Below are 72,089 nucleotides of genomic sequence, written 5' to 3' on the forward strand. Positions count from 1 at the left end.
TAGTACTGTGATTTGTATAATAAAGAGCTGAATGGCCAACAGCTAGGCAGGAGGTGTAGGTGGGACTTCCAGGCAGAGAGAGAACTCTGGGAAGACATGGAGAGAAAACAGGAGGTGCAAGATGGAAGAGAGTTAACACCATGTAGCAGAACATAGACTAAAATGAATGGGTTAATTTAAGCTACAAGAGCTAGTTGAGACAAGCCTGAGCTAATGGTCAAGCTTTCATAATTAATAATCTCCGTGTCATTATTGGGGAGCTGGTGGTACCAACAAGAAATCTTACTACAGTATCACTCCCATCTCCCCACATTTTACCATTTCTTGACTTGTCTCTATTGTTAAAAGCTGGATACTTTAGATAACTTATTCTAGCCCCTGTGGAATGCATTTCTGTTCTGGTTGCCTAGCTATTGTTTGCTGGTAACTTAACTGGACTAAATATGTGAAATCTACAGTGTGGGTGCATTCTTCTACTCCAAAAGACCAGAGTTGAATTCTAGCACCAATGTGAAGAGGGTCACAACCACCTGCAACTCCAGTTTCATGAGATATGATGCCCTCTTGTGGCCTCTACAGGTATTGCACACACACACACACACACACACACACACACACACACACACACACACAGCTTATTCCTTGTTCTCAAATCTACTTCATCTGATGCTACTTTAGCCATCCTAGGTTTTCCGCTACTTTACGAGTCTATCTTTTTCTATTCCAGGAATTTTAATCTATCTGCATACTCTATGCTTAACATGTCTCGATTATAGTATAATTGGATTTGGATCTAGTTTTTTTGTTGTTGGTTTTTTTTTTTTTTTTTTTTTTTTTTTTTTTTTTGACAGCGGTTCTCTGTGTCAGCTCTGGCTGATCTGAAACTCACTTTGTAGCCCAGACTGACCTTAAATTCACAGAGATCCTCCTGTCTTTGTCTCCCATATACTGGAATTAAGGGTGTGTGTCACTACTGCCCAAATTATTTTTTTCTCCTAAACAGTTCTGAGGATTCTTCCATTTAAATGAAATGTTCAGTCCATTTATATTTTATGCTAACATAGTTATGTTTTAATTTTGCCAACTTCCTTTAATTTTTTTGCTTACATATATATGTGTGTGCATATGTATATATGCATGTACATACGTGTGTGAATGTTTAAGTCCCCTGGAACTGGACTTACAGGTGGTTATGAGGTGCCTGATGTGAGTGATGGGAACCAAATTTAGGTCTTTTGCAAGAGCAATACCCACTTTTTTTTTTAGGCAGGACATCATACAATTTGTTGCCATATAACAACATGGTAAGCTTGCTTACCTTTGTAAGGTAAGGTCTTAAAGCATTGTACAGGCATGGTCTTAGAGCAATTGTGTTTATGTGTATGTGCAGGTGTACATACATGTACATGCAAGTTGAGGCCAAAGAGTCAGCCTTGGATGCTATTTCTTAGACAATTGTTTGCTTGCTTTTAATACAAGATCTCTCATTGGTTTGGAGCTTGCCAAGTAGGCTAGTCTGGCCAACAAAGGGACCTGCCTGTTTCTACATCCCAGGTTTGGGATTACAAATGTATGCCAACAAGCCTAGTTTTGTTTTGTTTTTTGTTTGTTTGTTTGTTTTTGTTTTTGTTTTTTATGTGGGTTCTGGGAATTGAGCTCAGGCCTTTATGTCTGCATGGCAAAAACTTTACTAACTGAGCTGTCACCCAAGTCCCTACCACATCAAGCTTTATAACAGCACATTGGACTTAGATTTGTGCTAGCCACATATTAGCCTGCCAACTTTCAGCCCGCATCTGCCTTCTGTAGTCCACACATTATCTTTTGCTACTGAACACAGCACCCAAGGCAACTATATACCTCTCAAATTTACCAAATAACATTTCACAAATGTAGCCTTTCTATAGCTTCTGTCACCAATCCATGTAACTTAGAACTGAATTAGGGGTTCTACTTGGGCAGCCATCATAATGATTCTTGCAGAAGCATTGTAATGTCTGACTGATTTCAACTACCTTTGAAGAAGTGAATCAAACAGGAAACCATCTTTAATGTTTACCACATATGGGGCATTTCCAGGATCTTCATGCAAGCATATGAAACTAGATCTTCACCCCGTCTCTCCAGAATGCAGAACCTCCTTCAGTGTTTGCTACAGCACATCTCAGGGATGACAAGTTCTCTCAGATTGTATTTGCAATGTCTTGTCTTAAATACTTTTTTAAGTTTTTAATTGTGTGCACATACACAGATGCAGGTGCCCATGGAGGCCAGAAGAGGGCATCACAGCCCATGGAGCTGGAGTTATAGGTGGTAGTGAGCCTCCTGACCTGGGTGCTGAGAGCTGAACTTGGGTCCGCTACAAGAACACCTGCTATGCCATTTCTCTAGCCATGACTCTAACAAATAAAGCTTGCCTGGAGATCAGAGGACAGAAGTAGATACTAGTTAACCATAGAGGTCTGTGGGTCTGTACAGACAGGAGACTGGAGGTGATATGGCGGGAGGAGAGAAGAATGTAAGGCAGGAGGAGACAGGAGCCCGCCTTTTTCAGCATGAAGTTGGCAAAATACGGAGTGGCTGTGGCTTGCTCCTTTGTCTCTGATCTTTCAGCATTTATCCCAATATCCGGGCTTTTATTATTAAGACCAATTAGAACTCATGCTACACTCACGCCTTAATTTTTGAAGCCCATTTTATCTGGATATAGAGTTATGAATTTTCTTTCTTTTATCACCATGTTGTATTCTATTGTATTGTCCTCTAGTTTATAATGCCATTGCTTGCCTGCACATAGTGATTTTCATTCCGTGGCTGTTTTCTATCATTTATTTGTTTGCAAAAATTGTTACTATATGGTACTGGGTATTAAATCCAGGGCCTTGTGCATGCCAGACAAGTGCTCTATCACTGAGTTATAGCTCAACTCTGCTGGCAGAAAATAAACTTTGCTACCACAGTAGAGGTTTCTTTATTTCATCCTGCTAAGGGAACTTCTTGGATCTATAGACTTAGAATTTCAATAAAATTTGTAATTTTTCCAGTCTTATTTTTTATAAATATATTTTTCCCTCCTTGTGTTTTAAGAACATCTGTTGCTTGTTTGTTTATCTGTGGGTTTGGTCTTATTTCACTGTTGGAGTTCAAACCTTCTATATGCTAGGCAAGAGTGTGACCACTGAGCTGCATCCCTACCAACTCTGTGATTTGGTTTCAACCATTTCCACTTCTTTGCCTTCAAATTCACTAATTTTTCTTCAACAGTGTGATCTGCTGTTAATTTTATCCTGTAAACTTTTTAAAAATATTTTATTTTTATTCTGTATGTGCGTGCATGTACATGAATGCAGGTGATGACAGAGGCCAGGGAATGTTATTGGATCCTCTGGAACTGGAGGAAAAGGTATTTGTGAGCCTCCCCATATGGGTATAAGAAACTGGACTCAGGTCCTCTGCAAGAGCAGCAAATGTTTTTAACCACTGAGCCATCTCTTCAGCTCCCAGTACAAGGTTTTTAAAAGACCTTTTATAAAGTAAAGCTCCATATTCTCACCAGGCTTGGTATTTGTCCGCTGGATTTGGGCCATTCTAAAGTTGTGTGGTGGGCACTTCATTGTTCTGGCACTCCTAACAAAGGGTGCTGAGCATGACCTCACTTGCCACCTGTATGCCTTCTTCACGGAAGGTCTGCTCATGTTTTATCCATTGGGGTGGATAATGGCCTCCAAAGGGAGTGGCACATAAAGAGGTGTGGCTTTGTTGGAGTGGGTGTGTCAAGTGGGGGTGGGATTTCAGGTCTCCTATGCTCAAGATACACCAGTGACATAGTTCACTTCCTGCTGCCTGCAGATCAAGATGTAGAACTCAGCTCCTTCTCCAGCACCATGTCTGCCTGCACGCTGCCATGTCCCACCAAGATGATAATGGACTAAACCTCTGAAACTGTAAGCCAGCCTCAATTAAATGTTTTCTCTATAAGAGTTGCTGTAGTCATAGTGTCTCTTCTCAGCAATAGAACCCTAACACACCCATTAAAACAACAACAATAACAACAAAACAAACAAAAAACCCCAGAGAGGCTGGGGAGACAGATCAGCCTATGAAGTGTTTGCCCTGTAGGCACCAGGATCTGAGTTTGGTCCCCAGAGCCCACAGTGCAACACATGCAACCCCAGTGCTGGGGAGCGGAGACAGGGCACCTGCGGTTCCCTGGCCAGCCATATTAGTCTACTGACAAGTTCCAGGCCACTGAGAAACCCTGTTTCCAAATAGGTAAAAATAAATGAATTAAAAGGTGGATGGTGCTTGAGGTGGTCCTCTGGCCACCACTGATGTGTACATTTGCAAACACATAAACATGTATGCACCCGTGTAAACAATCAGTTTGTTCTCAGTTGGGTGGTGGTGATGCCTGCCTTTAATCCCAGCTCTTGGGAGGCAGAGGCAGAGGCAGGCAGATCTCTGTGAGTTTGAGACCAGCCCTGGTCTACAGAGTGAGTTCCAGGACAGGCTCCAAAGCTATAGAGAAAAACAGTCTCGAAACCTCCACCCACTCACCCCAAAAAAATCAGTTTCATTTCTTAATGAATTTTTAAAAAAATTCTCTACACTCTGAATAATGAATGGTCTTTTCTTGGATGTGTTTGCAAAGGTTTTCTCTCATTCTGTGGTTTGTCTTCTCATTCCATTCCATTAAAAAACATCTCCTCCAGAACACACATTTTCTCATTTTAGTGAGCTCCAGTTTATTGATTCCTAAGCAAATCTCGCCTTTGGTGTTACACAGCTACAAGGTCATCACCAAATCCAAGGTCACATGTTTTCTCTTCTAGTTTCTTAGAGCCTTATATTTGTGTCTGAATTGATTTCTGCGGTGGCCATACGATCTGTAACTTAGTTTTCTCCTTTTGTACATGGATGTGCAGTTGTTGCAGTGTCATTAACTAAAACCACTGACTACCTATGCCTACCTGTTGGTCATTGGCCGATTGATGTGGATCTGTTTTCTGGATTCTCCTCTTCCATTAATCTATTGGTCCATTCTTTTACCAAATTACATTAGATTTTGTTTTGTTTGTGAGACAGGGACTCATGTAGTTAAGGCTGGCCTTGAATTCTAATATTCCTGCCTCTACCTCCCTTGTGCTAAGGTTACAGGCATGTGCTACCACCATGCCTGGCTTACATAATCTTGGTTGTTGTGTCTTGTCTTACTTAGGATTTTTATTGCTGTGAAGAGACACAATGACCACAGCAACTCTTGTAAAGGAAATTGGGTGGCCCCATTTTCAGAGGTTCAGTCCATTATCATCATGGGGGACATGGTATGTGCAGGCAGACATGGTGCTGGAGAGGCAGCTGAGAGTTCTACATCTTCCAGGCAACAGGGAGTGAGCTGAGATACTGGCAGCATATATGAGACCTTAAAACATTTGATGAGTAGAAGGTCTAAGAATGACCTAAGGGCTGGAGATGGTTCAGTGGTTAAAAGTACTGGTTGTTCTTCCATAAGACCTTGGTTCAATTCCCAGCACCCACACAGTAGCTCACAACTGTCTGTAACTCCAGTTCCAGGGGATCTGATGCCCTCTTCTGGATTCTGCAAGCACTGTAAGCATATGTTGCATAGATATACCTGCAGGAAAAACACCCATACACATAAAATAAGCAAATAAATAAGAAAGAATGATTACTCAGCTTTTCAAAAAAGAATGACCTAAAACATTTCCATGACTTGGTTGTGGTGCCTCCCAAGCAGGCCCCTGTACTGCTTAGACTTTCAGTCTGCCCAGTAGATATCATTAGGTCTGATATTTAGTCATCTGAAAGATGGAAGGGAATCAGATTGAGTCCTCATCCTTCTGCAGCAAGCACTGTGTTAACTGAGCCACCTCCCCAATGGCTACTCAATATTTCATTATGTGGGCAAGTCCTGTTTCTGACTTGGTTGTTAACTGTTTTTAAGGCTTGTAAGAATGCTCAGAGACAAGGGGTAATTTCTTGAATATTTTTCTTTTGAGATAGAGTCTCATGAATTTCAGACTGATATTGAACTTGCTATGTAGCTGAGGATGACTTTGAACTTCTGATCTTCCTGCAAGTCCCAAGTTAACAGGATTATGCCAAAATGCTGTTTTATGTGGTGCTGAGGACTAAACCTGGGGCTTTGTGGATACTAGGCAAACACTCTACCAACTGAGACACATCACCAGTCTCTTTTCAATAAACTCTTAAACCTTAGTGTACCCAAGAAAGAAGCCTTTGTGTTAGAGCTGACAAAACTAAACCCAAAGAAAACAAACGGCTTTTCCTAGAATCACAAGCCAATGAATCAAAGAAGCAGTTTCAGAACTCATTGATTGATTGATTGATTGGTTCATCCATTCTTTCATTCACTCATTCATTCATCTGTTATTTTCTAAGTGCCTGCTATGGTCCAAGCACTGTACCAGCTTCAGAGATAGAACGATGGACAAGACGGTCCCTGACTTCCAGAAAAACTGGTATTGTGGTAGAGACCATCCATAAGCAGATAGCCCAATAGATGCTAACAGCTTAATGATAGGTGCTATGAAGAAAGTAGTATTTCCCAGACTGCCCTGCCTCCCAAAAAATCCCATAACCAGCAAGCCCTCAAACCCTGGCTTTTGGCTTCTGAGGGCAAGGAGGGCAAGGCTCTTTTCACTACACCACGATGTCTGCCCGAAGTAAACAAAGTCATAATTTATGAGGTTCTCTCAGCTGCCCGTGTGTGCACTTGGTGGAGCTGACACCCCATGCTGTCCTGAAAGAGGGCCAACATCATCAGAAGCAGCAGCTGACTGGCTTGCCCACAAAGCAGGTGTCCCAGCACTGGCCAGCCTGGCCTTTGCTGCCTTGAAACTTCACATCTGGTGCCCAAGACTGTGCTGGAATAAGACAGCTATTGAACCAGTGAAATGAGGAGGGCTGGAGTTGGCTGATTTGGAAAATGATGCAAACCACAAGGGGACAGTACTCAGGGAAGACAAATGGACTTGTACCCCAGGCATCACTAGGGAGGCCTCGCCACTGCTGGGAATCTGTTCATTTTTTTGTCAGTCATGGCATCCTCTAATGACTGCACTTCGAGAAACAGATTGTGCACTGAGACCACTGGCTTCCCTGTGCACTGTCCAGCTAGAGCTGTGGCTGAGGCAAGTTGTTTCCTATACACATACAGAATGCCACACAGCCAACCTAGAAAGCAGGGGTGCCAATGGATTAGAGGGAATCATGGGATCACAACTGGGCACTATCCCAAGGACACCCATTTAAACACTGGGGCCACCAGCACTCCCTCAGTATTGTGTTATGACGTCAGTTTTGGGGCTGTCATGCTGTTTTGTAATCTAAAGTAGACACTTAAATAAAACTGAATTGGAAAAAAATTAATGAAGTATGACAGCTCATTTTTCTTACAGTGGTAAGATTAATGGCCGAAGCATTGCTCTAAAAATAATAGTACTTGTTGACCAACCACTGGGAACATTTATTATCATCAGTCCTCATAGTAACCTTTAGGTAGTAGCTGTTAGTGTAGCAAAGTAGGTGAACACCAAAGACTCAGAAATTGTCTCTGAGGTCACACTCAAGCTGGGAATGCAGTTCTGGTTGTGGCACGCTTGCATAGCATTCATGAAGCCCCAAGTTCAGTTTCTAATACCACATACATTGGCAGTGGTGGGCACAACACAGGACTTGGAAGAGGCAGGAGGTTCCAAGTTCAAGGTCCCCCTTGATTACTTAGTGAGCAGCCTGGGATACATGAGACCCTGTTTCAAAACAATTCACACTGGTGGTAAATGGACACTGAGCTTTATCCAATCAGTGCAACTCTGAAGGCCAAATTTTTTCTATTAAACCATGCAGTGCCCATCTCTAGGCACTTTGCTGCTTCTACAGTGTGGAGCCTGGGAATTTACCTAACTCATGCCATGAACTCAGCTATGTGCCAAATTAGGATGTGGGAGTTATATGCAGTCCCCATGTTTTAGGGGTAAACTTTTGGGGTTCACAGCAAAGATAGCTCTTATTGCTTCAGAAGCATTCTCTCATGGTGCTGTCCCAAGTCTGATGGCTGTCGGGTAGATGACTAACACACACATCAGCTCTAACATGCAGAACTGTGTCCTGCATCTCCCAGTGCTGGAGAAAACCAGCATCCCACCTCTCAACTCCAAGCCCTGCCATGTCCTAGCTGGGCAGCCTCTGGACTTAACTCATGAAACTGGGCGGACCACACTTCATAAAACTGCTATCAAGTTCACAGAAGCACCTGGCCATCCAGCAGGCTATGGTAAACATGACTTGGGCTGGGCCTAGATGACCAGTCTGTGAGTATGGGTCACTTTGGCCCCAAAAATTCCAAAGAGTTGCTGTCATTTCAGGTTTAAGTCAGAGTGTGTGTATGTGCGTCAGAGGAGGGCCTCCGCGAGTCCTGAGAGGAACTGTGGAACCAATCCCATCTCCATGCTTTAACCAGGACCATGGCTCAGGCAAGAGCCAAAGGATTTCCAGGCAGGAGGTGACCCAACAATGGCTAATCACTCCAGACTGAAGTCACTCCTAATGTTTTCGCGTCCTGAGTTTCCAGCAGGATCAAGAGAGTCATCTGCTGAAAACAGTACAAAATCCAACTTCAAATCCTTTTCCTCCGCTTGCTCTCTCAAGATGCAGTTGCAGTTTGGCTATGGCTTCATACTGCAGCTCACAGCTCTCTCCAGGCCACGAAGGGTGATTTTTCTAATCTGACACATTAAGATTCTTTGCATAGTATAAAGTCTAAACTATTTAGCAAAGCCCCCGATTATTTGGTGCTGTAACCCACCACTCTGCCTCTCACTGAGCTGCTCCCTCCTCCCACATCCTTGCTTCTCCTGCCTGCCATGCACTTCCCTCTCCCAGCTGGCAAACTCCAGTCTGCTCAAGATGTCAGCCTGAGCACTGCCTCCTTCATATATCTCCCCTTAATCCCTCAGGCAGGCATGTTAGACAAAATTCAGGCTTCAAATCAGAAAACCCAGTATCCACCGCTGGCCCTTCTTCCAGGACCGCCAGAGTATCAGCCAAGGGAAAAGGCCTCCTTTCCTAGCCTACGGTGCAGATTTCCAGGCAGGGATATAGATCTGGGGAGGGGGGGGGAAGGGATTGCAGCCAAAAAGGTTCAGGGTCCTGAACCACCCACCACCTCTCAACCACTGATCAACAATTTTAAAGTGGGATTTGTTTGTTCCTTATGAGGAACACAGGTTTGTAATGCAAAGATTCTGGCTTTTTCTAGCTGTTCATTTAAAATTTATTATTAAAAGTAAATGTTTCGCCAGACAGTGGTGGCGCATGCCTTTAGTCACAACACATGGGAGGCAGAGGCAGGTGGATCTCTGTGAGTTTGAGACCAGCCTGGTATATAAGAGCGAGTTCCAGTACAGCCTCCAAATCCACAGAGAAACCCTGTCTAGAAAAAACAACAACAAAAATCAAAACAAATAAAGTATCGCACTTCTACTTGTTTTCAAAATACTTTAAACTCAGGGTGTGTGTTGTGTGTAGGCATGTTTGTATGTGGGTGCAAGTAGACATGTGACAGCATAAATGTAGAGGCCCTCAGGAGATGCCAGGTGTTTTGATCACACTTTAACTTACTGAATCAGGGTCTTCTGACTGAAAGCAGAGGTCACAGATTGGCTGGTGTCCTGTCTCTGCCTCTTCTTAGATGGAGACAAAATAAGACCATATGGGTGAATGCAGACTCCAAGGAGACAAAGGAAGCCTAACAACCGGGCATTACGGTTTGATAGTTCATTTGCTTTCTGCCCATCCCACCCCAGACTAAAACAGCACTCTGTTGGTACCATGCTATTTACAGCATCCTCAAATACCTTTCACGGTTGTTTTGCAGGTAGGTGCTTGTGCATGTGTAAGCCCGAGGTTGTTGCCATTGTAATCTTCCATTGCCTTCTATTTTATTTACTGAATGGATCTCTGGGCTACTCTACCTAGCCAACCAACCCTAGGGAACCCTGTCTCTGCCTCCCAAGTGCTGGGATTACAGACAAGCCAGTATGCCAACCTGGCCTTATGTGGGTGTTGGGGATCGGAACCAGTCCTCAAACTTTCACGACAAATGCTTTATACACTGAACCCAAGCCCGAAGGCTTTGACCCTTTAAATGGAGAATATCACTAGGGCCTCACCCATTTGCAGCCACGGACAACAACCATCACTGGGCCACTTTCTACCTTTGAATCTGCAGCACAGCTTACATAGGACAAAAATGCCCGATTTCCTTTGTTACTCTTATGAAGGTTGTGTCAAGAGCAAGGCCAAGAATTGGAAGTACTTTTCAAGGCAGAGTCTTCTTGACTTCAGCTGCAACCAAATAAATAGATTCCTAAGAAAGATTCATTTGCAGGAGTTCCCTGGTGACCAAACTTCTAAAGTCTTCTCAACTCTAAGAGAAGTTAGTAAGTTAGTAAGTTTGGTATACAAAACATAAGCACTGTTTGTTTATAGATTCAAGAGCACCTGGCAGGGAGGCTGTATGGGCTGAGAAACACTGAGGCAGGCTTCAAACTGGAGCAGATGGGATCAGAACAGCCAGTGTCCTTTCACGTACTAAAATGAGCATCTCCAGATGAGTGGGCAAGATGGCTCAGCGATTAAGGGCACTGGCTGCTCTTCCTGAGGATCTGGATTCAATGTCCAGCCTCTACAAGGTGGCTCATAAGCACATGTAACTCCAGTTCCAGGGGGATGCCCTCTTCTGATCTCCATAGACAACAGGCATTCACATGGTACACAGATACATGAGCGCGCACACACGCACGAGCATCAGCCATGACTGGACAGTATGGAATGATAAAACTAGCACACACCCAACATATGGTACTGCACGAGCCTAAGACTGGGCAATGGAGTCCAACTGTCTCAATGTACATATCCTGACTTTGCTACTTCTGAATTCTGCCATCTTGAGCAGACCTGCTTTAATTTCCTCATGTAATAATGGGACTAGAAGTGCCTGTGGCGTAGAGACATAGTTTAGTTAACAGAGTGCTTGCCTAGTTTGCACAAAGCCCTAGGTTTCATCCCAGTACCACACAGACTGACAGACTGGGTGTGATGGTTTATGCCCATAGTCCCATCACTCAGGAGGTAGAGAGGATCCGTTTAATGTCATTGTGAACTACACAGGGAATACAGGAGACAGTGCCTCAGAACCTAAAAAAATTACACACACACACACACACACACACACACACACACACATTCTCATGTCCAGGTTGTTAGGAGCAAGAGTTAATATATACAATGCACACAGCAGGGCTTGGTACACAGTAGGTGCTCAAAAATGAGCTCTTTTCTCTTAGTTTCATGTAGCAAAATATAGGGCACTACCCACACATTATCTCACTAATGGGTTGCAGCAAGGCAGGTGGCTATGGAATTTAAATAAAGAAGCTAAAGTCTGGGCAGAACCTTGTCCACAGACACTACTGAACAAAGGTCCTTCTGCTTCTAGCCTGTGTCTCCATCAGAGCACTCTGTATCCAGTGTTCCAAAACTGTTGGAGCTCTACATAATCATGTTCAACCTATAGAGAACCGCTGTACAAACTGCCTCAAAATAATTCTGGTTATCTGCTCCAGACTTGTCCATAACTCTCCAGGCTCAGAGTGGACATGGACTATGTTAAACAGCCCCAACTCATGCCTCCCTTACAAGGACCACAGTATGTAGGTGAATGAAGTACCAGCCCAGCCAGCTGAGAGAACCCACTCAGCTGGTAACCCTGCCCCAGCAGTTCCCTAAATCCTTTGATGCTTTTGGCAGGGGACTAGGGAACTCTGCCCACTGTGCTCATTCAGGTTCTCTGCTCAGCTAAGCACTATCGCTGTTATAGACATCGTTAGTGTGTACACCACTGGTCTCCAAAAAAAGAGAACTTCCAGGCTCTTACAAATGCAGTCTCTTGTCCAGAACCAAAGTGACTATCACTCAGATGCTTTGCATTTGAAGGATCCAAAGCAGACATCAAAGTGGTTTTTCCATTCTTCAAGCACAGTCCAGGAAAAGACAAGCCACGTGGAAGAAGAACTTTGAGAAAGCCTGAGAGCAAAGGAAAAGCTGAAGGAGGGCTAGCCACAGAGAACCCTGAGCCTTGAAAACGAAGGTGGCAAGAGCCAAGGGGGAGGCCTCAAGGAACAAGGAGCCTGGCAAGATCCAGAGAAAAACAGTGGAGGAGGGGAGTGTGGCAACTTAGGCTTGAAATGGAAGGGCAGCTCTGGAGTTACGGTGGGTTCTGATCCAATGGAAAATTAGACCAGAAGCCTTACCAAGCCTCTCGCTAAGGAGCCTGGGTGGTCATCTGTGGGTGGCCCGCACTTAAGAACACACACACAAACTGGACAAGGACACAAGAGGGGAGAAGTGTCATGTAGTAGGGAGTGGCGAGAGCTGATCCTAAACGCAAGTTATTTGGGTACAATGTGCCCTTCAGAGAGGGCATGGTGACAGCATGGGCTAATTTACAGAGCCGCCAGAGTAATAACTCAAAGAGCAACACTGCCTTCTCACAACAAAACGAGGCAGCCCCTGAAGGTTTCATGGTGGTAAAAGCTGCATTATCCAGCATACTGAGATCCCGGAACCAATGAAAGGAGAGACAAGTTTACCAAAACGAGCCTGACACTGAGTGCATTTCTGGCAGATCCATTATTAGGCGCTCATTCTATCCTGTCCTCAAGAAACGATTTGTTTCCTTATAAGGCTCCTCTCAGGCTCCCTGAGTAACAAGCACTGTCTTCTTAAAGGAACAAAGCTAGGACAGAGAACCTGTCCGGCCCCAGCCCACTCCCTGTGTTTTAAGTAGTTGAGGCTCCTACCATTGAAGGTGTCAAGGAACTACCAGCTTTTGATACCACTTCTTAGAAACCAATCCTGCTACAGAAACTCAAGCTGAAGAGGAACGTCTGCGGAACAATGAAACTGTCTATGCCAGCGACCAGTGAGGCAGTCTGGGCGATGACAGTTTCTTAAATCCCATTAGCACTCTCCCACTACTAGCCCTCAGATACAATGCACACTTACAGACAGATGTACTGTCACGAAACACAGGAGCACAGGCGTGCAATCCGTCACTCATCAGAGAACCAGCTTCTAACAGATTAAAGAAACCCTCTCAACATTTTTCATTTGGTCTCCATTGTCTATGAGGTTAATCCAAACTACTTAGCGGTAGCCCAACTTTGCACTCAATGTCTTTCCCCATTTCAAAAGTTTACAATCTGGGGCTGGAGACATGGCTGAATGGTTAAGAGCACTTAAGTGTTCTTGCAGAGGACCCAGGTTCCAATTCTAGCACCCACAGGACAGCTCAAGGATGCCTTCTTCTGGCCTCCTGGGGCACCAGGAACATACATGATGTATATACATACTTACACACAGGCAAAACACTAACTAATACACATAAGAGAACAAAACAATTCTACAATCTACCCCTTCACCCCCAAAGTCATGCTCTCTTCTGCCTGGGAGACCCTGCCCACTCTCCTTTCTTGGTAAGCTCATACAGGTCCTTCAAAGAACTCTGAGTCTCTCCTTCCTAGACTTTAACTTTGAGAATACTGGGAGACCCTGACTTATCTATCACTGCACTCACAGCCTTGCAATTCCATTGTATTGTCTCATTTCCACCGGATCCTGAAGACAAGACACAAATTCTATAGTTTCTATTGTATCCTCTTGTGTTCTGGTCAGACACCTGGCATGTGTTAGACACAATAAATATTTTAATGAATAGTAAATAATGCCATCTATAAGCCTTTCTTTTAGTTAAAAAATGAATATTTTACTCTTTAAAACCTGCCATACAGGATAACCATCTTCCCCTTTTGATCAGGTGTACCGAAAGGAGGCCTCTGAGAAGATACCATTTGGGTCGTGTGTTGGGTAACCGTTCAAGAAGCTGGTAGCTGCCCCTGCATCCACCACGGGAAGAGAAGCAGACCCAGTGGCAGCCGTTGTGGAACACATTCGGCTACAGCTACCCATTCAGCTCAGCACACAGACTGGCTCATTTTAGTTCGACTTTGTTAGGGAACCCAAGGCTCAGAAATTTGCCCAACATCACCCAGCCAGCAAGGGAAGAGGCCAAACCAATACAGAATGCAAGATCAGGACTAGATTTTCTTCTTAATGAACTGAAAACTAAGGTTGGCTAAAACTAAGATTTCCCAGAGGACTGAAAAGATGATGAAGACAGCAAATAATTTGTACATTTCAGACTGTGGGTATGCACTTTTAGCAACATGAACTGAAAACCAGCCTGCTCCCAGTGAGCATTTAGATAACTATACACCCTGCCACCAAGCTGTCAAATAACAGATTCGTCAGACATCCAGTCTGAAGTATTGTTTCAAAACAGCTTCTCAAATTTATTGAACTTGTGGGTAACTTGGTTGAGTACTATATAAAGTAGACAGAAAATGCCACCGCTCAATGCTAGCTTAGTTTCTCAGGCAGCTTGAAACTCAGGTGGCATGTTGGGTACAGGGATCAGAGACTTGCAGTCTCCTTGAGAGGTGCAACCCCAGGTTGCGCCAGAGCTCCGATTCAAATTGGGTTTTATCAGAAAACCCCCATAATCAGATGTCTTTAAAGACTGGATTGTTGCCCTGTACTTTTCCATTCCCACTTAGAAAAATGACTAGAGGCAATGACAAAAATAACCACTTAAAATAAGGGATTCTTCTCCAGAAGTTTTTTGTCAAGTTTAAGTCCAGGCATTCCACTCTTTTTCACTTTGAAAAAAAAAAAAAAAAAACCTTTACACAGTTTGATGCAAGAAGCCTCAGCCCTCAAGCCTTAGACGTAAGGTCAGGGCTCATCTCCCAAGCTGCTGGTCTTAATCAAGCCTATGCTTGCTTGCTAAAGCAGCCGTGTTAATACCAACATCAGTCCCAACCCTAACCTCTAATAGCAGGCAGCTGCTTGCATCTCTTATGATACAAGCCAGGCCGTGGTGGAAGGGTCGGGTCAGACACCCCTCATCATCTGAGAGTGAATCACACTGACAGACAGTCACAGCCCTGCTCCCTTCCCAACAGCTCACTGTGCAATACCATTGCCACACAACCTAAGTGGCTCTCACCTCCTGGCCAGCCACGATGGAAGGTGCTTGAAGTTACTATCAGAACAGACAAAAGTACAAAAGCAAATCTTTTAATTGCTGTCTAAACTGATGACCAGGCAGCACCCCAACTCTTCCTGGGGAGCCTGAACTGCTGGGCAAACGGAGGACCTGAAAATACAGAGGAGCAACATCTGAAAAGAAATGCGTGCCCGAAGTTCTCATTCCTTCCCAGAATGGGCAACCGCCATTTCCCCTTTTACTCTTCATCTCACTCTACTGGTTCCACTCTCTAGGAATTAAGAATGGAAAACATGGGAGAAAGGAACCAGAAGCCTAAGAGTATACTGGATGCCCTGTGCTGGCAGCAAGGCAGCTGTGCCAGTGCCCACCATGCTAACTCTTGGTCATTTCCGGTGAGGTTGGGTACATCAGTCAATTTCTATTTGTGCTCTATCCTGACCACTGAGTGTGAGCAAAGTTCTGAAGAGCTTCTGTGGAAGGAACGGGCAGGACACTTCACACTGGCCTGCCTGGAGCTGAGTGTCACCATTCCAGTTTTAGCTTTTCGTCTGACCAAGATTTGAAACATTTACAGAAAACAGATTTGTGGGGTCAGGGGACACAAGTGTGGCAGTACAGACAGGACAATTAGACACCCAGTAGAATTCATAAAATAAAAACACTGTCATCACACAAGTTCACAGAATACAGACGACCAGAACAGAAACATGGCACAGGGTGAGTGGGGCCCAACAGGTAATTCTCGAATGAATTCTCCTGGCAGGTCAATTGTGCTTTATAAACTTATTATAATATAACAGCTTTTAAAATATCTTCTGCCTCCTGCTTCTAGGTGACTCCTTTTTGGTCGAAAAAAACCAGAATAGCACAAGTGTCACATGATGGCAGAGCAGCCTTTTGATACAAGTGAGGCAGGAGCTAGGCGAACTTACACAGTAAGTGACAGTCTATGTTTGCTGGTCTTCTCCCGTGACCACCCCAAGTCCTGCCAGGGGCAGCATTTACTTCTTCTGGAAGAAGCCAGTAATGGACACTTGTCTGTTGGCTTTGCCCAGAACAGTGGCCCCTTTCTTGGGGCCCTTTCGTTCTTCCTTGGGCTCCTTTCTCACAGCGGTAGCAGGAGGTCTGTGTACTGCCGTCACCTTCATCTTACTCTCCTCTTCACTGTCTGTGCACGATTCACTCTCATAGACTTTTTCAGTCACTGGAATAAGGAAAAGACAGGGACATAGTGGCCTGAGTCATTTACCAAGGGAAAGTTGTCCTGCACATCAGATCCCGAGTTTTCTCTTACTGGGAGAATACATCTAGCCTCAGCTAGAAATACCCTGTGGTCACATGACCCCTAGGTGAGGCTGAGCATCCCCTACTCCTCTATAGCTAAGCCCCAGGTCATCAGATGCACCTTTATCATCTAGTTGCCTTCGCCCATTACTTGGTCCTATACTGGCTAACTTCCTAAGCTCTATGCATGGGCTGTCTGTACCTCAAACACCTATTCCTAACTCCATGCTCTGATGGCTTCCTGAGTCCCATTCCTATGGCCCACACACTTGCCCATTTCCAATGCTCTCTTTCTTAGTTCTTCATTTAGCCAATCAGAGCACTCACTCTGCCTAGCCACTCTCTCACCATGGATTCTTCTAGCTTGCTCCATCTTGATGTCAACCACTGTCCCCCATGTGAAGCCACACCACAGTTTGTTACTCAGCTGTTCAGTTCTAGAGACTAAATGACCGCTAACAAACTCAAGGTTTATTTCAGCCTACATCATGAAAAAACAAAAACAAAACAAAAAAACCTTCCCCAAACAAACCATTCTAGATTATATATTTGAAAGTCTTAAAACAATGATAAAATATGCAAAGTCACTAGTTTTCTTACTCCCTAGCAGCCAAAGGCATATTTAGCCCTCTCCTCTGCCATTAAAATGGGCTGGAGTGATAGCTTCTAAGCACTTGCTGCTCTTGCAGAGGATCCAAATTGAGTTCTTAGAACCCACATGACAGCTCACAACTGTCCATAAATAATGCCAACTCCAGGGTTCAACTGCCCTCTTTCGATCTCCTCGGGCACCAGGCACATGTGATGCACATACATGCATACAGTATACATTAAAAAAAAAAAAAAAAAAAAAAAAAAAACTAAAACTCCCTGAACTCTTCCCAAAGGAAACCTGAAAAAGAACTATGTCAGTGAGTCGTCACAAAGAGCCCCAGTGTGCACAGGCAGAAGCAGTGGTTTCCAAATCATGATTCCGCAGAGCAGATGGAGAGACTTCCCAATCCTACCGCATCATATGCACCAGCCACAGGTCACATACAGTGTCACCTCCCTGTGGTAAGAACTAAAGCAGAAGCACCTAAACTCCTCCTCAGCCTTTCTGGATGCAGCAAGTGATAGACAGAGAAGCAGTGAAGGGAAACATCTCCTCACTGAAAAAGTAATCTCATATGCATAAAAGTGCTCAAAGTACTGAGCAGTGGTGGCGCACATCTTTACTTCCAGAGCTCTGGAGGCAGAGGCAGGTGGATCTCTGAGTTTGAGGCCAGCCTGGTCTACAGAGTGAGTTCCAAGACAGCCAAAACTACATAGAGAAACTGTCTCAAAACCAAAAGAAAAAGAAATGAAGAGATAATTCAGACTAGAGGACTTGGACTCTCTCTGGTAGTCTAATTAGAAATGCAGCATCTCAGTTAGGTGTTGTGAGAAGACCTGAAATCTGTGCCCTTGGAGACTGGCAAGGCAACCCTGATGAGACCAGCCTGAGTTATACCGTAAGACCATGACTACAAAGGGAGAAAGGAAAAGAGAAAGACAAGAAAAATGAAGAAGAACTTCAATTTCAACTGGCTGTCTCGTGGCTGATGTCATGTGTATATTGCTTGGAGAGTTAAAAGCTAGCTAGGCCATACCGTCTTGAGCTTCACACTTGATGTATCACAATTTAAAAGACCGTTTCTATAGTCAAAGCTGTTACTACTTCAAATTACAGGTCAAAGGAGATTTGATCTTTAAACACAGCACCTTTATGTTAGTAGCTCAACATGCCACTTTCCTTGGCTGCCATTCCAAGAAGCCTGCTCTGTATGGACAACATTCCATTCAGCTTCTCCAATCTTAAAAATCGATTTCTTGATCAGAAATTCATCCCAACCTAACTCAGGGCCCAACTCCATAGTTCCTGCTACAAAGCCACAGGAAGAAACATAATGTAGCAGGGCAGGGCAGGGCCAGCTCCTGTGCTGGTACAACTGGCATGGCCGAAGCAGAGTGAGAACAACACAGCCTTGGCTGGACTAGAACATTACAAAAAATGGTGCTCTGTGAGCATCCTCATCACTGCCTCAGAGCCTCTTAACAGTCCGCGCGGAGAAAGACTGGAAAAGAAGCCCCAGTCCCACACTTGGTCAAACCCTGAGCCTTTGCTTTGAACACCAGCCACAGAGTCCTGATGAACTCTCATAAAGGTAGTCTTAAGTTTCTTCTTTTAGAATTAAAAAGGAGGAGAAAAAACTGGCACTGATGCTTTTGCCTCCTAACTTAAAAAATTATATCACACCTCCAATGGCCAAAGCACTCTAATTATATGTAAATGCTAAATGCAAAAAAAAAAAATCATAAAAACATATCAAAGTTCAGAACACACAGATTCTCAAGAAGAGTGACATGAAGACAGGACTGTCACATGTATAGAATGTTACTCCCCTTAGCCGGCCTGTGGTGGCGCACACCTTTAATCCTAGCACTTAGGAGGCAGAGGCAGGTGGATCTCTGAGTGCAAGGTCAGCCTGTTCTACAGACTGTGTTCCAGGACAGCCAGGACTATTCAGAAAGCAAAAATAAGTGAAAAAGACTGTTACTCCTCATTTATATATGACAGTCTCAGTGACAGGAGGTAGGGATAATCGGATAGAGAGCCTGCCACCAACACAATGTCTCCAGGAGCTTTTAACCAGCTCCCAACAGGAAGAGCTGAGTCTTCAGAGCCAATCAACCTTCTAAGGACAGAAACTTGAACAAGAAAATGAAAATCAAAACAGGCAGGGCAGCCAGGCATTGATTGCAAACACCTTTAATCCCAGAGCTCAGGAACCAGAGACAAGCGGAACTCTGAGTTTAAGGCCAGCCTTGTCTATAGAATGAGTTCCAGGATAGCCAGGGCTAAACAGTAAAGAAAAGAAAGAAAAGGACAGGAAGGAGGAAAGGAGAGGGAGGGCAGGCACTAAAACCTTCTCTAAAAGATCCACTTTGTGGTAGGTGCCATAAGAAAGGAGAAGGAACCATCCATGCTCCAACAAACCAGAGCTTTGCAAGCCTAAATCCACAACTGCCTCCACACACAAGAGCGTGATGTTGGAATCTGAGATCAACAGGCTTCAAGTGCTAGATCATGAAAGCTCCACCTCAGACTATTCACCTATGCAAAGAGCCCCCTGACCTGGCACAAAGAGGAAACACACAGGAAGCAGGGAGCACAAGTCACACTCTGCTAAGGCTGAATGGCACCGGACACCAGAGACTTGACTCTCTGGGTCTAATTATCGGTGGAAAGCCTCCATTCCGCTACTGAGATGTTAACACAATCTGTCTTTAAAGAATAAGTGTTTCTCAATGTGTCAGACAGTGGTTTCCAAGTACCTCATTATCTTCACAAAGACTCTACCAAGAGGAAAATAGATGTTTCTTCCATTTCACAGATCAAGAAAATCCCAGACCAAGATGCCCTGTCTCTAAGGCCACATTCTCAGAGCTTCATTTCATGGTGTGAAGCCCATACAAAAGCCCAGTGTGCTAACTCCACTGCAGTGTTCTGTGTACTCCGCTACTCTGAGTGTGGCCTCAGAGCAGGAGCAGCAACTCGGCATGGGCGAAGCCCATGTGTGCTCACACCCAAGACAGCCTGTTCTGCAGGGGATTACAGCGCCTCTCTAATGTAAGAACTCAAGTCTGATGCCAAACATTTGCCTTACCTATGCAGCCCTCTTCATCCACAAAGGTTTTCGATTTCAGCACACGCTTTCGCTTTCTTTTGTTTTCTCCACCTGCACTCTGAAAGACCAGAGAATAACAATACTAAGTTGACCAGTGAAGCTATAGAGAAAAATAACAGAAGATTTTAAATCTGCAACATGCCATTATGATAAAAGGTAGAACAAAGAACTCTCTACTGCACAGGCATGGAATGCTTGCTGTATGCACAGGCCTGGAGTCTTCCTGTTTACAGAAAGAGGAGCTGTATGCTTAGGAAAGATGTGTGTTCCTGCTGAAAAGGACGTACAGATTAAAGACCTTAATGGAAGAGAGAAAGGAAAGCATACCACTGCAATATGCCGTGTAAGAGCTTTCCAGGAAGCTGGGCCCTAGACCAGACCAAGGGCTCTCATGATTGCAGTAGACACTTGCATGTTCAGCCTTGGCATTTGAACATCACACACAACTAGTTTAGCCAGAAACACACATTATTACTACTGTCAGTTCCCTTTATCTCCTCCATTGTCTTTCATCCCGTTTCTTTGGCTATGATATAACAGTACCAGATTTACATTAAGTCTTAACAGAATGAATTAAAGAAAACTACTGGTTACAAAGCAAAGGAGGCGTCTCGGCACTCATTGTCTAACACTTCACCATCCACTATTGTCTACCAATTGAGGCAGACAAGCCATAGCCAACGAGCATTCAAAACTGCATGTCACTATCTGTTGCTGTTTTTCTCATCTAGTCCTTTCCCTAAGAACAAATGGAAGTTTTGTTTCCTTTTGTCTCTCATAATTTGGCCTGGTGGAGGCAGCACCTCTTTTTGCATTCCAACTACAGCTGGGTAGTACAGTAGCCTTAATGGTGATGCTTACAAAAACCAAATAGCGCCCAGAGCTAGCCCTGCAACCTTCCTAAGCTCCACAGCAGTGTCCCCTCAGTAAGAGGAGAATCATGTCCATCGGGCCAACCTGAAGGGAAGCATGAGACAAGAGCCAGCTACTGGCACTGGAGAAGCACAGAGACAGACACATGGTTCAACACAATGACTGTAGGGTCCTGAGAGAAAACACACAGAATGGAATATTGTGGTGAGTTTACCTTGACAGGAGAGGGCTCGCTTTTTGGCACAGTATCAGGCGGTGGAGATGCAGGAGGAGGCGGAGATGGTGACTCTGCTTCATACATCTCAGGAGAGTCTGGGAAGACTGGGAAAACAGAAACAAGCTTAATGAAAAGAACTACAAGCTCTAACTGGAACAATGCCTTTTCCACTGTATCTGCCTTGAAACTTCAACTTTACAACAAAGGACCACAGTCAGAGACTTAAAATACACATTAATACAATTGGAGAATCAAGAACTTCTAAAGTTGATTGACATATACTGACCACTTACCACACATCAGGAGTTTCACATTTTTCTCACTACAACCCAAGAGACAGATCTTACCCCCATCATACAGTTGAGTAAACAGAGGTTCCAAGAGGCTCTTTACTTGACATAGGCTTAAGACTCATAACAGATTTTAAGCCCACAGCCACTGTGACCCACCCATCTACATCCTCTTCCCACTCAACAGACAGCCTGTTATACTCAATGCTCCACAGTAGCATCTTTGCCGCAATCATCTGAGGATGAGTTGCAAATGCCTGGCATGACTGTTAGACCCAGACTGTCCAGCTGACATTAAGCACATGACTTTGGGAAGAATTACCTTTGAAAGCTTATGTCCATGAAAGATCTAACAGCCAAACCTGCTTAATAGTCTGTGTGGGACTATTTCGTACACCTTGCCACACAGAGAATGGGCAAGAAAAAAGTTAGGAAAAAAAGAATATTGTGGAAATGGTATCCGACAGTGGAGCACCATGGGAGGGATCCTAGTTTCTCAGTAAGAAACAGGTCTGAGAGAAGGCCACCAGGGAGGAAGGGTGAAGCCTCAGCAGACAGCAGGCCTCCTGCTTTTTATTTTCTTGTTGTTGTCGTCATCATCATCTTTCTTGTAACTTTATCTTCCCCCCAGTCCCGGAAGCTGAGCTGAGGTCTGAACCCAGAGCCTTGTACTTACTAGGTGAGCAAAGAGCTAATCTCCCTAACCCCCAAAACCTACTGCTTAATCACCACAAAGAAACTGCTGGCCATGGGCCTGGGTAGCTGCTTAGCCTCACCTGCTCCCTGAACCTCCTGGCTACATTTGAATTCTTTGCACAAATCTTGTATCTGAATGTCTCCCAACTGATTAGGTCAGTGTTAAAAATTTTGACAGTGGGAGTTCATGGCCAAATGACCTAAAGAGGTGAAGCTCAGTAAGAGCCAGAATAAAGCAATAAATTAGACACTTCAAGTATGAAATGGGCCCTAACTTTATAAGCTTAGTGAAACAAGAGACAGAAACAGAAGGGAAGCAGAGCAGCTTTAGCCTAGCTATTAACCCTGCTCCATGAAGTCAGTTCATGATGGGAGTCTAAGCAACAGCAGTGACACCACAGAACCAAGAACTCAATGTTCTAAAGTAATGAACGGCTCTTTACAAAGCTGGGCCATAGTGGTCTGAGAAAGTCTAGGCAGCAAGGAAGCCAAAGAAAAGGAGTTTTGAGGGGCTGGAGAGATGGCTCAGAGGTTAAGAGCACTGGCTGCTCTTCCAGAGGTCCTGAGTTCAATTCCCAGCAACCACATGGTGGCTCACAACCATCTATAATGACTTCTGGTGCCCTTTTCTGGTGTGCAGATATACATGCAAGCAGAACACTGTATATACATAATAAATAAATCTTAAAAAAAAAAAAAAAAAAAAGAAAGAAAGAAAAGGAGTTTTGAGCACTCGGTGATAAAGCTGGATATTCTGTTCTACTTTCAGTTCTTCAAAAACAGGACTTACCCAAGACAAACAACTCCAATGGTACAGTCTCAGACCCCTCCTGGCAGTGCACGCAACTGTTTCCCTAAGCCTCCCCTCACACTTACAGTCCAAAGAGGCAGGGGTGCCACAGCTGTCCTGGCACTGGACACAGAGCAACAATACCTCTGATGTTTTAAATCACAGAGAGTAAGTACTTTCTGAATAAAACTTGGGGTGAGGAATATCCAGGTCAAGGGGAAACCCCAGACAGTTCCAACTTCCTACTTTCTAGTAGCCCACCTCCCAAATAATCACACAGTGATGAAATGTCATAATCCCCCTGGAAGAGAAGAAAATGGAGAAATAACATCTGAGAGATGGAAGACAGCTGGGGGAACACCAACAACAAAAGTCAGTTCCATGATTCAGACAATAGGGATTATCATTATAAACTTTGTTTTATCTGACTTTAAAAACTTTGTATATTTATGTATTTTAAACTGTGTTTAAACTTAAATATTTTAAGGAAGGATAAGCAACTAACATTTTCTACTTTATAAACATTAATCATTCATTTTATAATAACCCCACAAATCACTGGTTTCCTACAACTGATGTTCAAAGAAATTTTTTAAAAACTCGCCCATTCTCAAGTCTTTACCATTAAGCCAAGTACTCTGACCCACGGTGCTTTGTACATTAGTGTACTCAATGACGAGAAACATTCTGATGGCGAAACTTCACCTCAAGGAAGCAGCTTTTACTAGGGCAGAGTAAGAACTGTGGGAAAATTCATTCCAGTGAACCAGCAATGTAACCACTTGTTTGTCAAGAGTTCTCTGGCAGAGACCAGTAATTCCAATTCCTGGAAAGCAAGCACTGATTCCTAGGACTCAATATATACTTTTGTAATACCTAACCTTACTTTAAAAAAAAAAAAAGTGTGTGTGTGTGTGTGTGTGTGTGTTTAATGTGCTTAATATTCTTCACAAATAACCTACAAGGATTAAAAACATTAGCAAATACTTAACACAGCCATAAAAACTATTTCTTCCTAGCCACACAGTTTTTGTTTTTTAATTATGTAGGACTACTAAGGGTGCTTATGACACTTCCAGGGTGAGGGAGAGCCTTTCCAATAAAAAGGTGAAAGGAATTTGCAGAAGAGGCTCATATATAAGGATCTCTGAACATTCAATGGAGTGTGGGGAGGGACACAATGTGAAAAGCTACTGTGTGTCAAGTGCTGTCTTTACATTTCTAATGTGTTGTTTTTAATGTCTACAAAAAGCTAGTTTGTAGCAATAATGAGGTTCTGGGAAGAGTAAACAAGGACTAGAAGTTAAGGCACCTGCCTAACATCAACTAGTAAGATTTAACCAGGGTCTGTCTGACTCTGGAGCCCTTCATCTCCTGCACGCCTGCCGCACATCTGCTAATGACTAGCCTGAGACAGCAGATCAAGCTATTATAATCAGTGGAACACAAATAAAAAGAGACTGTGTAAAGGTTCAAAATAAAATCCTGCTGGCTTTCAGACACAGAAATTATAGAATAAAATGGTAGACTTTTATAAGTTCAGACAGATGCCAAAAATTATCTCTGCCAGAGAAAAGAACCTGAGGGCTTCTGCTCTCTGTCATCTGTTGTCATGTGTTGCTCACCTCGATCATATTTCCTTATACTCCTTTCCCAACTAAGCAACTGCAGTCACATTTCTACAGCCCTTGGGTATTATTATTTTGTGGGCTACAGAACAACAGAACATTTCAGAAGTATGCAATAGTGCTCAGTCAACCTAGGAGCTCAATTCAGAGCTGGCACTTTCAGTAACACTAGACTATTCAGTCTTAGCTTTGTGAGTAGGAGAAGTATGTGCATGTTCACGGGTGTGCGGGTGTACATGTTTGTACATGTGTGTGGAGGCCAAAGCTCAACCACAGATGCTGTTCCCCAGGAGCTGCCTGTGTATTCTGAGTTGGGCTCTCCAGCAGAATGCCAAGCTTGCTCATTAGGCTTGGCTAACTGCCTAACCAGCTCTGGGGATCTGCCTGTCTCCATCTCCCCAGTGCTGGGATTACAAGTGCACACCTCTTACATAGGTGACCACAGGTGACAGGAGAGACTTCATGCTTGTGAGGCAAACACTGATGGAACCATTTCCCCAGCCCCTATGTATCTTCTCAATGTACATTAAGCTTTTGGCTTAAAGTCTTTCCAGAATCTTCTCCCCAGTGTGCTTTCCTTGTTGGTAACAGGGAAAGCTGTTCCAGTTACCACATTTTCCTGAGCTTACTTCCTACTTATTTTCCCATGGACCCACAGAGAGTTTCACGTATTTCAATTCTTAACTGGCCAGGTGTTCTTATGCTCTAGAATATTATTTTAAGTAATCTCACTCATTTATTTTCATAAATGGTATGAAAGAAAAATACATTAACTACCCCTGTGGGTAAGCCCTGCCCCTGCTTGTTTAAAAAAGCCATTAAGACGGACACTGCTGACAGGTCCTGTTTCCCTCCCAGAACATCAGGGGCTGTGACCCTTAGCATCTACCCATGACTACGATTCTCAACCCAGAAATAAATGGGTCTAGCATAGACAGGTCCAAGCTCTCGGGGCTAGTTCCAAGTTCTGCTCATTCATACTTCTGCACTTCTAGTGTTTTTCCACTCACTGGTATAGTTAGTGCCCTTTGGGGCAGAGGTTCTATTACCTTTTTCAATACTCCAGTGGCTGTTTCTAGCAATTATTTCATCTTTACTTTTGTCCTTTGACAGTCAGGCTCCTTTTTGCTTCATCATTCTTCTCTCTTTAATTAGTTTATTTACACTACTCATGTTTGTTTCTATAATGCTGGATCTCTTCCATTTACATAAGATGACCACATACATTATACCTTAATTCCTAGAAGACTGCCTATGACAGCTCCAGGGTTAGGCCATCTCTCTTAGCATGCTTTCCTGGACAGCACAATACAGCCCAGCAACTTGCTCTTTAGGTTTTTTTCTATATACTTTACATGGTTTGGGGTAAAATCTTAAGAATACTTGATATTGGGGTTGGAGAGGTGGTACAGAGGTTAAGAGCACTGGCTGCCCTTCCAGAGGATCTGGGTTCAATTCCCAGCACCCACATGGCAGGCAGCTCACCACTGTCTGTAACTCCAGTCCCAGAGAATCTAATGTCCTCTTCTGAGCACTGTATGCATATGGTGCACATATGAATACATAAACAAAACACCTATACACATACTTTTTTTAAAAAATTAAAAGTACTTGAAATTTTTAAAAAGCATATTATTTTCCCTGTAGAGCCCCCCCCTGTGTTTATTCTGCTTGCTCACCTTACAACAGTGCCCACACTCTGACCCTCCCTTTCTACTGTGACACTATGTATGGTCTTCCAGTTTTACCTCAGTGTTATTTTGTGATGTGTCTGGAATATGTACATGAAGCTAGCCAAAGGAGCACTAGCCTTAAAGAGAAAAGGGCTTAGATAGTATGTGCGAAAGTAGTCACACTTTTCTGTTTCATTTCACCAAATGATCACCATTCTGATCAAAAGATTACAGAAGATTTCAAAAAGAGCTATTCTAACTGCTAGGACTACTGCTCCCATTGTAGTTCATAGTAAGAGAAAAATTTAGGTCCTTGAGCATGAATCAAGAAATGATCCCCTAACAAAAATTAATACAATATCTACCTTCATCTTCACTGCTATCAGACTGAGGAAGCTTGATCCTTCTCCTCTTTTTCTTCAGGTTTTCGGTTTCCTTCGCTTCCTCATCAGATAAGTCTACTCGCTTCCCCCTGTTGCCATCAAGGAATAAATTAAGCACATTACAAGACAAAAAGTATGCATATGTTTAAGTGTGCATTTCTTCCTATGCAGTTTCTTTAGAGATCACAGTCATAACTCCAGAGGGTAGAAAACAAAGTACATGAAGAAAAACGGATCCATTTTTATTTGAGTCAGGGTTTGTATGCAGCCCTGGCTGTCCTGAAACTCACTATGAAGACCAGACTGGCCTCCAACTCAGAGATCCTCCTGCCTCTGCCTCCTAAGTGGTGCACCACCATGCCCACCAGGAAGACTGACTCTTTGGAGATATACACTGATAGCCATCCACAACTATTTCTCTTACGGTTTCATCTGTTCTCTACAGGCCAGTTTAGAGTCCTGTCAATGCCCTTCCCCCTCCTAGCCTTTTAGTCATCTAACATGCATTAACTAAGCAGCTAAACAACAGTACTGCATAGACCAGGAAAGAAATGCTGTGCTCACAAAGCCTGGGGAGGCAAGATATAGTGGCACACACCTATAATTTCTGCAGAGAAGGGAGGATTCTAAAACTGAGGCCAGCCTGAGACACACAGTTAAAATCTTGCCTCAAAAGATGAACAAGCTTTGGCCAACTGCACTAGCCATTATACAACATGATAAAATTTAATGGACAAATAACACTGAGGGACACAACTGCTAAGTAGATATTCAACAGGTAGGAAGGGAAGATAATTTTCTAAAGTGAAAGAACAACGTGAGCAAAGGCATAGACAAGACCATAAAGTCATTCTAATGATGTCATAAAAACCTAGACTCTCTCTTGACATTATTTAGCTTCTCTGTCTGCTTTCTCCATTACAGCATTCATCAATAAATAAATTAAGGGCCTGTTGTGTATTAGAGACCAATACGTGTAAACCATAGTCTTTTTGCCATTGAGTACCTATGTCCTATTTAATTTTGAACATCAACTTTTTTCTTTTCTACTTTAGCTAGGAAAATAATAAAATAAACCCAAAGTAAGCCAAAGGGAATAAACATTAGAGTAAAAAGCAATGCAGTAGAAAGGAAAGAAAACTAAGAAGCCTAAAGTTGTTAAGTTAAGGAGAAAAGATTAATAAACCTTTTTTTTTTAAACAATAGAGGGAAAACATGTATTTCCAAGTGGGAATTAAAGAATAAAGGGATCTGTAGCCATAACTATAGTCTACAAATACTAGATTATGAACAATTTTAATAAGCTCAAGCACTTAGAGAAAATAAATTCTTTTAAAAGCACAACATACTCAAAACTAATCCAAAAAGAACTAGAAAATTTAGTAACACTATATAAAGCAGCGCTCTCTCTTACATACACCACACACTTCCTATAAAGAAAATCCAGTCCGAGAGTCACTGATAGATTTTACTATATATTTAAATGTATTAGAAATATCTGCATAGGGCCAGAAATGGCTCAGCAGATCAAGGTGCTTGCTGGCAAGCCTAATGAACCAAAGTCTATTCTAGGACCCCACACTGTGGAAGTAGAAAACTGACCCCCCCAAGTTATGTCCTCTGTACCATGTATGTACATACACTAAATAAATGTAAAAGTAAAAAAAGATTCACAAGCCCCTTTGGAAAATGGGAAATTCCTCTTAACTCAGGAGGTTAATACACATTTGATATTAAAACTAGAATGAAAATGCTGAGCTGTAGTCCTCAAAAAAATAGAAACAACCTCCCCCCCCCCAGGGTAATGTTAACTAATCTAGCAGTGTGTAACAACAATAAATACAACCAGAGAGTTAATCCTAAGAATTTAAGGCTGGTTTAGCATTTCCATGTCAATCAGAATAACCCAACATAATTAACAGAAAAACTATATCAGCCAGAAAAAACATGTGAAATTTTAAAACCAATGAGTAAAAGCCTCTCAGAAAACTTGGAGTAGAAAAAAAAAACATTCTTAACCTGGTACAGGACATCCACTAAAAACCTATACTTAACTTGCTATTTAGTGGAGAGATGCTGAGTACACGCCTGGTGACAGCCTCCAGCAGTGAGTGTTGTGATCATGGCTGGGGACATTTTAATCCATGTATAGCATGTGTTCCTGGGAGGGAGGCCCACTGGACAGAACCTTAACCCTCTGAAATGTCACTATTTTGTTGCTCCAACTTTACCACAAAAGTTGGTTCTTTGTGGGCCTATCAGTGCTGACAGTGTCCTTTAAAATTTCTTTCAACAGACTAATTCCTACCAGCTATGAGGTAGTGTCTCAAACTCCTGGATCCATTTTTAACAGCTTGTATGCTTTTTATTTTCTTTTCTAATTACATTTTACCACTTGAAAAATAAACTCATTGATATAAAAAGAAAACAAAGAACTTCTTCTCTTAAACTGGACTGAAAACAGTAACTTCTAGCTGGGTAATTTGATGTGAAACACACACACACAGTCACACTTGCACGGTGCCTATACACTTAAACTGAAGTCTGGGGGCAAAGAAAATCAATTTGCATCAGTGGGGACAAAATGTGGCCCTGGATCCTGAATCACCCATACAGACTGTCCTGCCTGCGGTCCTGCTCCACTAGATGAGCTGTGGGCCTTCTCTCTTCATTCTAGCAGTATTATGTAGGATTTAGTACTGGGCCGAAAACTGCCTGCTGTAGAAATCCCAAACAGACCTTCTCACCTTCACAGGACACTCTCCCTCCCCCCAAGTGACAAAACTTTCCTACCATTTTTTCCCCTTCTGTTGCATCTTCATGGGCTCTGCCTTCCTGCTGGGTTTTTTCAGGGCTGTGGGAGCTGCCAGCTTTGGTTCAGTGACAGACATTGGAGGCTGCTCCCCTGGTTTTTCTTCTTTCACTCCTTGCTCTGAATCCAAATTGACTTTAAGTTTATCTACAAATAAAGCATAGCAGACGATATATAGCCCATCATGCAACAGTAATCCATCATTCATGTGACAGTCCACTATGGGCCAGGTAACATGTTAGGAGCCAGGGATACAAAACAGTCCCTGTCCTAAAAAAAAGAGCATAGTTGATTGAGAGAACATCTATGATCTTCATTTCTGATTCTCACTAATTTCTCATTATACCACAGCCCTAATGACAGCAAGCACAGGCTTAAAAGTACCAAATTCAGCTTTGGGGTTTAAAACATTTTTTAATTACATCTATTAAATTGTTGAGTGTATGCTGGGTGTGTGTATGCCATGGTACAAGAATAAAGGTTAAAGGAGCATGTTCTCTCCTTCTACTGTGCAGATCCCAGGAAGCAAACTCAGGTCCTCAGGCTTCACTGCCCCTTAATGCAACTTTGTGAAGAATCATCTTATTTTCAAATGAGGAAAACCGTGCTGCAGGTGGCCATGATGTTCAAGAGTACAGCTTAAAACTGGGCTAACAGCTAAGTTTGTGGCAACATCTTTTCTATTCTACCTTTTTAAAAAAAAAAAAAAAAATCTTTTTTTTTTTTTTGTTTGTTTGTATGGTTATTTTGTCTGCATGTTTTTCTATGTACACATGCATTCCTGGTGCCTGTGGAGGCCAGAAGCAGCATTGAATCCACTGCAACTGCAGTTACAGATGGTTATGAGCCACCACTTGAGTGCTGGGAATTGAACCTAAGTCTTTAGAAGAGCAGTTAGTGCTTTCAACCATTGATCCATCTCTCCAAGCCCTGTATCCTACCTGTTAATGCCTGGATGGTCCTATCTCACTACTACCTCCCATGAGAAAACCGAATTAATTAAAGTCCTGCTTCCCTCTGGGCTAGGCTAAAAGTCATTTTTCTCTGACAGCTGGGATAATATTTTAAAGACTACCATCAGATGTAAACATTAAGGGAGTTACCCAAGGTTTCACTAGGAGGAAATGTGCTGTACATGGGCCTCAGTTAGCTCAAATCCTGACCTGAGACACCACAGCACACATGAGTGGCCATGCAGGACAGGAATGGCCCAGCCAGCTGAGCAATACAGAAATGCATAATCTAGCCTTGTGTATACCCAATGATAGCTTTTTATATAGGCAAAGTCACAATATATGGTTAGAGAGCTGTACACAGTGGGAGGTTCTCCAAAAAGTTGTCTGCATTATCTGTTCTGTTACAGCTTAATCGTCTACCATGTGGAAAACCACCTATTTTAGTCTTGGCTGATATGTACAAGTTAGAAATAGTTTTTAAAAGTATGTATGTTCTTTGATAGTGTAGATGGATTGGAATATAAAATACAATTTACTCATATTTTTGAACGCTTATGTGGAAAACCTAAATGGTGGGCTTTCACTAGCCCAATGGTAGTACCATTGCATCAATTTTAGATTCTGTTGTTCTCATCTGTGCTTTGCAAACTTTCCCACTAAAATAAATTGACTAAGGAAGTGAACATTTTGCAAGTAACAGAATTTTTTTCTTTTTTCTTTTTTTGGTTTTTTGAGACAGGGTTTCTCTGTGTAACTTGGAGCCTGTCCTGGAACTAGCCCTGTAGACCAGGCTGGCTTTGAACTCACAGAGATCTGTCTGCCTCTGCCTCCCAAGTGCTGGGATTAAAGGCATGTGCCACCAACGCCCTGCTCAGAATTTTGTTGTTTTTTTTATTTTGTTTTGTTTTTTTAAGGCTAAGTACCCTTTCATTGTGTGCACCTATCTACAGGCAATGGTTTGTCTTATTTTCCATTCCATCACTAGTGTGCAATAGAGTCAGCACACAGTAAGTATAAATCAACATTTGAATAATTTGGGTTTTTTTCTATTAATAAATATTAGCATATTCAGTGTGGTTTTTTTTAATGATAAACAAAAAGTTCTTCATTGGGAACTGGAGTGGCTCGGTGATTTCAAGCATGTTCTATCTACTTTTCCTAGCACCCGCATCAGGCAACTCACTAGGGCCTTTAACTGCAGTTCCAGGGGATCCCACACCTCCTTCTGGCTTCCATGGGAAACTGCACTCATGTGAACTTATCCCCACACATATACACAATAATCAAAAAAAAAAAAAAAAAAAAAAAAAAAAAGTTTTAAAAGGTTACAAGCACATAAAAACAACAACAAAAGCATCAACTGTCAAGAAACAGTATCAGACTGAGCACAGTGAACCAGTACCAGCCATGCAGGCTAATGACAAGACATTATGATATGTGTTCACAGAAATAGGAGCCTCCTGTGCACTGTTCTGGCACCATCACCAAAGCATGTTTCTGGACAACTTCCAAGTACCACATTTTTCATACTTTCACAACACAAAAAACATTCTTTTCTGAGAGCCTCCACAGCAAATAAAACACCATCACTCCAATCCCCATGGAGTACCAATCTGACCATGGTAGAAAAGCAGAACTCAGACTCATTTTGCTTGGCTAGGCATGCAACAAAAGCCACAGATCTCTGTAAAACTGATGCTCCAAGAAAGTGTGTGGTAAGTGCCCTGTGGTCCCTACATTCTCCTTGGTATTCTGCCACATACCCCAGGGGATGTGTACTTGATATGAGAAGTATAAAAATATGTAACTATTGGCTCTTTCCATTAAGAAAGAATTCTTATTTAAATAAAAGAGGTCTTTCCTTCCTCAAAAAAATAAATGCATCTAAATGGCCTGGTCGTTACTGCCTATATTAACATTGACATTTAATTCAGTGCTGTGAGTGATTTTAAAAAATAACTTAAGAAAGGCAAAATATTTGTTTTTGTGGTCCCTGGAGAGACATTAGTAGTTAGGGTCACACCAAGAAAACTGATGCCAGCATCCGCAATGTTAAGTGCAACTCTATACAAGCAGCCATTCTCTCACTTTAATTACCCACTTTCAAAAGCTTCATGTAGTGTTTTATTTTCTTCCTCAGACAAGAAGTAAAAGCAGAAATACCCTCCAAGAGCTCTCAAATACACCCAGAAAATTCTCTGAGTGGTTGGTTACTTTCATCAACACTGGTCAGTACACTGAATATGTTAGGAAATGGGAATGCCTAGATGGGCAAAAACTAAACCAATGGCCTCCACCTCAAGCAATATGTTACTGCAGTAACATTCATCAAAGAAATTAAGAACATGCTTACTCATAGCAGCTTTTCCAAAAAAGTTGCTCATCACATTCCCTTTTCCTGGTGCTTTGCCCCCAGCTGAAGATGCCTAAAAGCATAAAAAAGAAAAATAAAATTTCTAATTTTGTCTAATATATAGGCTGTTCTTGAAGTACCATGGCCTCAATCATCTCTAGCAATACAGCACACTAAAATCAGGTATGGTGGGACAAGACTGTAATTCCAGAACAAGGGAGGTGGGACTAGGAGGATCAGGAATTCAAGGCCATCCTCAGCTACATAGCAAGATCAAAGCCAGAAAGGGTCAGGTGAGGAACTGTCAGGAAAACAAAGCACTCCACCTTGACAGTGCCAATTCAATATTAACAGCAGACTCTACGTCATGGCATAATGTGCACATATGTGCATGTTATCTATAAGAACCTAGAACAGGAATCCAGACCATCAGACAGTATCTGATGCTAACTCCCAAAGCTGGCTGTTTTTTACAAATTATTTATGAATGCATTTGAGCTTTTCTTGAGCACAGTTTAAAACTATTTGTCTTAAGAGAATTAAATCAGAAGTGGTATATATGGTAAACAATGGGGAAGAAGGTAAAGTATCTTTAATTATCAGAAGTGGGTCTGAATCCTGAGCCCACCATTTAATAGCCATATAACCTGCAGGCAAATTAGTTTAGTTTCCAAGGCTGGGCTCTAGTTTTACACATACAAAATAAAAACAAAACAGTAAGATTCCCACAGAACTGATGAGAGCTTTACACAAAGGTCAGACTGTTGGTGCACAAGGTTCCATGCTTACTTGTTCCCTGCCTTCCCTTTTCTTTCTCAATGCAGAGACTTGGAAACGGCAACGGGAGGAAGAGTTATAGTAACAACAGTAACTGTGCTTTTCTGGATTTTAAAAGTGCAATTTTTATATTTCTCTTTTGTTTTTTCTTTTTGAGATAGTCTGATTGTGTAGCCTCAACTCCCTGAATGCTGCGATTGCAGGCATGTACCACCAAACCAAGATATAGTTATTTTTCTTATTGCCCTTAAGTTAATTCAGACTACTGAACAATAAAAACAAGACAAACTAACAAAGAATGAGGACACGAGGAGAAAAGCATGAAACAGAACATGAATGTCAAATATGACAGAAAGCAAGATACAGAAGGCAAAACCCCAGCTAGATGCTCTCAAATATCACACTACTACAATTCCTCAACTTGCAGTTTTTCAGAATCACATTTTCATACTTTATTTCAATGGCTGTCACAAAAATCTTAGTTAGAATACAAGCTGGGTATCACCATTTTATAGAAAGAGAATTCAATCTTGGTGAGAAGTATTATGGGGAAAAAAAGGACAACCAGAGGAGAACACTAAGAGCAGAGGGGAACACTAAGCATTAACTAAAATATGGATCACACTACACCAGGCATGGCTGCTCATGCCTCTTCCCAGACTGGAAAGGCAGAGGGAAGAAAGCCTGAGCTTGCAGCCAGCCTGGCCCTGAGAGCAAGACCTCAAACAAATCATCATAAATGTTCCAACTAAAGTAGAACTCAGCGCTGATTGTTAGTCCTTCTATAAATAAACTAGCATAGTTTGTTTATATTTATATATTTATTTAATAGCTCTCAAGGTTTTCCTGGATCCCATGCTGTTATAAAAAGGCCTCACATCAAGAAGACTTACATTTGTTACTTCTTTAACCTCTACTTTGGTTTCCTTGTTGGTGTCTTGGGTTTTAGTAGCAGCTTTGGAGAGCAACATTCCCATAATTCCTTTGGGCTGCTGGGAAGCCTGTTTGGAGGCAGGTGGACCATGGCCATTGGTGGTCAGTTCACTGGCTTGTGTCTCACTTGCTGACTGAAGATTTGATTGCTCAAACTTTCTAGAAGATGAGGACTCTGCAGGAACTCTGGGAACCGCAGCAGCACACTGTATGGCACTAAACCTAAGAGCAGAAGACAGGAGCAACATCACTATCAAACCTCACTTTCAAATAAACCTAAGAGCAGAAGACAAGAGCAATGTCACAATCAAACCTCACTTTCAAATAAACCTAAAAGCAGAAGACAAAAGCAGCGTCACTATCAAACCTCAAACTCTGTACCTTCTATATATCTTTTCACATTAATATAAAAACTAAGGAATTTAAAACTAGATTATCATAGAAAAAATTTCACATAAACTCCCACTTGAGTAAAGGAATGTGCACTTACCCAGTTCTGAAGCCAGGACTGAGTCAATTGTTATCTACCACCTCATAGTGAGCACACTTGCTTTTTTGTTGGGGTTTTTAATCATTTTTTGTTTGGTTTTTAGACAGAGTCTCTCTACACAGTTCTGGTTGTCCTAGAACTTATTCTGTAGACCAGGCTAGCCTTGAACTCACAGAGACCTACCAGCCTTTGCCTCTGGAGGGCTGAGATTAAAAGAGTGCACCACCATACCCCACTTCTACACTTGTTTTCCTTCACCTCCTACTCTCCACGAAACAGTAATAACCTCACCATCCTTGGGAAACAAGATGGTCCTCTGACCAAGTTCAAAGAGCACTATTAACCGAATCGGAACTAAAAGCTATACATCATTAACCCATTTCTTGGCAACTCTCCTAGCCAGAGTGTGCCACACTTTAAAACATAAAATAGGGATAGAGGCTCTGGTTCCCACAACTCATGCTCCTCTGCACCCACTTGTTCCTCATGCCTAAAAATACCAACCCACACCAGGCGGCTACGTGCTGAAGGAGCAGTGACAACACTCCGTTAACAGTCTGCATATTAGCACATCACTGCAAACATTCACCTCTCACTCTCCATCATGGCCAATGTGCCCGTTTCACATGATTGGAATTCCATAGCCCACAACGTGAATGAGAACCTAGTCACCCTTCCCAGATGTTAGACATAAAGCAGAGTTCCCCCAACTTTTCCTAATCAAGAAAGCATTTTACTTCCCAGTGTCTTGCTTATTGGGTGTCGGTCAAAGTTCCCTAGAGACCCTCTTCATTCTTTGTATCAAGGACTCAGCATAAGACCTGGTACACACAAGGACTGAGAAGAATGACTGGCTCAGGAGCCTCTGGCTCTCATTTCTTCATTGTATCACCTCAACTTGGAATGGGAGATGGAGAAGACAGAAACTATGGAGACAAAAGCTATTCAAAACGAACTAGAATAACGGTCCACACAATGGTCCCTGACAGTACTTCATTCATTTCAGAGATAACTTTAGACTGAGTGGATCCAGAGCAACAAAGGCTTCCACTGAGTCATATGGTCCACTCAGAACATCTTCAGCTGATGAGAGCTAGGAACAGATGGAAACCATTTGCTTTTACCCACTGGTCTTCCTCTTTTACCCTTCCTTGCAGTGCTCCCAGATATAATGGGAAAGGCAATGCTTCATTTCATTGTCAGCACCTAAAGTTGCCCTAAGACAACGCTTGCTTTGGTCTGCACTCCACGCCTTAGGGTCAGAACCAGCAACTGGCAACCAAAAAGAAACCAAGTTAGAAGACTGTTTGACCCTGAAATCTCACCTGCCTTGCTCTCATACCATTTCCTAAAACACCACTGGAGACAAATTCCCCTCTCTTTTCCTCTCCTCCTACTTCATCTCCCACCCTTACTCCAGATAAGATGAGATGGTTAATCTCAACTGTTCAATATGATGAGATCTAGCATCACCTGGGAGTCCAGCCTCCGAGAACACCTATGAAGTACACCATGTACTTTGATTTGGTTAACTGAGGTGGAAAGACCTGCCACTGTGGGTGGCAACATTCCCTAAAATGGGATCCTGGACTATATAAAAAGGAGGAAGTAAACTAGGCAGGCTTTCATTGCTCTCTGCTTTTTAATTGGCACTGGATAAGACCAGCTGTATCAAGCTCCTGCAGCCTTGACTTCCTCACCAAGATGGACTGTGCCACTGAACTGTAAACCAGACTAGTCCCTTTGTCCTTTAAGTTGCTTTTGTCAGCAACAGGAAGAGAAACCATGACTTGGAGGTCTTATGTAGTGCAGACTAGCCTCAAACTCCTACATAACTGAGGATGATGTTGAACTACTGATCTTCCTGCCTCCACCTCCCAAGTGCTGAGTTCACAGATGCATCATAATGGCTGATTAATCCTGAAATTCTACAGAGGACATGTTCAGCAGAGTACACTGCAGTGCTTTATTCAACACATTCCTATTTGCCCTGGTATTTTTGTGCATGGGCAGAGTTTGCTTAAATCACTCAATCTTAACCTGTGGGTTGAGATGCCTTTTGGGGGCTGCATATCAGATATCCTGTACATCAGATATTTACATTATGATCTATAACAGTAGCAAAATTACAGCTATGAAGTAGCAAGGAATATTTTTTAAGTGCACACCTTTTTCTAAGGTTTATTTGTTTATTATGTATATAGTATTCTGCCTGCATGTATGCCTGCGGCCAGAAGAGAGCACCAGATTGTGAGCCAGCATGTAGTTACTGGGAATTGAACCCAAGGACCTTTGGAAAAGCAGGCAGTGCTCTCAACCACTGAGCCATCTCTCCAGCCCAGCAACAAAGATAATTTTATGGTTGGAGGGATTACCACAACATGAGGAACTGTGTTAAAGGGTCTCAGTGTTAGGAAAGTTTAAGACCTTCCTAACTTTTATTCTTGTTTTTTTTTACTTGCTGGACATTAACAGGATGGGCTTTATCTGATGATGGATATGATAAGTCACAGATTGACATAAAACAAGATTTTTTTTTTTTTGGAGACAGGGTTTCTCTGTGTAACTGCCCTGGCTGTCCTGGAAACAGCTCTGTAAACCAGTCTAGCCTTGAATTCACAGAGATCTGTCTCTACCTCCCAAGTGCTAAGATTAAAGGCATGCACCATTACTGCCCAATCACAAGATTTTAAAACAGATTATTTTTTAAATAAAATTAAATATTTTACATGAAATTAGAAAAGTACCACAGTTTTCTTGAAATCCTTCTCTAAGACTTGTAAATTATTCTCTAGCTGCTGTGAACTGGGCACTAGTTGGAAAAGCAGTTAACTGACAGAAATCCTAATCAGATGGTGTTTAAAAAAAAATACAGTTGCCAATTCTGTATCAATTTCTCCAAGGAGCTGTCTCTGTGGGTTATCCCAGCCCCTCTATTAACATCAAGCATACCTCTCCAACTCTCCTAACAATACAACTTAAGTCTTTCACCTACTGCACAGTCTGGCTAATCTGGTACTCACTAAGTAGCAAGTTGGCCTGAAAAGTTTAGCGATCCCCCTGTCTCAGCACCAGTCTTGTCATTATTTCTGTGGTTGGGTCTATTTTATTCTGCAGTGCTGGGGGCAGAACTTGGGGCCGTATGAATGATAAGCAAGCTCTACTACTGAATCATATCCCCTCGACTCTATTCAAAGTTTCAGTTTCTCCTTCGCTACTGTCCTCCCTTCCTCCATTTCAGTTACATTTTCTGGACATTTTCTGGGTCCATGTTAGCTGTCTCACTTCCTCGTGCCTGACTCACTCATCTAGACGAGTCTGGCCCTGCACTGAAGCACTCCATTCCTATCTGACTTGCTTCTCCAAAGCATCTGGCCCTGCCCCACCAGTCCCTCTGTCTTGAAACTCTACCCTCAGCTTCTGGAACCCCAAATATTTTTATAATTTTCCACTTCACTGGAATGTTCCTCTTAGACCCTTCTTTTTTTGTCCATTAAAATAAAGAGCTACCAACAAAGAGTACTTACTATGTGCCAAATGCAGCTGTAAGAGCCCTGTTGGTCAGTGGTTGCAGTCTACCATGGCCTGGCAGCTCTCTCTGAACACGGCAACATGGAGGACTCCATTCCAATGAAGAGCCTCCTGCTCTCTATCTGACCTTATTTGGAGAAGGTCTCTAGGCCCAGATAGATGCCTCACTATCTCTAGTGTGACCCCTGACATAGTTCTCTGCAGAAGCTGCCCCCCTGCTGCCCGTATGGTAATTAGACATTGTGTTAGGAGCTTTTTACCACAGAACCTCATGCTTCCACATATGATAACCAAGACTTGTACTAGGAGTTTATGATAGGAAGGTGTTGTTTACTGCAAATTAGGTGATATCCCAGCCACTGTCCCCATCCTTTTTATCTCCCCTCATTCTGAAATAAAGTTGAGCTGTCTCACTGAAGCTGTCTCCCAGAAGGCTATTTCCTCTGTGTTCACAAGCCATATAAAAAGCTGTCACTGCTCCTGCCCCTTTGTCCTTGTAGACTGGTGACAAGGAAAAAGGGGACCCCACAGCACTCTGCATACCTTCATTCACTTAATCCCTATTACACATGAGGTTGGTACTATTGTAGGCTCTACTTTACCATAAGGAAGTTGAATCCCAAAGAGACTACTAATTTGTCCAATGTCATACAGCTGGTAAAAATTGCATTCCTGAGTTTTATTTTCTGACCTGCTGTCATTTTACACATTCTCTCTACATGGCTGTATCTACTGTCCTGGCCCAACAGCTTACCTACATTCTGAATCCAAACTCATTCTGTTTATCTCAAGACTTATCTATTGCAATGACTATCCTCACTTGAGATTTCCTAGTAATTACACATGTCCAAAACCCAACAGCACTTCTCAGAATAAAGTCCAAGCTCTCTGGAAATACTCAAAAAAGAATCTGACTCCAGCCTTCTAATTATTTCCCAGTTGTCGCCCTATGTTCTAGCCACAGCCAATAATGATTATGCAACACTGGGTGTCTCTCTCAGCTCCATTTTTACTCTCACACTCCTTCATCTAGCAGTTTCTATTGGACCTTTAAGTCTCAACCTAGATGTCTTAACCTGAGGCAAAGCCTCCCGTTTTTCCACCTCACTCCACCCATCCAGAAATTGGTAATAAATGCCTGTCTCCAAAATCTTCTCACATCTTTTCTCTCATGACAACAATGTACTACAACTGCCATCTCCTGTACGTCACTGACCCTCTGCACAAGTACTATAAACCACTGAGCCCCCAAACTTAAATTACCATTAAATCAAGGTGGTAGATACCCAAGTATATTTTTAGAGACTTGACTTGAGCCCTCAGTGTCATCTTACAAAGTAGGAAACATCGCAACTGATTTAAAGATGAAGAAACCAAATCTAGAGAATATTAGGTAATTTGTCCAAAGCCACTGAGCTATTAAGTAGCAAAACACAACTAAAACCTATGATCATCAGTTTCTAAAATGCACACCCATTATAGTCTGTCACCATCCAGTGCCCTGAAGAACACAAAAAGATTTACAAGATCTAATCTTAGCTATGGAGCTTTAGAGCCAAGTTACTTTTGGCTGGAAGGAATAGGGACATCAAATTTAGGAACAGTTTTTTTGAAGGGCAACATTTGAACTAGCTCCTAAAGGATGGGTCAGATTTAGACAAGTAGAGATTGGGGCAAAAGGGTAGTAAGGGTATACAGCAAACATTTCTAATGGTGATGACAGGATAAATATATGAGAAATAGATTTATGGGGAGTCCACTGGGGTTTTCAATATGGGTTGTGGCTGCTATTTTTCACCTTATGATGTACTAATAAAACTAGGCATGTGTCTTACTGCAAGATAAATGGGGTTTTACTAGACTTGGCATTCACTCTTAAGAGGCAGCCACTGTGTAAACACCTTACAAAATCAATTCGTAAAGAAGCCCACAAGAACATTAAGGAGCTTACTTGCTGCAGTTCTGCAAATTGCTTTTAAGGATGTCATAGTCGGTATTGAACAGAGGCCCACTGTCCTTTAGCATAGCTTTCTGGATGCTGTACACATGGATGCTGGCAGTCACAGCTAGCTTAGACTTCACTGCTGCAAGTCAACAGGAAAAGCAGTCTGTTAATACACAACCTCATAACATATGGGGACTTTAACAAGAAACTCTCCTGCACTAAAACCATTTGCTATCTATGGTGGTCCAACAACTCTAAAAAGCCAAACAGCTAAATATACAGTATACCATCAGGCCTCTGTCTGTGACAGGGACACAATGGTGCTAAAGTGTACAGCACCTGTGAGGGTATCGCTCATCCAGGGGCACTCAGCAAATAGTAATTAATGTTGATGATGATGATACTTTGTTTTCAACCAGTTAAAGATAATGAAGTAATCTCTACCTGAGAAAACCTTCCCCTGCCAAGAAGACTTAAGTTAGATGTTCCAATTACAGTTTTGAGAAAGCACCTACACAATATTATTATTAATGAGCTCAACCTATAGAGCAAAATCAAAAGACTATCACAGGAACAAACTGTGGGCTCTACAATGGAAGACACTGTGCCTAAATTGTTACCTGTCCCCAGTGCCTGGCATGGAACTTAAGGTATATTAATCATCACATATGGCATAGTTTTTAAAGATTTGCTTGTTTGCCAGAGAAATTTTTATGCAACCGTATATATATAAAATAGGTACACAATTCAAATATTTACTGATAGTAAGTCATAAAGAATTTTATTTTAAAACAACCTTTTGGCATACATATAATTTTATTATTTATTAAAAATGAAAACGAATTTAACACTAGTGAAACAAGTATGCATGCTTATTTTTACACGAAGAATTGACATCTTGGCTGAATATCTGGTAATGCAGAATACATTATCAATATTTTTAGCTAATCAATATTTTTCTTTTACAATCGTTAGTGCTGACAATGCCACCATTTGCAGCAATACATAGTACAAAATAGAAGAAGTATATTTAGGGCATTTCAGATTGCTAGGAACCCTGTTCTAATCTGAGCTGAATTCACTGGATAAAAAAGAAAGAAAGGAAGAAAGGAAGAAAGGAAGAAAGAAAGAAAGGAAGGAAGGAAGGAAGGAAGGAAGAAGCAACTCAAATAATAATTTTTAAAACAAAATAATCTAACATAAATACAATCCCAAATATATCAATTTGATACATATTAAGGAACATGGTAGGAAAATACTAATTCTTTGTTTTCCAAAATTAAAGCAATTAGTTTATATATACAGTAAAAAGTCTGCAACTAAGAACATCCAATACAGCGTATGTCATACACAGCTTCGTATTTCATGCGGTGTTCATTGGTGCTGCATGGCAGGATGTCACACAATATGAAGAGCACTCACTGTGTGTCCAGAACTAAGGCTACAGTGAAGTTACATGAGACAACATAGGTGAGTACTGCCACAAAACCCTCAGATTCACCATTTTTTGATTTTGAATTAAGTTTCAGCTGTAATAAGTTCAGTTCGGGGACCTTTTTACAAGCCCTAGATTCAGTTATTCAACCCCACATAGGGATATTACCTACCATTTAAGGAACCATGTCATCTAGAACTCATGACTATTTTTGTATGTGTTATGAGGCTTGAAATTCTGTCATAGATGTACTCAATAAATGTCAGCTGCGCCGGGCACACGCATGATGGCACACACCTTTAATCCCAGTACTCTGTGAGTTCAAGGCCAGCCTGGTCTACAGAGCTTGTTCCAGGACAGGCTCTAAAGCAATACAGAGAAACCCTGTCTCAAAAAACAAATAACAACAAAAAAGTCAGCTGCTACTAGCCTTAAAAATGGGAAGTTAGGCAGATGTAAGAAGATTTTAACTTTAGAAACCATTAATAAAAGGAACATAAGTCTTTGGCTAAATAGCCAAATACACTCTATGCAGACTGTACCCAATCAATGCCATAAGCAGAAAAGTGAAAGCCTTCTTAGCTGCTCAAACTCTTACCTTCCAATTTATCTTCTCTCACTACTGCAACCTTGTGGCACTGTAAGGAACAACACTTCATCAGTGGTGAAGTTACAGAACTTGGAATTTCAGCTTCCTTGACAGTAACTCAGTTATGCTTAACTATAAAATTAGAAAAACACTGGGAACCCTGAAAATACACTACATTATAGGGCAGTCTGACTTATTTTTAATTTGCTTGTTTCACAGCTTCTTGAAAAAGAAGAGATAAAGGAAAATGAGAGGCCAGCTGAAATACTTTTATGAAACAAAACTATATCTCAAATCACTATAAGAACAATTTTTAGTAAATGATTTAATGACAAACTCTATATAATCTATGGAACTAGGTAACAGATGTTTCACTTATGTATGTCAATGTAAGTTCTAAGGACTACTCTAAGATTAACCCAACATTCAGGATAACTGAAATAACCTTTAAAAAAAAAATGAAAGTCTGTTTTTCTTTACTGAAACTTTTTAATAACAATGTTTTTATTAAATTTTCAAGAGTACCCCAGGACTTAACCATGTTACACTAGAAACAGATACTGTCTTTAAAAATCAAGAATATTGACTAGCAAGTAAGACATCTGCAATTAACCTAAAACAAAAGAAAGCAAAAAGAAATGCTTTTAAATGAAAACAAAAATTTTAAAGCAAAAGACAAATGATGAAAAAAATTAAACTAAACTAGAACTTGTATCACAAAAGGGCATTACATCTTCAAAACATAAAGATGAAGATGAAGTGAGGAAAATGAAGAGCTTTTAGCAAAACAAACAGGATGTATGAGAGGGACAGGAAGTGTGAACAAACAGTTCACAGCTAAAAGCAAGCAATAGTCCTGGTCCCCTGACTCCAGGTGCTGCATGAGGCCAGGAGCTACACTAACTGTTGGTGAGAAAGAGAGCAGAAGCACCTGCTAAGCCCCAGTTAGCCCTTGGCACAGCAACACTAGCTCCAGGAATGCAGGCCTAAAACATCCATGTAAAAAGATGGGCATGGTAGCACTACTTATAATTCTAGTGCTGGGGAGACCAAGACAGGAGGATCCTGGAGGACACTGGCCAGCCAGCCTAGCCAAATCAGCAAGCTTTCAGGTGCCAGTGAGAGACCTGCTCTCAAAAAACAGAGTGGAAAGAAAGCTCCTGAAAAAATACCCAAGACTGCTCTCTGGCCTTCACATAGCCATGCACACATATGTATGCACACACACACATAAGTGTACCTTACACACCTGCATGACCTTATACACAAACTAAATGTTCCTCAAACTGTCACATTCTACAAAACTGCACACTTTTTAAAAACTGCAGGGCTTATGGAAAAAGGCATTAGGAACTAACCATTAAAACACTGCAGATTTGAAGTACAGCCTTAGGAGCAGTAATTAATTCACACCTAAGGGAATAATCTAGACAGGCAGGCAGTTGCATATGGCTAAGTGCTCCTCTACTGAAAATGCACAGGCCAACAGAGGACATGGCAACCTGATGGTACAAAAACAGTGCAGACCAGAAGAGAGCTACTGCTGCACTGGCCCCCTCGGAGGTGAAGGTACCAGCAAGTCCAGCACTACAAACCTCAAGCCTGACACAGGGAAGCAAGCTGCAGATCTTTGCTACCTTTTAGAATTTTATTTTATGTTTTTGAGAGAGGTCTTGCCCATGCTGGCATAAAAATCTTGACTCTTCTGCATCAGCCTCACAAATGCTAGAATTATAAGCATGTACAACCACACTCAGCTTCAACAAAAGTTCTTCACAGAGGTCAGGTGTGGGGTTTACACCTTTAATCCAGCACTAGACAGAGGCAAGTGGATCTCTATGAATACAGAGGTCAATCTAGTCTACTAGCCAGGCTGCACAAGTGAGACCTGTCCTTAAAAATAAATGTTCTTCATAAAAGAACTCCAGCTTCAAACCTATTTTGTAACCTCTGGTAAATTAAATTAGGTGATTTAAAAAAAATTATTCTCATGTAAAATAAGATTGTTTCTAATTTAAATTTTTAAAAAAAGAAAAAATTATTCTCAACTAAAATCTTACTACATGGAAAGCTAATGAGAAATTGTAATGAATGGGCACACCAATCTGACAAGGCCTAATCAACATAACATGAACCCACTAACCAGCGGTTCTCAACCTGTGGCTTGCAACCCCTTTGGGGGGTTGTCTATCAGATATCCTGCATGTCAGACATTTACATTAAAATTCAGAGCAGTAAGTAGCAAAATTACAGTTATAAAGTAGCAATGAAATAATTTAATAGTTGGGGGTCACCACAACATGCATTAAAGGGTCACAGTATTAGGAAGGTTGAGAACCACTGCACTAAATACTTGATAGTTTCAAAATTCATATGCCTGCCCTAAGGAGGACATCAAAGTCAGTAAGAGATCACCAGATCCAAGGCTGCTTTGTGGTTGAGATGAAAAGGCAACAGTATCTGAAAGTTGGTGGACTGGGAGGGACTAGAACAGAAGATTTGGGAGCCTATACATACTCCCAGCCCATGGCTCTGTACTGTACCAGCAGCTAGGCCTTCAGGCCTATCTCCCACCAGAGACCACTCTAAGTGACCTATCAAAATGTGTGCTCAAATAAAAAATAAAGTAAAAAAAAAAAAAAAAAAAAATCAAAAAAATAAATAAATAAAGTCAGTCAGCTTTTCTTATCTCCTTTTTTAACACCTGAGTATGTGGCTTGAAATTTGAACAGGACGAAAAGTAAATACCGTGTCCTCAATACATATTCAAGAGAAAAAAGGAGTTCAAGGACTGCCATTCTAAGGTATCATTTCCTACATAACCATTTAATAATGACAGTCTCTTCATCACAGCCAAGATATCACCTAAACATTCCTGAGTGTCAGATTTAGTTTAGAATTTCAAAACACGACTGGGCGTTGGTGGCACACACCTTTAATCACAGCACTCAGGAAGCAGAGCTCTATGGGTTTAAGGCCAGCCTTGTTTACAGAGCTTGTTCCAGGACACCCAGGACTACAGAGAAACCCAAGTCTCAACAAAACAAACAAAAACAAAACAAAACACAAACCTCTCTTCAAGAAGTACTTTAAAACTTCCACACCACTCAATCTTGCTTCTTTCTCCTGCTAATGTCTAATATCTCACACACGTAGGCTCATTACACGAGAACTTACCGAATGTCCATTCTGTATAAGACTGCCAGACACCAAGTAGGTAACGTGCAGCTGAGCTCCTGAATTTTCCTTCCGTTTCCTTTCAACATATTCATAAAGCATCCTGCTCCAAACAAGACAGAAGTGACTCATTAGTATGCATCTATGCCTCATCAACTCGTAATTCATGACTTAAAAGTCATATATATGAAATCTGACAGTTCTCTAAATAGCACAATTTTTACTTACTGAACAAGCAGATTTCTGAAAAAAACAATGGACAGACTTTATTTAGATGGAGCATGGATCTGGAGCCAACTTGTTTGAACTAGCTTAGTGACCCAGGAAGTAACTGAGATAAATCTAGAAATATGCCAGGAGGGACAGAACCCATAGCCAAACAGTGGCAGTGATTAAGTAACAGATACAGCAGTGAGCCATTATCTCAATATGGGATCCAGAATAAAGTTTTCTAGGCTTCATATCTTGAGGCATAAAAGAAAAATGCCATCACTACATCAGTAATTATTATAACCCAAATCCACACACTGCCTACAAACATCTACTCTCAAAGAAGCTGCAAATCTGCATGTGCTTTGTAGATTTGGAGGTTTTAGTAATTCTAAGATAGGTTTTGAACATTTCAAGCTATCACATATACAATGACAAACATATACCCACCTCTGGCAGTATTGAATTACTTAGAATCAGATGTTTCATGACTGTAGACTATAGCAGGTGCTTATACCAGCCAACATCCAAATGTTCATAGCCACACATTAATGCAGAAATGGTGCTTACAGTAAAATCTTACTCACTTTCATCCCAACCACCCAGAATACCAAAAGTTGACTCCCCTCTATGATCTAGATTAACAATTAAAAATGGACATCATAACCAACGGGTGTTGGTGACACATGTCTTTAATCTGGATACCTGGGAGGCAGAGGCAGGCAGATCTTTGTGAGTTAAAGGCCATCCTGGTCTACAGAGTGAGTTCCAGGACAGCCTCCAAAGCAATACAGAGAAACCCTGTCTTGAAAAAAAACCTTCCAACCCCCCCCCAAAAAAGACATCATTTGTCTTTATTTTAAGAAATATTCAGCAAGCTTCTACAACATGTCACACTTCCATAGAGAACAGCTAGAAACTTAGAAATTCTGAGGGCTAGGTCTAGTGGTACATGCCTTTAACCATAGAGGAAAAGGTAGGTGGGAACCCTGTGAATTCAAGACAAGTCTGGTCTACATAGTGAACTCTATCCAGGTCACCCAGAGCTACATAGTAATACAATGTCTCAAAGAAAACCTCAGCTTCACTGTTGATCACTCCCTTCTCCAAATGTCCCTCTTAGCTTCCATGATACCCTACCTGGAGTCTACAGCTGCAGCTGCCCCAGTTATAATGTGCAGTTTCTGTACCTTCCTTCCCTTACTGCCAGCGTTGTCTTTAGCCATCTTCTTACTCTATTTTAGTATGGCCAGCCACTCCAGATAGCCTGAGTCTAAGAGGTTTCTAAGACATGGAACATGGTTGGTCACCCCATGGTATTCTCTTTACTGAGTGGCCACTTGTGTTCTAAGCAGTGAACAAAGGCATCAAAGCTTGTACCTATTACTAGCCATCTCTTTCCTAAAGAGTAAGCTTGAAATGGGTAGGAACTTCAATCAGAGATCTCCTTGTCTGCCTTTGAGACATAGGCAAGCAGATTTCTGTTAGTTCAAGGCTATCCTTACATACAGAATTCCAGGCCTATATAGCCAAGAATAAGGCTTAGGACCACCTCTTTTCCATGCCTTCTCCAACACAGCCAGCCCAGTGGAACACCTCTGCCTTCCAAGTGCTAACAGAGATTAACCCATGACAAATATCCTTATGACACCTACCACACTGTACTCTAACTGGTTTGTTTATATGGCTGCCCTTCCCATTAGACCACAGTACAAAGTGTGTCCCATCTGACAGTTTTGTGGATTCGTCCACCTTGTTCTCTCAAGTCTCCCCCACTGTAGTGATTATGTTAGGAAAAGATACCTCACAGGAATTTTAATTTACATTCAGCCCACCACTAGTGATGCAAAGTATGTAAGGGCTGTTTCTTGTGTTTTTTTGTTTAATGTGCATGAGTGACTGCATGTACGTCTGTGCAACACATGCAATCAGTGATCTTGGGAGGCCAGAAGATGTGGGATTCCCTGGACCCAGTGTTATAGATGTTTGTGACTTACCATATGGGTGTTGGGAACTGTCTGGAACAGCAGCCAGGACTCCTAACTGATGAACCATCTCTCTAACCCCTCTGCTTATTTTTTAAATGGTTCAAAATTTTTGATCATGTAGCTGTTTGGTTGCTTCTGTTTGGTTGCTACTAAGTAGAATGATTTCTGAATTGGCAGTAAATGACTTTCCGTTTTGAAAATGTAAAAACAAACAAAAAAACTGATAGTGGTGAGAGCTGTACAACTTTGTGAAAACACTAAAAGAACATTAAATTGTATACTTTCAATGGGTAAATGGCTTTGTGAGTGAAAAGTTCAAATCTACTTTATAAAAAGATTAACAGTAGTGTGGGAGTACTAGGAAGGAATAGTGATACTGAAAACAGATTAGAGAAGAATTATTACACGAGAAATCCTAATTGAAACCTGAAGGATAAGGCAAAAACTGGAAAGGAACATTCCAGGCAAAGGAAATAGTACAAGGGACCTAAGCTAAGAATGAGTTTAGCATAACCTATTGAAAAGCAAATGTACCAAATCTACAATAAGGAAGGAATGGAGGATTATGAGATGAAGTTGGGCACATAGGCAGTTGGTATGTTAAGGCTAGAACTATCTGTAACTCTAATCCTTCAAATGCATCTTCAAAGTCTATTAGGTGAATATTGTAGCAGTTGCTTCATTTCATATTCAAATACGTATCACTGAAAAGAATAAAGCACAGCCAGTTGTGGTGCTCAATGCCTTTAATCCTGGCACTGGGGAGGTAGAGGCAGTTCAGGGCCAGTCTGGTCCACATGCCAACCTGGCCTACATACAGAGTTCCAGGCCAACCAGAGCTACACAGTGAGACCCTCTTTACAGACAATGAATAAAGCTCTTATATGTGTACGTTCCTAAAGTTACTGTGGCTCTTGGGTTTGGGCCAAAGCTGATCTTGGGCAATCTTGGTGAAAACATGTCTAAATCTAGCTCTGGACTAACACTTTCAAGTGCTGAAAGCTTAAACATCACAGCTAAAGTCAGCCTCCTACACCCATCTAATGTTAACTCAAACAAAGCCCAATTGGCCTGCTCTGGAGACCGGGAGCTTTCTAAGACATGCAACATGTTGGTGCAGCTCAAAGAAAGCCCCTACCACTAAAGGAACAAGTAAAAAACCAGCCCACCTAAGAGCAGGACAAACTAAACAAGACATTTAACCCATACATGATTTCTCAAATGGTTAACCTATTCTCCCTCTTGGGATTTAGACAACGTTCTGTACCTTTGCATATCAAAACATTCTAACATGGAGTTCAAAGCTTTTTTTTCTCTTCTGGCCTCAAGTCAGCTCTGTTGTAACAATGACAGAAAGATGTGGAAGAATGCAAGAAGGGCAGTGCCCTGGGCATCCTAAACGCACTCTTTACTTTCACTTAAAAACTTGTATATCTTTAGTTTATTTTATTAAGTTTTTCGAGACAGGGCTTCTCTATGTAGCTTTGGAGCCTGTCCTGGAACTAGCTCTTATAGACCAGGCTGGCCTCAAACTCACAAGAGATCTGCCTGCCTCTGTTAGCCAAGTGCTAGCCAAGTATTGGGATTAAAGATGTGCGCCTCCACCGCCCAGCAAATACTCTCATATCTTTAAAAATTATACTTAATTAGTGTGTGTGTGTGTGTGCACGCACACGTGCACATGTATGCAACAGTCACGGGTAGAGATCAGAAGACCATCTGTGACAGTCTTGTTCTCTCTTTCTGGTATCTAAGTTCCGAGAATTGAACTCAGGTCGTCAGGCTCAACAGCAAGCACATTTGCCCACTTGAGCCATCTCACTGCCTCTAGTTCTCACACCCTATACTATCAGATTGCTAATGTCAAACACATGCTGAGCTCTGTTGTAGCTTCAGCTGTCAACCTGACACTCTCAGAAATAAGGAACCTGAACCGAGGAACTGCCACCATTGGATGGGCCTGTGGGCATGTCTGTGGGGCATTTCCTTACTTGTTAATTGATGTAGGAGCGCCCAGCCCACAGTGGACAGATGGTCCTGAGTTGTATAAGGTAGCTGAACAAGCTGAAGAGAGCAAGCCAGTAAGCTGTGCTCCTTCATGGTCTCTGCTTCAGTTTCTGCCTTGTAAGACAAACCCTTTCCTCCCCATGTTGGTTTTAGTCAGTGTTTATCACAGAAACAGAAACCATTACAAAAATATTGGCCAAAGTTAGACCTAACAAACACATGTTGAAACATGAAGATCTATGACAACCAACATGTAAATCTGAGCTTTAAACAGGACTAGTTAATTAAAGCCTGAAATAACAAAGTGTAATACTACTTTTCTGTTGCCGTGATAAAAGACCATGACAAAAGCAACAGATGGAATAAAGAGTTTATTTGGGAGAACAGTTCCTGGGAGGTGATAAGAGTCCACCGTGGAAGGAGGTATGACAGGCCAGGAAGGTTGAGAAGGAAGCTGAGAGCTCCTATCTTCAAAAGTAAGCAGAAGCACAAAACAGAGGCGTGCCCTAAACAGTGCCACCACCTGGGAGTGAAAATATATGAGCCTATGGGGATCATTCTCATTCAAATCACTACACAAAGTGATGTTAACCATGGGCCAAGGCTGGGGGGGGGGGGGGAGGGAATAACCAGCAAGTACCACTGATCTAAAAGAGAAAACCCGGGCTGGGGGAATGGCAACGCTAGTCAAGTGGTTGCCATGCAAGCTCTGATCCCCAAACCCAAGCAAAGCTGGATAAGGTAGCACAGCTCTCGTGTGGCGAGAGGGAGGCAGACACAAGAAACCACAGAAGCTTGAAGGCCAACCAGTCTGGTGTACACAGCAGAGAATAATAAGAGCTCCCATCTCAAAGTAGTTGGAAAAGGAGGAATGGAGCCCAAAATCATCCTGACCTTCCCATGTGTTGTGACCTCTGTGCATCCACATTCATTATCTCTCTCTCTCTCTCTCTCTCTCTCTCTCTTTTTCTCTCTCTCTCACACACACACCAAAAGAAAGATGAAAGTAGTGAAAATAATATTTTCCTATTAACCCACGGGGAAAAAGTCAGATCTAACCTAAAGTTCTATGAGCATTAAAAACAAGGTGAACAAATTTCAACATCATTAAAATTATCAGTAAAATGGACTTACTGTTTTGCCTGGTTAACATGAACTCCTAGTGTATAGCTTAGCCACTTGTAAGTCACCTAAAAGAAAAAACATTTTTTAAGGTTTTATTAGATGATTCCAGAGTACAGACAAGTGCCAAGAGCCTGATCCCAAAGAGTCTTATGATTATGTTCTGTAAACTACAATAGATATCGGTTAGAAAAACTATGCGACAAGTAAGATCAGGACACTTATCTTACAAATACAGATTGATCAATGCAAAAGAATCTACACCTGGCTCGCAATGGCAAAGTTGCTACACATCCGGATCTGTCTTGATCATTACACCAGCCCAGAGAGGCGGGTCATGCTGCTTTCAATATTTAAATTTCCAGGAAGAGGAAACTGTCTCCGGAGGATAAACCACTAGGCGGTAGCCCGGATAAGACGTCGTGTCCCCTCAACCGCCTGAGGGTGGGCCGCTTGGGGGGCCCCCCACCCGACAGGGCATGGGGAAGGCGGCCTCAGGAACTCGTGCCTGCTTCCCAGGCTCCACGCCCCAGCGACCCACACGCCCGCCTAACGCCCGCGGACAACGGAGCACGCGGGCGGCTCTGCCCGCAGCCACTGTCTCCCCCAAAAGGGTGCGTCGCGGTGACCGGTCCCCACGAAGCCACAAGCACTGGGGTCGAGACCCTCGCGCCCTGGCAGGCCCAGGACTCCTCTCATCCGCCTTGCGCACGCCTGCCACCCCCCCCCCCAGTCCTAGCTCCTCACGATCTTGTTCTGGTCCGTGACGAACTCGTCTATGTTTTCCAGATATAGCTGTTCCGCCATGGTGGTGCAGCAGCTCCGAACCCTTTGCTCAGTCACAGCCACAGCTCCCGCCGGCGGGAAACGGATTCGCTTACTCCCAGGTCGCGGGTCGTCTCCCACGGCAACTGAGGCGACGCGCTACGGCGGCGGACGAGGGCCAAACCTCTGCAAGTCCGGACGGGACTGGCGTAGGGGGAAACTGGATTGAGACCGGAAGTAAAGGGGGAAGTAAAGGGTGAGAGCTTGGTTGTCCGTGTGCACCTGGGAACCTTCCAATTTCTCCGTTGTCACTGGTATACTGACTCAGGACCATTATTTTACCGCTCTGAGCGGTAAAGTGAGAAAAATTACCTCTTGTTGTCTAGCACTGGAACGCAAAGATAGCTCACTTTCCTAGCCTGGGTTTCATTCCCAATGCCTAGGGTGGTGATGAGAACCAAACTCTTGAAAAGAAGCCATGTCTTCAGAGACTGCTTGGCTGATTGGTATTTCAGTAATTTGGAGAGATTGGAATGTTGCAGGTCCAGGGGCTAATTACCTTATCTTGGCCTAGTTGTAGCCCTCTGGAACAGGCCTTACCCACTTCTGAATCGGAATTATCACCTTGTGACTTAATGGATGAAAACCTTTTGGTATTTCTTAACTTAGCAGACCACTAGCTTCCACCGACCTAAAACCTAAGAATTGTCATCAGATAACATCGTGATCCTTTAGGAAAGCGACCCTCATATTTACCTGCCTCTCTGCACGTATTTTTAAATTGCCCTGATCTATGGCTTTCATTGCTCTATAGAACTATAAAACTTCGTGAAAGTGTTCCCACATTGGAACATGAAGTTTGGAGTAACCAGGTCATGGCCACGCAAAATAGCTCCAGAATAATCTGTCATTCCCTTTAAGATGAGAGCTATGGTTTTTGAATGGACAATAAGGTAAAATGAGATGCCCTATCCTTGCCATCTGATAGCTTTATTCAACAACAAAATTTAAATGGATGTTCTGTTCTAAGTGCTTCTCCGGCAGTGGGCAATAATGACGTGTGCCTATTAAAATCCTTCCAAAATAAGAGCATGGTGAAGGTTTTCTGGAGGGGGCTGGGAAAGAAGACTGTTTCAGATTGTTCTAGCTACTGAAGTGTTGGGCGAAGAGGCCAATGGGGAGAAAGAACTTGGGAGGAGCCAGGTCCTGCTGTGCCTACTAAGCTGTGCAATGGGGCACACAATCTTTATTCGGGGAAAACATTATTAGATTAGAGAATTTCTACTTAAGTTTTTGTTAATAATACACACACACACACACACACACACACACACACACACAATCTTTAATAATAGCCCCCAGCCATCGTAGTTCAATCCTGTAGCATAGTGGATAAGACACAGGCTGTGAGCTGGGCAGTGATGGAGCATGCCTTTAATGCCAGCACTTGGGAGGCAGAGGCAGGTGGATCTTTGTGAGTTTGAGGCCAGCCTGGTCTACAGAGTGATCTCCAGGACAGCCAGGGCTACACAGATGAAAGAAGGAGAGAGAGAGAGAGAGAGAGAGAGAGAGAGAGAGAGAGAGAGAGAGAGAAGGAAGGAAAAGGAAGGAAGAGGTTGTGGAGGTAAACTGAATGGGTTTGAATCCTGGTTCTGCTACTTGTATGCTCTTTGGTAAGTTATTTAACTGCTAGAAGTCTGTTTATTCATCTGTAAGATAGGAGTAATAAATTCAAATTTAGCTGCAATATGAATTCATATAAGACATCATTTGCAAGAGCCTACAAAGGACACATACTGTTCTCAATGCTGGGGTGGTGGAGCAGAGCTGTGGTCAGGAGGACACATGTAGCTCACGTTCTCCAGAGCGATGTGAGTGCAGAGGAGGACTAGCTTAAAATGTGATGTGGTGTCAGGCCTGGTGGTGCCCACCCTTAATCCCAGCAGGTGAGCTGATCTCTGTAAACTGGAGACCAGCCTGGTCTACATAGTGAGCTCCCACCTGGCCAGAGCAAACACAAACAAAATACCATAGAGAGAGGGAAATCTGAAGAGACTGCATAATTTAGGTTTTCCTTTTAGAAGTAAGAAATAAAAGCTGCTAATTAGATGGGGGAGTGTAGGGAGGACAGGAAACATGGAGAGTGACAAGATAGGGACCTAATCTTTAGGTCAACCGGGAGTTTCTTGGAGCATGTGAAATGACTGAGAGAAGAGAGGAGGAAATCAAATCATTCTATTTGGCTGGAGGTTTTTGTTTTTTACACAAACCTATATACATTTATTTATGGTCTTAATACAGCACATGAAAATTTAGAACATTGCTCATTAAACAATAATGTTAAATTTTAATTTGAAATATAAATTTCTCCAGAGAAATGCACCTTACCTTTGGCTCATGTATTAAGAGAGCATTGATAAAAATCAGTGACCCAGGTTTCTCTTACTTTTAATTGAAATGAACATGGTAAGTGTAAATGAGTAATTTCTTTAATGTGGTTGCAAAGAGAGTCAATAATCCTTTCAGGAAAGAGACTATTTCATTTCCTCCCAACTTGGATTCACCATAAACTCATCCACAAATGATATTGGAACCTCACCAATGGTGTAATTCAACTGTCTTGCTGGAACCATCATCTTCATCTGAAAGACATAGCCTTTGCAGACTCATTTTTCTATTAATTTCTGCAGAATTTCTCTTTGGTATAATCTGAAGCTTCCTGTTAAGTCCTACACTCCCAATCTCAGCAAAATCTGAGTTATAAAACTGGCCCCACGGCTGATTATCTCCCTTTTCAAATCCCAGCCATAAACACCCCCATTTCCTTTGTATAAAGTTCCAGAGACAGTTTCAAAATTACCCTCCTTTTGTTTCCCTATAGATTCAGCAATAAACTTGGGATGGTATGCGAGATCAGCCTCCATAATGATGACATAGTTTCCTGTGGCTTGTTTTATTCCATGAATATAGGCAGTTCTAAGACCCAGCTTTTTCTCCTGTGGCCTTAGGAGTTAAAAAGTCAAAGCTGGCTTTGGATTTGGACTGTGGCTCCCTCCTTTTCTAAATTCAAGTATGTTTTTAAAAGAAAAATTGAGAGTTTCTTTCCCACATCAGAAGAGCCATAATTCTGTCTGGCCCATAGATCTTTTCCAGTTGTTCAGCAATTTCTCTTGTCCCATCTGGGCTTCCATCATCCATGATTATAATTTCATAGTTGATCCCATGAGTACTTGTCCTGTCATGAGGAGTGGCCCTGTGGCTGCTGATGAGACTCAGCACCGCTTTGACTCACTCCTGTGAAGGCCATCTTGGCTGGAGTTATAAGTGAGATAATAAAGTCTCCAAACTGTGCCCGCCACAGTCACACTAATAATTGGCAACAATGTTATTACATAACAAACATATTGAGCAGGCGCTTTTAAAATTATAGAAACCCAGCAACTGGACTGTGTGAGTTTCCTAGAGAACCATAGCTAGCAATGCTTATAAATAAACCTAGAACCATATCAAGGGGATTAGAATTTTGTCTACGAATTCACTGAAAGTTTTTAGGGTCAAAAATACAGAGAAGAGTATCCCTTGGGATTTTCCCTCCAACAAATGGAAGGTGAAAGAAGTCTTTTAGTTCGTGTATATTCCTCAGATAACAATTATTTATTGAGTGCCTAGTGTGAGGTGGGTGTCCCAATAGCAACCCCAATCCTCAAATAGCCTTGTTAGATTTTAGCATTCCTTCACATATACACATACAAAAGATGATTTCCTGTTTGAAATTAGCTTATGTTGTTAATGGAAAGAGTGACTACGAAACAACCTACATGGACTCTGAGAAAGGGTTTGCTTAAATAAAAACAATTTTAAATATGATCTTGGAACTTGGGGCTGGTGAGATGGCTCAACAGGTACAGTGCTTGCAGTGCCATTGCAAGCCTGATGACTTGAACTCAGTCCCGGGAAGCCATCCAGAGATGGAAGCAGAGAGCTGACTCCACAGGGTTGTCCTCTGATCTCCACACACCATGCTACACGCAGCCCTCACACATGCACACAATAATTAATAAATACACAATTTAAATTACTGTCTTCATAATGTCATAACATCAGCATGTAGTTAGTAGACTCTCAATAAGTGTATTTTGAAGGCAATGAGATCTAAGTGGAAAATATTGTTAAGAAAGGAGAATTGAGGCATGTTCACTATGACTTACCACTCACTGAATGGCAAGTGCCATGACAAATTTGCATTTAAATCTTCTCAAGTAATCTCTTCAATAATCCAGATGTAATGTTACCGTTGTGGTAGTTTACTTATTCTACAGATGTCACACAACTTAAATCTTTATCTCAGCTTTATAGAAATTGTTCACAGTTAGTTTACTCCAAACCATATAGGTAGTAGGTGATAGAGATGCGTTTCTATCCACGGTATTTCTAAAACCCACTTTCCATACTGTGCTTGCTTTAGTGGTAGCACTGAGCTGCCGGCTGTTCTCCTCATTGTTTATTTATTTATTTTTCTTATAACTGTTTGACTTCTTAAAGATCTATATAATTTTTATAATCAGAGAAAACAGAGCAAAAGTGAAGCAGTTATCAATGTAAAATCAATTCATTGTCTTCTCCCAGATATCTAAAGTGTTTTTTTGTATTTGAAACATAAAATGCAAATCTTTACAAAGGAATGGAACTACCGTTCCTGCCTACACTTTCTATTCCTTTAAAAAGCAAACAGAACTCTTCCTCTGTCTTAAGGCTCAACATCAGTCAGCTTGTCTTGCTGGGAAAGCTACAGTTCTCTAGAAACCAGAACCAGCTGTCAGCCTAGGAACCAGGGACAGCTGGACAGAACTTAGGATGTTAGTGTTAGATGACACCAGCAGTGGGAGCCAGAGAACCAAAACTCAGCTTCAGGTTGCCCTCAGCTATGGATGGAAGACTGACCATCCTGCCCCTTCCTTTTCATCCCCAGAATGGTTGGCAGCAGTGAGTACTGTGACTCTTCAGGCCCCTGAGTGGGAACAGACAGTTCAGCAGGGTGAGAGTGCTCTACTTACGTGAAGTCAGGATCCCAAGACCCAGTTATGGGAAAGGCCTTTGATAGGAAAGGACGTAGGAACTGCGCCCTGAGGCCCAGGACTGTCACAGGTCTGGAGATAGCAGGGTAACAAGCCAAAATCAATAAGTTCAAGATTAATAACCATGATTCAAGGGTTACATAATTTACCCGAGAGACATTCCAAAGGGCAGAGACACAGGCCTCATTGACACAAGTGCCAGGTAGATATTAATGCATTAAATACCTATGGCTTGTATACCAGGCCTTGTATGACCAATAGGAACACAATGAGGTCTTCATCTTAGAGAGCTTGCATTCTGGGATTACAACTGGATATAATGTTAGAGCATTACATGCTGTCATGGGAACACAAAGGAGGTGACTATTCAAGCTTAAAAATGAGAAATAAGGAGACAACTTTGAACTTGGGTATCTAAGGCTAGACACCATGTCTTTTCACTGTCAACAAAAAAATAACAGCTCTTAACAACACATAACAAGCCCACATTTCCTCTCTTCAAAAACTGGTTCTTCCAGGGGCTGAAGAGAAGTATCAGCAGTTAAGAGCATTGGCTGCTCATCCAGAGGACCTGGGTTGGATTCTCAGCACCCATACTGTGCTCACAACTGTCTATAATTCCAGGTCCAGGCAATCTGATTCTCTCTCCTGGCCTCTGTGGGCACTGCATACAAGTGATGCACAGACATACATGCAGGCAAAACACCCATACACATAAAATGTAAAAGTGACATCCTGTATAAGGTCTGTTAAGGTATGTAAAGCCACCAAGACAGGACACGTCAACTTCTGGACAGGAGCCCAAGGGACAGTGAGATAAGCCCCAGGTACTTGTTCTAATACACTGCATCAGTGCATCAATGTAAAACTCTCTGTTAACAAAAATAAGCGTGTGAACCAAGAGGACACACGGCCACTGGCTCTCTCACCTGCACCATCCATCCTGCCTCTGAGTTCACTCACACATTCTGCTTCTTTTCTTAGCTCAGTCTCCAGAAGCTCCTGTGTCTGGTTTTTGTTGTTGTTGTTTTGGTTTGGTTTTTAGTTTTTCGAGACATGGGTTTCTCTGTGTAGCCTTGGAGCCTGTCTTGGAACTAGCTCTTGTAGACCAGGCTGGTCTGGAACTCACAGATATCCGCCTGCCTCTGCCTCCCAAGTGCTGGGATTAAAGACGTACACCACCAATGCCCGGCCCTCATGTGTCTGCTTTTAAAAATATTTTATTGTATTCTTTTTTGTTATTATTATTTTTTAATTTGATGCAATGTCTCATCATATAGTCCCGGCTAAACTGGAACTCCCTATGTAGACCAGGCTACCCTTGAACTCACACCTCTATCTGCTTCTGTCTCCAAGAGCAGGGATTAAAGGTGTGTGCCACCATACCCGGTCCTTATTTTATTTTTAACTATGTGTGTTCATGCACATGTGTTCAGGTACCCACACAGGCCAGAAGAGGCACTGGATCCCCTGAAGCTGAAATTATAGGCATTGAACTCTGAGCAATCTCTCCAGTCCCTCAAATGTCTATTTTTAATAACTTAGACCCTTATCAAGAAAAAAAAATGCCTGGGGCCCTCTTCCCTGTCTTGCATCTGTTTTGAATACTGTTTTCCCCTGCTTCAGTCACTGGGGGGGCTTGGAGAGTGCTTTGGGAAAGACCCCATTGTAAGAGAAATGAGCAGGAACCCCTGTGTGGAGAGGTCCAGTAGGCTGCTGAATGTGCTTGCCCTTAGGTACAGGCTCGATTAGTAACCTGACAGTTAAACAGAGGAACGGGCAGTGAGGAGGGTTAGGTCACGATGGAGCTGAAGACTGTCAGTTCCCTGACTCCACTGGCCCAGGCATGGAACCCGAGACCACAGCCACCACTATTCTAGCTTCCGTGAAGGAACAGCTCAACTGAAAAGTCATTTCCTTGGAGACCAACAGGATCATTGGGAAACTCAAGAAGTTCAACACAAATGAATTCTTATTCTGACAGTGGGTACCAGGAAGCAGGGAGTTTCCCCAACAACCAAATCGTGAACAAGGCATACAGTAGACAGCACCCATTCACAGGACCAACAAGTAACCATGTGGTGAGGAATTCGAGAGCTGAAGGACAAACGCTGGTTCAGCCATCAGTAGCCAATCGGGCCATGCAAAGAGTTAGTTCAGTTCCATCCAGAGCACAGTTTCTTCCTTATGTCACCAGCACAGGTGTGTCTCCTTCAAGGGGGTCACTGAGAACTTCTCTGGGTAGTGGATTTGGCTCTCTGTCAGTGACCGACTCCGGACCTCTGAACCCCAATGCTTACTCCTCCACCAAGCTCCCTGCTCAGAGGGCCGCCTCTCCACACTCACAGAGACCTGCCTCCCCAATAGCTGTCAGGGAACACCTCCAGTTAAGGGACAATGACAAGGAAGCCAGAAAAGGAACTGAAAGGGAGAAGGAGCAAAGGGGCTCACATGGAAACAAGAGTCACCAAAAGCCCCGGTGCCGGTCCCGGTATCACCGTGAGGTCTGAGAGGAATACACTGAGTTTGGTGATTAGAAGGCCTCTGACGACACCAGCCATGGAGTGGGGATTCCATAGCTAGAGCCCTGAGGGTGAGAAGGGGTGGAGAGGTGGGAAGAGCTGAAGACAGGGTGGAGACAGCCCTGGCCATTTAGCCATTGGGAAATGAAGAGCTGGGTGGGGCTGTGGAGAGTCACGTGGTTCCTAACATCTGCTCCTCCCCCAGAGGAGCTGCAGTGGGCTGTGTTAGAAATAGAATGGTGAGCAGGTGGGGGCGGGGGACAACCTCCGTGTGAGGTCGGGTACCCAAATACGGGTCACATTTCATCTACAAAGTCTATGCTTAAGAACCTGCATGATCTAGTTATAGTACACACATACACGAACACCAAAAACAAAAAAGCCCTCACACTGTTTTAAATAAGTTTATGACTTAGTGGCTATCCTTGGTGACATGCCTGATAGAGGGGGCCCAATCAGATACTCTAGCTGTGGCAAGTAAAGGCCTGAATGTACAAGAGGGTGCCATGCAGTAGCGCCTCAGTTCCCATGAAATGAGACACCCTCAAAAGGCCATTTCACTCCAATCCCCAGCCCCCTACTTGGCTGTGAATGGCATGGGACAGGCCCTTGGCAAATATTTATTGACAGATAACTGAATGGATGGAAGGATGAAATTGAATTAGATATTGTTCTACTCTATAATCCCTTTTGTTGAACTATAGAATATTGTTTGTGGAAGGCGTTTCCTTCTCTTCCATCACTGAAATTCTTTTATGGTCTGTTATCAGAGTAACCATTATTGATAAGCTAACCGGGGAAATCCAGCTTACTTCAAAGCCTGGTGATCAGAAAGGCAGAGAGATGGGTGGCTGAAAACGACAGTTAGGACCAAGTCCACGACCTAACCTGGCTTGAGTGGCACCAGGCACAGTGCTGCCAGACACTCCAGAGGATGGCTTCAGAAGGCCCTCTCACACACAGCCTTTGCACACTGCAACCTTAAGAAGTTCAGCATGGTGGCTGGAGGGGGCTAGAGGTTAACAGCATGCACTGCTCTTTCAGAGGACCTGGGTTTGTTTCACAGAGCCCATATCAGGTGCCTCACAACCACCTACAATTTCAGCTCCAAGAGAAACAGAGCCCTCTTCTGGCCTCCATGGAAATTTGCACTCACATGCACATTCCCACACATAGACACACATAGAAATGTGTAATTAAAACTCTTTAATAAAAAAAGTATACCATATACTTTGAGCTAATTGAAAATGTCTTACCTTTCCATAGTTTCTTCTAAGACTGAAGTAAAAGAAACAAAATCAAATGAAAGTCCTCCCTATACTAACCCGCTTCCCCTTCCGCTGTGCCGCAGCCCCTCCCCACCTCCCTCGGGGTCTCCTAGCACCTGCTGTGTTTTGTCTTCTTTGTCGCCAATCTTTTTTCTTTCAGGCTGTCCTCCAGCTTCATCTCTGTGCCCATCCACCCCACCCTGACCTGGTTCATCTTAAACACCAGTTTCAGAGTGATCCTGTGGCTGCCTGCTTGCGTCTCCGTGGTTCCTAGTAGCTCTCTGGATACAGTCTCAATTTCTTAGCAGAGCAGAGAAGGTTCTGGATTCTCTACATCTTGCCCCTTCTCTATCTCCCCAATGTCAGACTGCCATAGTCTTCATTTATGTCTCCACAGAGCATATTATTATAGACTGTCCTAATCACCTCTCAGGAGATATTCTCTTCCTCCCTCCCTCCCTCCCTTCTTTTCTTCCTGTCTTTCTTTTCATTAATTGAAGTGTCCACATCTTTGTCCCTAGGTTGGCTGAGTCCCTGTGTCTGGGCCTACTATGCTGTGGCTAGGCAACAAGTAAGCCACCAGATGTGGTGTGGTTAGTGAAATAGGAGGCCAGTGAGGAGTGTTCCCAGCCTGCAGTGCTGAGTTTCTGACTGCCTACCACTGCCCATTGTTCTCAGAGCTGATCCATCCCCAGACCTTGTGGTCAGCCTTTGCCAACAATTTCTGCCTCTTAGGACCCTGCTGAGCCAAAGAAAGGGACCATCCATATTCTGGGCACTTTGATGAGGCATTTCTACCTCTGGGAAGCTAGCCTCCCACCTGGCAGTCCACAGGAGCCACATTGCCCACAGATCATCTGTCTTAGGGGCAGGCACCAGGTGGCTCTTCCCCTTTAGCCCTGAGCAAAGGTCACCTCAGCCTCCCCACGCTCAGTCCAGCTCTCTGTAGTCCTACCTCCACATTCACAGCCACAGCTCTCATGCCAAGCTCTCATGTCAAGCAGACATGAAGACACTTCAGGATACTCACAGCTTTATTCTAACTGGGAGGGGGAAATCACATACCACAAAGCCCATGTAGTATGAGTTGGATGGGTCCCATAAAATTTATACAGTTGTGGAAACATCGTCAAAATCCAATTTAGAAGAATTCTGTCACACACATGCCCATTCTCTTGTGGCCTTGTTTCCTGCTTATACAGTCAATCCCTGCTCCCAATCCCCAGATCCAAGCAACCACTCATCTCTTTTCTGTCTTAGAATTGGGGTGTGTGTGACAGAATTCTTCTAAAATTGGACTGTCTGTTCACAGTTGCTTAGTTCCGTTGCACTGAGTACATCTGCTCACCCCTGGTGACCAGGCAGCAGAGAGAGGAAGGGGCTGGAGATACAATATACCCTTTAAAAGCACTCTCCCAGCAACCCACCTTCTACAATAATACCTCATCCCTAAAGGTTCCACTACCCCCCAATAGCCCATTAAGGCATGAATTCATGCATGCATTAATTCAGTCATGAGGTTAGAACCTTCACAATCCAATCACATCCAAAGTCCCACATCTGAACATTGTTGCATTGGTGATACCAAGTCTTCAACCCATGAGCCTTGGCACACACTTAACATCCAAACCATATCGTCAGGATTTCATTCATTTGTATTGCCAAGTAATAGTCCATTGTATGAGTGTAATGTATTTTGCTTACTTACTCTACATATGATGAACTTTTGGGTTGTTTCCAGTTTTGATGCTAAAAATTTTACATACTAGTTTTGGTGGGACCTTGTTTTCTGTTCTGTTGGATGGATCTCGAGAGCCAGTTCTAATTTCTTACCCCACCTCTAAGCCCCTGTGTCTTAGCCTGTGCTCCATCCACACAAACTGATGTTAAATCCTTTAACATTTAGCTGGTTAGTTGATTTACTGTATTCATTTATGTAGTGCAGTGCTGGAGACCAAGTCAAGTGCCCCGTATGAGAGGATTCTACCACTGAGACACACTCCCAATTCTATACTTTGAGTTATTTACCATGAATCTTTGCATTGCTGGGTCTTATTCAGAGACACACCCTCATCCAAACTCCCTTTCTTGGTGCCTTCTCTGCCCCCCTCTTCCCTCCACCAATAATTTAAGGTTTTCCTGTGTTTCCATAACCATTTGAGATTCTTTCTAGCACACTACAGTGTCAGTTTCTTTCTTTGACCAGATAAGCTCCTTATGAAAAGGTATGCTATCTATTTTGGATTGTCACTGGACCTGTGTGAACTGGTACTCAGTAAACATTTGCTTTAAAATATATTCATCCATGTAGATTGATACATAACTCAGTCATTTGATAAGTGATCCCCGAATGCCTGACCTTGCTAGTTGCCTGCAGAGGCTACATACAAACACACAATAACGAGTTCATATAAGGGGGAGTTAAAAGTCTTTGGGGACTTTTAGTTAATTGAGAAAACAATTTCTATTAAGAAAAAACTGATTAGAGAACAAGGCAATAAAGAATGAAGTTGCTGAGGCTCAAGAGGATGGCTCAGGGGTTAAAGATACTTGTTGCTCTTCCAGAGGACTGGGGTTTGCTTCTAAGCACCTACCAGGTGGCTGCTAACCTGTAGCTCTAGTTCCAAGGGATCTGATGCCCTCTTCTGGCCTCTGGGAGAACGACGTGGATGATACATAGGCATATGTTGCAGGCAAATATCCATACACAGAAAGTAAAAGAAACAAAATTTTTAAAGTTTTTAAAATGGATAAACCCAAGGCTTTTTCACATACCAAGTAAGCACTCTACCAACTGAGCTACATCCCTAGGCCTACCCATACCTTTTGAAAGTGCTCTTACACTTCCTGGTTTGGCTTAGTGTTTTTTTTTTTTTTTTTTTTTTTATTTGTTTGTTTTTTATGACTAGAAAAACCTTGACTATGGAGAGTTGATTTCTCTTGTTACATTTATAGTCCTGGAACCACCATGTCAACAAACTTACACTAGACTAGTGGAGGATGGGCGGCTACATGGAGGACAATCAAGGTGTCCCAGCAACTGCCAATCACCAAGTATGTGAGTGAGGGCATGCTAGATCACCCAGCTTTATTCAACTCACCTCCTGATCACAGATGCACATGGGAGCTCAGCACAGATCGCCCCAGCTGGCCAAGACCGCAGCTGGGGGCTACATCGTCTACAGTCCTATGTGATTGTGGATTGCAGAAAGAGCAATTGTTCTTTAAGCCATTAAATTTCAGTAAGTCATTTAGCAACAAAGGCTGGGACATATGTAGGAGACAAAACCTTGTCACAAAGCAAGCTGGGTATGAATTACAGTTCTGTCACCTTCTAGGAAAGAGGACCTCAGCAACCTGCTCCACCATTCTCGGAGCTTCAGTTCCCCTGGGGGGACAATGAGGTGATGGTGGTGGATGATGTCGAGTGTTAGCTTCTATGGATAAAAGGAGCCATGATTATCGAGATCTGTCATTCAGATGGCTAATTACAAATGAGAAAACTAAATTCTGAGGTGTTTGGCGACTTTCCCCAAGGTTCACAGCCATAAAGTAATGTGTTGGGAACCCATACTCAGGCCTTTTGACCCTCACCATTATAGGAGTCCTGATATCAAGTAGGGGGTAGGGGTGGGGGGTAGGTAAAAACAATTAAATCTCCACTTAGTGACAGATTGCCTTCTGTCATGATTTCCCAGGAAGCCAAAGCAGGCTGGAGTTGGTTTTCAATTTAAATTTATTGTTGTTATTGATGTTATTTTGAGTTTGGTTTCTTTAATCTTTGTGTCTTAGGCTGGAGTGAATGATTGATCAAACTAAGTTGAGGATGACCTTGAACTTCAGATCCTCCGGCTTTGCCCTCTCCAGTGCTAGGATTACTAAACTGCATCACCGGCTTTTCTTTTGTTTTTGTGTGGCTCATATTTTTTAAATTTCTGGGAAAATGTACTTGTTTGATTGTGACTAGATCATAGGTCTAGGCATATGCGCCTATGTTTATGTATAATAGCTATGATGGAGTTTGGGGAAACTAAATATCTGGCTTTTTCCACTTCTACTAAAAGAGACAAGATCTGCCGTCTTCCAGTCATCATATGGCAGAGAATTGTTTATGTAGAAAAGGGGTTTAGAATAACAACCAAGCAATAACCACATCTGTTAAACCCTGCCTCTACATCCATAAAACTCCAGTTTAAATGTAAATATTTAACCTGTCATTTAGACAGCTGTGTTTGTCTAAGTCACTGTAAGAATTTATTGAGAACCTATAAACTCCAAGCCCACTGCGAAACCCCATGGAATCAGAAACAAAGCCCCACTCCCTTCCCCTCTACAGATACTCCCTCACACACAGAGGACAGCTGAGGAGTCTAAGTCGCACTGAGAATCCAGGCAAAAGTAAGACGGAAGAGCACAGAAGGGCTTCCAGTCGCTTTGCCTGGGGGGGGGGTGACCCAGATTAGAAAGGGTTTTTTTTTTTTTTTTTTTTTTTTCAGAAATGGTATGGAAGAGAGTCTTTAAAAGCAGGGCTGATCCTTTGCTGGAGATAAAAGAGTCAAGTATTGGTGAAAACTATGTGGGTAAAGCTGGCAGGAAGTTCTTAGAAGTAACTCCTTCCTTGAGCCTTCTGCCAGAGGATCAGCTGCTTACAATGTCAATCACAGTGGGGAGGTAGGAATGTTGCAAGTCCAGAGCTTTAATTACAGTGTATCTTCATTCCCAGAGTCATTCCCTGCTCCACCTCCGTGTGTGGCCTCGGGTCCTTGTTGTAACAGATGAAACCTTTTGGAAGATATTAACTACACCCAAAGCTTAAGATAGGGTCTGAGGCTTATAGCAGTGGTTCCTTTCCTTGCTGCAATCCACCTTCCTGATGTTTCCACTGATGTGTTCAAAATGTCTGGATTGATAAAATGGCTCAAAGGTTAAAAGCACTGGCTGTTCTTCCAGAGGTCCTGAGTTCAATTCCAGCAACCACATGGTGGCTTACCACATGGTGGTGAGATATGGTGGTACTCTCTTCTGGTGTGCAGGCAGAACACTATAGTAAATGAATAAACCTTTTAGAAAACCAACCAACCAACCAACAACAACAAAACTTTCTTAGGTTTTTTACTACAAAAGTTTCATAAACTGTTACTATTTTGGAACAAGGTATTTGGGGAACTTAAATCTGTTTTCCTGAACCACTGTCATTCATAATCGGCTCATTTTAAAACAAATAATCAGCCTGGTGTTGATGGCACATGTTTTTAGTCCCAGCACTCAGGAGGCAGAAGCAGGCAGATTTTGAGGCCATCCTGGTCTACAGAGCTAGTTCCAGGACAGCTTCCAAAACCACAGAGAAACCCTGTCTCGAAGAACCAAAAAAAAAAAAAAAAAAAAAAAAAACCAAAAAAAAAATTTATCCCCTTTGGAGGAAATACTGTAAGAGCCTCAAAACAGACACAGCTATGCTAAGTGGACTCAGAATGGAACTAGGGGGCAGGTCATGTTGCATAATTAGTGTGAGGGTGGCTGGCAGCAGACTCTAGGGCCTTGCATCACCACTGCCATAAGTGCATTTGGTAGTGTATATCAGAGCAGGCACTGTCATGTGGGCACTGGGCCAGTCATATATGGTGAATTCAGGAGCTGATTCCATGGCTCCTGGAAATGCTGAGCTCACTGACAGCCTTTTCTTCTTATCTTCTACTAGCCAGTTTCCGTTTCTGTTGCTTGCAGTGAGGAATCGAGCTTGATAGTGATGGGAGGTCAGTACTAACAGTCTGGATGGAGAAAGGTAAAGGCTGAGAATTCAGGACTGCAGAGATGGCTCAGTAACGTGCCTGCTAAGCAAGCATGTGGACCTGGGTTTACATGCAGGATCCGTGTAAAAGCCAGGTGGGAAACTCTGGCCCTACAAATGTGTGCCTGCACCTGGATGCACACATGCTCTTACCCCCCCACACACATGTACACCACACACACACAAATGAAAAAGTAATAAAAGTAAGAATGTGTTATGACACGGCAGTCCTTAAGCTCAGGAGCCAAAGGACTTACATTTGTATCTTAACTCCTTGACTGTGCCTTTGTCAACTGGAGTCAACAAAATACCACAGACTGGGTAGCTTCATTGGCAAATATTTATTCCCCATAATTCTGGAGGATGAGCAGCCTGAGGCGAGGATGCTGCTGGGTTTGGTGTTTGCTGAGGGCTAGCCCCCCAGTTTGTAGACAGTTGCTCTTAAAGGGTTTCTTCTCTTGGAGGAGACAGGGAGCTCTGATGGCTTCAGGGTTTGATTTCATCATGAGGATGCCGCCCTCACGATGTCAACCGAACTGAATTACCTCACCAAGTCTTCTCTTCCAAACGCCATCTTGTTGGGAGTTAAAGCACCCTTCTATATGCATTGGAGGATACCCAAGTGACATTAGCTGAGTAACAGTAATAAGTCGATCCCTGCCAGGTGTCTCACCTATAAATGTGGGTATCCAGATGGGGATTCCCCTGTAGGGCTGCTGTACAGAGTACATGAGATCATAGGCCTGAAAATACTTTGTACACTCGCGGTAGTTAGAATGAGATTGGCCCCCATAGGCTCACATATGTGCATGCTTGGTTCCCACTTGGTGGACTATTGGGAAGGAGTAGGAGGTGTGGCTTTGCTTGAGTAGATGTGTCACTGGGGATGACTTTGATGTTTCAAAACATTTGCTACATTGCCAGTGTTCCTTATCTGCCTGCTGCTTGTGGATCTAGATTCTCTCTCTCTCCTGCCTGTGAATCATGATGTAAAGCTCTCAGCGATCTCTCCAGCACCACACCTTCCTGCTTGCCACCATGCTCCCAGCTGTGATGATCAAGAACTAACCCTCTGAAACTGAAAGCAAACCCCCAGGTAAATGTTGCCTTGGCCATGATGTCTCCTCACAGCAATAGAACAGCCACACACAGCCACCATATATGTACTCTGTCTTAACAGTGCCCAATGAGAAGTAAGGCACATGCTCCTTCAACATCTGCAGCTAAAAGATAACAATCTGTGGTAATTGTGTTGTCTTAGGCTATTATCTTCCTAATAGCCTAAGATAATTGCTTTGTCAACATTATCTTCCTAATAGCCTAAGGTGACAGCCATGGTCTGCTCCCTCCCAAACCCCTGATAAAATGTGGCCCCCAAGGCAATTTGGAGGTGGTGGGACCTTGAGAAGTGATTGGAGCATTAAGAGAGATTACACGTGTTTTGAGAGATTAGATTATTTTCAAAGGGTGTATTGTTATAAAAGTAACTTTGACTTCCTCAGCCTGCTGTCTCTTCTACTTGTCCTTTCTGTTTTCCACCATATAAGTCCTTTCTGTTTTCCACCAGCACAAGACCCTCATCAGAAGCAGAACAGACAGCAGTCAGACAACCTCCTCTCCTTTGTAAATTGCCCTGTCTTGGGTATTTTAGAACAATAGAAGACAGATGTAGACCACCACCAATGTTCCTGACTCTATCTGTGCAACCCTGAGTTTCACACATTGGCAATCTCCTCAGATGTGGGCAAAGGTCTCTCAAGCTTATCTTACGAAAGAAAAAGCTGACACTTAGGGAAATCTTACAACATGCCCCAAATCACATTTAATGACTGTCAAAAACTGAGCCTAAATCAATCACGATTAAACAAACAAAAAACTGTCATGGTGGAGAGTGAAGAGAGGTTGGAGTGTGAGGAACCCCTGTTCTCTCAGCTCGGTCTGGGGAGTTATTCTGGGAGACCACCCAGAGGAAATCTCAGCACCCCAGCCCTGTCAAGGGCAAGTCCCTGGAAACAGCCATGTTTCTGTGGGGGCATTTTAAGCCTCTCCTGCTTGATCCTGTTTATATTTCCCTTTGTATTTTGTTTTCTTTAAGTGTAAAGAAACAATTTTCCTTTCTAGTTCTAATGCCTGATCCCCAAAGCAGGTGGCGTTGAGTCTTGAGCAATGGAATTGCAATAATGACTTAGATGGAGGTAGGTGAGGGAACCGTGCCCAGCCTGCACCAGAAGTGAGTACTGCTCAGATGCTAATGAGTGAATCCTGAGCCCAAAGATAACAGCTAGGAGAAAGAGAAAAACTGGTTAGCTTCAGGAGTGATGCACCTGGCTCCCCCACGTAACATGCCCTGTGCCCCTGGCTCTCCTGCTATGTTCAGAAACTGGAGTCTGGAGGATAGCCTGGAGGAGCCAGCTCTCTTCCTCCCTCTCTGAGTTTCAGTTTTCTCTTCTGCCAAATGAAGGAGTCACATGATTAGGTCACATGCTTCCCTAGCAGTCCTCGAAAGGCTGACACCCCAGGACTCTATAAGGATACCCATAATTCAACTACTGCTGCAGGCAGGCCCAGGGCTGGATGGTGTGTGTAAGTGGCTGTGAAGGTGAGACAGTGTGAGTGCAGGATCTGAGTGCGAACCATGCATGTAGACCATTCACAAAAAGGGTCTCCCTAGGCTCTTTTGAAATTCCAGCTGTAGTGCAGGCCACCTCAGACCCTCCCTGACTCCACAGCTGCTTTCTCCCCTACATCTCTCCTGGGTGAAAGAAAAGGCGATGACGTGGGCAAGGTGGCACTGAGCACAGGATTGACCATAGCCCTGGGATCCTGACTCCGGTCTGTTCTAGGTATGTGACCACAGCTCAGCACAGCTGTGGGCTCAGCATGAGAAGAGAGTGTGCAACACCTAACGGAACTCAATCAACAGATGCTCTCAGTCAGCACCGCCATTGTAGGGCCTGGAGCAAAACAAGAAAGTAGGTTCTCTTTTTGAAAAGAAAAAGTTGAATTACATTTATGTATTCATTTTTGAGTGTGTGTGTGTGTGTGTGTGTGTGTGTGTGTGCGCACGCGCTTACATGAGGGCTGGAGAGATGGCTCAGTGATTAACACTGTATACTACTTTCCCAGGAACCAAGTTCAGTTCCTAGCACCCACATCTGATGGGAGATGTCATTCTGTATATGTTTCTCATACTGGTTAATGAATAAAGCACTGTTGGCCAATAGGAAAGGAAGATAGGAGGGACTAGGAGACAAGGAGGAAAGAGGAAGTAGTAAAGGGAGCCAAGATGGAGAGTCTGGAGAGAGCAGTACCCGGCAGCCGGCTCCGGGTAAGAAGACCATGTGGAAATACATAGATTAACACAAATGGATTAATACTTAAGACAGAGCTAGCCGATAAGAAAGTAGTAACTGGCCAACAGTATAATATCAAATACAGAGTCTCTGTGTGTTATTTGGGGCTGGCTCGGCGGCGGCGGGACAAGACCAGGCGGCAAGCGGAAAAACCCATACTCCTTACATACATCAGGCCATCAGGCCAATTCACAACCTCCTGTAATTCCAGCTTCATAGGATTCAAGTTCCTCCTTTGGGCCCCACTGGCATCTGTACTCATGTGTATATACCACTCACAGATATACACCCATAAACGTAAATATAAAATATAATCTTGAAAAATAAAAGAAAATGTTATCTTCCTCCCTTCGGGCACCCTGAAACCCATGAGCTTCCTTTATTCACAGTCTGGGCCCCAAGTGTACCTAGTCAATTTTGCTGTTCTAATAAATAAATAAATGAGCGAGTAAATGAATAAATGGTTTAGCTGTGGTGCTGAGGGTGTTCTCTTAGCATGATCAAGTCCCTGGGTTTGATCCTCTAGCTCCACGCAGAGTAAGTTTAATTGTGAAAGTGCTTTTCAGCTACTTTGTAGACTGGAGAGAACATTCCCTTGCACAGAAATCCTAGTGGGAAGGTGTGTGTGTGTGTGAGAGAGAGAGAGAGAGAGAGAGAGAGAGAGACAGAGACAGAGACAGAGACAGAGAGACAGAGAGAGCCTGTCGTCTGTGGTGCCTGGGATTTAACCAGTGCCTTGTGTACATGCAGGAAACTCTCTGCCACCAACTCACATCCTAGGCCTTGTGTTTGTGGATTTTGCTTGTTTGTTGCTTCATTTTGTTTGGTTTTATTTTCTCTTCAGCATATTGCTTGTATTTTGTTGACTCAAGCAAGTTAACTAGGCTATTGGGAGATGGGTGATGGATAGAAGGGGGTGCTGTGGGTAAGGGTACCCAAGGAATTCAATAAACAAAACCCAGAGGTTTGGAAATCTCTTCCATTCCCAGCCCCTCCAGATGAAGGTCAGAGCAGTTGAGTCGCTTGCTTCCTTATCAATTAATATTTTCCCACTCCATTCATTCATCTTCCCTCCCTTCCAGATGCCAAGGGTTAAGTGAGAATAAGGACACCACACATCCTTTCTCAGAGACTCAGTCATCTTTCCACTTACCCCCTTTGCGTCACCTGAGTCCTTCTGGATCCCCAGGAAAGGAACTGAGGGTGAGGGCCTGGGGCCTAATGGCAAGGAAGGAACTTCCGAGGAAGGTCACTGTCATTGGGTAGAAGGGATGGATGCTCCAGGCCAGGCTGTGTCTGAGTACTTGGAGCTGGGAAGCCAGCCAGAGTTTCATCTTTTGTTTTTTCCTCCTAGAGTTTCCTGTCTCAGAGGTGGTTAGAGAGGGGTCATGGGACTTCCTGGCCTCTACAAATAAACCTTTCCGTTGTCGTTGGTAAGACCATACTTCCAGGCCAGACAGGCCAGGTTGGTGGGCAGTAACAGACAGCAATGCAGCTTTCAGAGGAGAAGTCCCCCAGGTCCCATCAAAGGTTCCTGCAAGAGGAGGCCAACCACTGCTGCCTCAGAAGTTTCAGAGATTATCAGTTTATGAGTCCCAGTGCCTACAATAATAGCCCCTGGCACATAACAGGAGCTCAATAAGCTTCTAAATAAGTGGGTGGCAACTTCACTGAGCCAGGGGAGATTGGCCCAGACTGAAAACGTTTCTGAAAGATACACAATGAATTAGTGTTAGAACCCAGACCAGAGCTGCATTTATTGTTGTTTTCAATGGTATAACAAAATGCCTGACAAGATCAAGTTGAGGGCAGAAGAAAGGGTTTATTTTGACTCACAGTCAGAGGTGATAGTCCCTCTTGGCAGGGAAGACACGGCAGCAGCATGAAGCATCTGCTCCACAGTCAGAGCAGAGAGAGATGAATAACAGCATTCAGCTTGCCATTTGTTCCCTTTTTATTCTATCTAGGACTCCAGCCTATGGAATGGTGCCACCCACAGGCGTGCCCAGAGGCTTGTCTCATAGGTGAGTCTAGATGCTGTTGTGTTAAGGATCGAACCTTAACTATCACAGGAGCTCATAGTTCCTAAATCCTGCACGAGTGTTCTTCATACTGGATGAAGATCCATGCAGAAGACGAGAAGCCTTCTCCTTCTCTAAGCTAATAGAGTTAGGAAACATCCATGAAACCCCCAGAGAGCTTGGCACTGAGGACACTGCCTAGGAATCATAAGCTACAAGGTAGTGAATTGAGCATGTGCTTGGGGAATTTAAG

The 72,089-nt window shown here is 42.9% G+C and overlaps 1 protein-coding gene and 1 pseudogene across 1 annotated transcript; both read right to left on the reverse strand.

Annotated features, from left to right (window-relative positions):
- Positions 1–14,425: 14,425 nt before the first annotated feature.
- On the reverse strand, positions 14,426–51,950 carry Pold3 (DNA polymerase delta 3, accessory subunit). Its single transcript, XM_051192340.1, has 12 exons — positions 51,792–51,950; positions 51,057–51,112; positions 45,718–45,820; positions 42,550–42,589; positions 40,523–40,655; positions 34,511–34,772; positions 32,841–32,913; positions 29,513–29,678; positions 26,702–26,808; positions 21,257–21,363; positions 20,149–20,227; positions 14,426–16,379 (listed from the first exon to the last, which is right to left on the reverse strand). The coding sequence occupies exons 1-12, from the start codon at positions 51,849–51,851 to the stop codon at positions 16,177–16,179; spliced, it is 1,389 nt and encodes a 462-aa protein (XP_051048297.1). The 5' UTR covers positions 51,852–51,950; the 3' UTR covers positions 14,426–16,176.
- Positions 51,951–54,232: 2,282 nt separating this feature from the next.
- Positions 54,233–55,116, reverse strand: LOC127227965 (dolichol-phosphate mannosyltransferase subunit 1-like; annotated as a pseudogene).
- Positions 55,117–72,089: the final 16,973 nt, after the last annotated feature.

The sequence above is a fragment of the Phodopus roborovskii genome, unplaced genomic scaffold (assembly GCF_943737965.1).
Source record: "Phodopus roborovskii unplaced genomic scaffold, PHOROB, whole genome shotgun sequence".
In the NCBI taxonomy this organism is placed as follows: Eukaryota; Metazoa; Chordata; class Mammalia; order Rodentia; family Cricetidae; genus Phodopus; species Phodopus roborovskii.

Coding starts and splice junctions, on each gene's coding strand:
- Pold3 (XM_051192340.1), bottom strand. CDS start 51,851: ATGGCGGAACAGCTATATCTGGAAAACATAGACGAGTTCGTCACGGAC. Junction 51,113..51,791: donor TCACGGACCAGAACAAGATC/GTGAGGAGCTAG, acceptor TTTTTCTTTTAG/GTGACTTACAAGTGGCTAAG. Junction 42,590..45,717: donor TTATACAGAATGGACATTCG/GTAAGTTCTCGT, acceptor TGTTCCTTACAG/TGCCACAAGGTTGCAGTAGT.